The sequence below is a fragment of the Mustela erminea genome, chromosome 17 (genome assembly GCF_009829155.1).
Source record: "Mustela erminea isolate mMusErm1 chromosome 17, mMusErm1.Pri, whole genome shotgun sequence".
In the NCBI taxonomy this organism is placed as follows: domain Eukaryota; kingdom Metazoa; phylum Chordata; class Mammalia; order Carnivora; family Mustelidae; genus Mustela; species Mustela erminea.
This window is the reverse complement of record NC_045630.1, coordinates 740,483-812,571: the sequence shown is the minus strand read 5'-3', so window position 1 is coordinate 812,571 and position 72,089 is coordinate 740,483. Positions and strand designations below refer to the sequence as shown.

Here is a 72,089-nt window from a genome sequence, read left to right as displayed (position 1 = left end):
GATAGATCAGTGGTGGTACATTACACTGTCTAATTGATCAAATAAAACAGGGTCATATACAGACCAAAGAGGGTGACATTTAACAGTATAACTCAGATTAAACCGAGCTCGAACTCTCAGTGGCATCACATTGAAAAAGTTTACTATTCACTCACACAAAAATCAATGCAGAAGTCCCTGGTCAGTTGTCCCTCTCAGAGGTCCTCCTCGAAAAGGTGTTTCAGGAATCTAAACTGCTTCCACCTTTGGGAAAAACCAGCCCTTAAGGATCTGGGAGTCCCTTTCAGGGAAAAGACAGGGAACAAAAGATCACAGAAAAGACACGCCTACTCTTGACTACTTGAACCTGGAAGTGCTACCTGTTCTTTGGTCCCGTTTCATGGGCACCGACTAGTTATCTGGTCCCATCTAGACACAAGGACAGACCAGGAGACGGGGATGCATCTGGAAGATGTAATCTAGATCTGTGCCTGGAAAGAAGAGTGATCAAGGCCTAGCGTTCCTGGCGCAGCCACGCAGCTGTGATTAATCCAATGGTGCCATAAGATTCCATTTTTTTAAAGGACAAAAATAAAGGAAAGATTACGGTGACCATTGTTTTCTTTAAAACAGTATGATGTCTCTTAAATTATACTTAGTTTACCCCCCAAACTAAAATAGCTTTGTTATATTTTTTTCTGATAAAAATAGTATAATTGTTGTAAAAAAATAATCAGACACTATAGAAAAGTTAAAAAAGAAAGAAAAATTCACCTAAATCCCACTGCCCAGAGATAACAATTTATTCACAGTTGATGGACCTTCCTCCAAACACCATTCTAGGTAAGATATGCCTGTGTATATTGTAGCCCTTAACCATCTTTCTGTAACATTCAATGGCTGGAGATTCACTGTACATTTGCAGTGTGTGAGGTCTGGGGCTAAGCACTTAAGGGCACTGGCCCATTTAATCACTAAAGCAGCATAATGAAGTGAGTAGAGCTATTATTTACATATTAAAGAGGAGCAAGTGGCGGCTTGGAGAGCTTCCGGAACTCACTCACAACTACAGCTGAGTGATAACAGAGGGAAGACGGAACTCGGGTCTGCCGTATTCCAAGCCAACTTGCAGCCAGTGAGAAATTCTCTGATGCACAGCTACTCCCCCATTGCTAACCTCTGGGTTATTTCCTTTTCTTTCTTTCTTTCTTTCTTTCATTTTTTTTAACCCTAGACCACCTAGCAAGGAGAATACACATGTTTTCAGACTTTGTACACTTTTCCATGTATCTCTTTGTCATAAACTCCCTCCTGGAAATTGGTAAAAGATGGTCTCTTACTTTCATACATTGTGCTTTCTTAAGAAGTAGTGCAAAGGTTGAATATGTAAAAATGAAACTGGCTGGCAAATTTGGGCTGCATATGACTCAGTGGTCACTGCTTGACCATTGGGTCTACAAAGACAAATTTGTTACATGAAAGTCAATGTATGGGTATTTATGTATAACATATGAAACTGCAACTTGAAACAAGGTCAAAGGGGCGCCTGGGTGGCTCAGTGGGTTAAGCCTCGGCCTTTGGCTCAGGTCATGATCTCAGGGTCCTGGGATCGAGCCCCACGTCGGGCTCTCTGCTCAGCAGGGAGCCTGCTTCCTCCACTCTCTCTGCCTGCCTCTCTGCCTACTTGTGATCTCTCTCTGTCAAATAAATAAATAAAATCTTTTGAAAAAAGGGTGGGGGCGCAAGGTCAAACTAGGAGCTGATATACACTCCCACTGGCGAAGCATGAAAGTACCTGTTCTCCCAAATCCGCTAGCACCAGGTTTTATCAACCATTTCTGCCACTGCAAACTTATGCCTGAAAGGCTAAAGATTATATCTTACTGGTTTTCAGTTTTAACTGCTTTGACGACTAGTGAGGATAATGATTTATGAATTACCTTCTATTTTTGTCCATTTCCATTGGAGTGTTTGTACCTTTCTTTTTTATTGGTCATGTTTATTACAACTATTTTTCTACTAAATTTCCTGACTATTGCAATGCTACTTATATATATAAAAGGTAAGGATCCTAGCTATATTTATATTTATGAAGTTCTAATTTCTAACAGGAATGACACATACTCCCTACAAACTTCAAGAATATCTTTGCTAACAAAAAACCTCAGCTTAAAAATATGGTAAAACATTTTAGTTTTCTTATCTTGTCTGAGACCTGGATTAGGAGTTTTCTATGATGGGAAAGTACCTTGCAGTTCTGACACTTTCTTTAGGGAGTCTCACCAGGTCAATAATGAACAGAACACTACCCACTATTACTTCTACTGTGTGTTCCTTACTTAGGCAGGGGACTTATCACAAAGAAATACCACTAAAAAGGGAGTAAAATAAAGTCTACACCGTGACTATCAGAAGAGTCCTACCACAAACTAGCTTTGAGGAATCAGCCATTCATTCAGGCCTTTCAGTGACTCAGTGCTCCCGTGTTTACCTCCATCAACCTCATGGAAATATGGTAGAAACTGCAATATTATGTCAACAAAATACTCAGATAACACAAAATTACAAGTCTAATTTGTAACCAGGTTCTTCCTCTTTTGCCACGTAAATTAGACGGCAGTCTATAAAACAATAATGCAATTAGGAAAATGACATTAAGAAAATTACACAGTTTGTGGATACATTTTTATCTTTAGGTTCAGGATAGTTAAAGAGAAGAGGAGAGAGAGAGAGAGAGAGAGCTCGTGCTAATATGTAATGAGGGAGTAGCCTGCCCAGGAGTTTCTGAGAAGTTTGGCTGGTGCTGCCAGTGAGTGCTATGAAAATAAGTAAATAAACATACTTTGATTTTTGAGTTGCCACCAAAAGTTCACCTGACCCAAAGCAATTCTCCCATCATTCTGACATATATATAAAATCCCACCATTAAAATCACTCACCCATGAAGTTATTTATTCATTCAAGAAAGATAGTTCTACTATGTGTAAGACACTGTCTTAGAAACAGGAGAAAAGAAAAGAACGAGGCATGAGTCGTGATTTGGCAAGTGATTTCTCGCTCTACACATACAGACACTTGTCCTAATCCACCGCAACATGACAAGCGCTATGGCATATAGCGGTCTGATCAATGACTAGAAATGGAACACGGAATGTCCAGGAGCCACAATTAATCCTGGTGTAAATGAGGCATAGAGCCTCACTCTCAGGCGTTAACATTGAACTATGGCTGCTACATGGTGTCCTAGCTAGAGCCTGCCCAGGAGGTGGAGGGGTTGGAGATACTTTGATGGTGAATTCAACACAGGTGGAGACAGAGAACTTGACACTAGATGGAAATCCAACTGAATTATACATTTTCAGTTGAATTCCCCAGCCTGCGGACAAATCTTGGCTCTGTGGTACTTTTCTCCCTGATTACTACCCTGCTTCTGCTCATTTTCCAATAAAATTGGATATCCTTTTCTCACAATTTACAAAAAGTATCTTATTCAGTCACCAGTTAACGCAGTAACTGACGCTGGTTACTTCCAGAAATCACTAGGAAGGGATTGCCTAGCTCTCACATGATGACTTATTTCTTTCAATTTTACATGAGATACTGGGCGAAGATGATTTTTTCACTCCAAAACACAGAATTACATAGAATAAAAATAGCTATTTCCCTACCTTGGATTTTAAGTAGTCAAACCTATAAAATTAATAATTTGAGTTACTGAAGTTGTTTTTTTTAGTTAGTGACATCTAAAGAACTATGGTAGATAGATGTTACCTGTAAGTGACAGATATTATTAACAGTAAATTTACCTCAGTAGCATAACCCAGGGTTCAGCACAACACACCCACCTCATGTTTTGTAAATAAAGTTTTATTGGAACACATCGATGCCCATTTGCTCGTGTATCATCGATGGCTGTTTGCAAACTATGATAGCAGAGTCGATGAGTTGCACGGAACTGAAGCCCAAGATATCTGCTGCCTTTAGCTTTATAGGAGAAGTATGCATCTATGACTTGTATGCATAATTAAAACCAGCTATGTTCAATAGAATATCAAATATAAAACATACAGAGAAGGGGCGCCTGGGTGGCTCAGTAGGTGAAGCCTCTGCCTTCGGCTCAGGTCATGATCTTAGTATCCGGGGATCGAGCCCCGCATCGGGCTCTCTGCTCAGCGGGGATCCTGCTTCCTCCTCTCTCTGCCTGCCTCTCTGCCTGCTTGTGATCTCTGTCTTTATAAATATATAAAATATATAAATATATAAAATCTTAAAAAAAATACAGAGAAGGGAGAAAAAGACTAAAGTACAGCAAAACATTTTCGAAAATTCTGCCAAGTTACCAAGTTCATGGTCAGGCTGAAATCTAGCACGAGCTAGCTCCTAACATCTCAAGCTTTGGTCTCATTTATAGCTATTTTATCTGTTCTTTGTTAGTGAAAGTATGTGGTATTAATAGGCAGGAACTTTCTCACTGGGTGAGTTCATATCTGCCTTAGTTTCTTGATAAAAGGTACACAACCATCAAAAAAGAACTCAGAGAAATTTCTAAAAGGGTTGTAGCAACCAGCAGGTTAGAAACCACTGCTCTGCCCTACATCGACATGTACTATTCAGGGCCAGGAGTCGGTGCGCTCTAGGTGACACAGGAAATGTCGCACACTGACCAGCACACACGAGTGGCATAAAAATAGTCTCCATTACATTGTTTATCGTCCACAGGTTGGTGTGGAATCTTCCCTGAGCAAACCATAGAGTCGAAGCAACCAGCCATCCAGGAAAGGTGAGGCTGGAAAGAACAAAGGTACGTGCCCCTACGACACCGAGTTAACCAGCTGGCCAGGAAATTAAAGTCAATAAGCCAAGTTGTTTGGTTTTCGTTTTCGTTTTTCAGAAAGCTGTCATTTTGGCCATAAAATCTGCCATGAACTTAAAAACCTCAGTGGTGCAGAGTTCAAGGTATCTCCAGATTTCCTTAATTGGACATTACTCAAACTCACCTGGAAAGAAACATGCACCGCTCAGCACAGAGGCCCGAACCCAGTGGCCAGGGGTCATCCGAAGGAGCCTCTCCTTGAGAAGCCACATACTGCACTGGGAACCAGGAGCCATCAAACCAGGTCAGAAGACCTTATCCTTATTCCGGATTGGCCACTGCAAGTTGTGTTACACGAAGGAGAATCACAACCCTCCCCGCTTGGCAGACATCAGAATTAGAATCAGAAAGTGCAACATTTCTGGATCATAACGGGACTCCACAGATGGCGGCAATTATACTCAAAAGGCAGACACTGCTACTGTCACAAAGTCTGGACCTGGCGCCAGGTCGGCCGGAGAGGCCCATGGACAAAGAAGCAGCGCGTGGTTTTCATCAGAGGTTATGACTTAATTTTTATGAATAAAAGGCTGATTTTTTGGAGTCAGCCAAACCTGTGACTCTCTGCTTCCCCGTACCTGGTCTTCTCCCCGAATCTGAAATACTAAAAGGAAGAAGGACACGCGTCTCCAGACACCGCTAACCTCAAGCTAGAGGACATCTTCCTCTGATCCCAAAGGGTCAGTCCCAAATCCAAGAGCTCTTTATGATGGAATAATGAGTGTTCATGAGATCCTGATTATCTAATTAGCCAAAATGACTTTTTATTTTAATCTTTACTGAACATTTTCCAATTTTTTGGGACAGAGCAGAGTGATGATGACAGACTCAATTAGCTTGTACAGTGTTAGCGGCACGTCCGATAGCATATGGGGCAGAACCCAGCAGGATTCCAAGGCCGCACGCATTACCCTGAGAGATGCGCACTAGAGACTGAATTTAAGTCGGGCCCCGAGGTCGGCTGTAGAATCAAACGGATCCAATGCTGTCTTCTCAGAGGCCCACCACAAGCGCTCCTCACAGAGTAGCTCCTCACCCCATTCCCAAGATCTGCTGTCACCTGCTTTAACTCCTACCTCTTGCCATCACCACGTGACATGTTTTCATGTGTATCCTGGACATCGTTCTCTCTCTGCTAGAATATGACGCCCATAAGAGCTCGGACTCTGTCTCACTACTGAACCCTCAGCACCTACTATAGGAATAAAATAGGTATTTACTGATTGAATAAATAAATACAAACTAACTTTTCTTGTCATTTTATTCTTTTTTCTAAGAACTAGAAACTGAAGCTCTGTTCCATTTAACTCAGATCTAGCTCCTGGACCCTGCGATTGTGCCGGTATGACAAAGAACAGGAGGGGGAAAAGCCGAAGGGTATGGGGGCTATGAGAGATGTTAAACACAACCCAGCCAGTTCTCCGTCTTTATCAGTGGGGAAACAAATCCCAGTGTTGGACCACACCATGAAACCAATGCCTAGTCTGTCCCCTCCTTAGAAGGGGGCAGTGACAGAGCAAAGATCAACAACTATAAAGCAATGTGGGAAATCTGCAGAATTCTAGCACATTTACTTCCACCATTCTGTCACGACATGACTTGAGCAACAAAAACAAGCCCTCTCTTACGCCTCCAAAATAACCTTATGAGACAGAAATTATCCCAACTTTCAAAAGAATAAACAGAGATTCGTCCAAGTTAGATGATTCCTAGTACCATGTAGTTAGCCAAGACTTAGACACTTAGTCTGTCATTTCTTTCTTGCATTACATAGTACCTTCCAAGAAGACTAGCAAAGAGACAACTATAGTTGACAACTTCCCATCAGAAGCATATGCTGGTGGGCGCCTGGGTAGCTCAGTGGGTTAGGCCACTGCCTTTGGCTCAGGTCATGGTCCCAGGTCCTGGGATCAAGCCCCGTGTCGGGCTCTCTGCTCAGGGGGGAACCCGATTCCTCCTTCTTTCTCTGCCTGTCTCTCTACCTGCTTGTGATCTCTCTCTGTCAAATAAATAAATAAAATCTTTTAATAAAAAAATAAATAAATAAAAAAGAAGCATATGCTGGCTATCTATGGAACGTCATTCTCTCCATGTGAGTTCTTCGTTGCAAACAACAGAACATATTTTAGCTCAGAATAATTCCCACATTACACTGTGGGACTGCCTACAACACTTTTCAGAGGCAGAAGTTGGAGTCTTGGATGGCGCATGGGTCACACTCTCTAGGATAGCTGCTGTAACAATCCCTGAAAATTCCATGACTACACTAATCCAGACAATGTGGCATTCACAAAAGAACAGATCATTCTATCAGGAGAGCAAAACAGAGAGCCCAGAAATAGATCCACACAAATATAGTCAACTGATCTTTGACTCAGGAGCATAAAATTCATCAGAGCAAGTATAACCTTCCCATGACGGTAGACCCATCTCGGTTCCTTGTTTAGACTAGATATTGTTGGAAGAACCTTTATGTCAGTTCTAGTTAGTTAGGAATGGCTGCACTGTGGAAATGTTATTTCTAGAAACAAGGATAAAGTTATATGGACTATTTATTTCTGTTTTCTTACTATATGTCAGTTTAATGAATATTAATTCTAGAAAATTTTTTGGAAAACAGAAATGAGAAGTTAAAATGGAGTTAAAATCATCTAAAATTCTACTATCCAGAGATACCCAGACAGACTTCAATGTCATTCTTTCCAGAATATTTCCTATGCATTTGGGAGACAGACAGATGGTAGGTAGGGAGGTAGGGAGGTAGATCGGCAGGTAGGTAGATAAGTAAGTGGGTAGGTAGGTAGGTAGATAGGGAGGGAGGGAGGAAGGTAGGTAGGGAGGGAGATAGGTAGGTAGGTATGTAAGTAGTAGATAGGGAGGGAGGGAGGGAGATAGATAAGTAGGTAAGTAGGGAGGTAGATGGGTAGGGAGGTAGATAGGGAGGTAGATGGGTAGGTAGGGAGGGAGGTAGATGATTGATACTGGTCCTTAGCCTCTTCTCTTTTCTCCTGAAATGCCCATGAACATATTCCAGGTCCACAAACATAGAATTCTATCCTTTTTAATGACCATGGAGAATCTCTTAAATGCATGTAACAAAATGTATTTAACTCATCTCCTACTGATGGACATTTAGATCATTTTAATGGGGAGGAAGGAGTTATTACCAAGACTGCAGGAAACATCCTTTCTGTATATTTCTGTGCAGTTGTCCAGTCATTTCTTTAGGCAAATTCCCAGAAGCACGGATACTGGGTTAAATAAGTGATACCCATTCCTTTCCTAGTATCAGCTGTGAAGGAGAATCCTTGTGCTCCCAGAATCCACCCCAGTGAAAAGGAGTATCAATCTGGGATTGTGTTTCACAAAGTAGCACAAAGCCACGGGAAGAGCCTGACAACAGCAGCACCACAGCGGAAGCCCGAGGAGCTGTGGTGAGGAGGCAAATCTCACCACAACTGTTCTCTCGTGTTTCCTCCCCCTCCCTCTCTCTCTCCACCCCGCCTCCGTTCACGCATGCGTGCACCCGCTACCCACTCTAATCCACAGTGGGTCTCTGTGGTTCATTGAAAGTAACCAAAGCTGCAGTGAAATTTCGTCACTAGTGGTGGTGAATACTTTCAAAACCATTTGTCCGTGGACTCAGACCAACATGAGACATTTGTCAACGGCTAAACTTAGTCACATGAAGCAAACTTTCTCCACTCACTGCTCGCTCTGTCTAATGTCAGGGAACCCAGGCCCGTTTCCTCAATTTTTCTTCCCCTCCACATTTCTATAAATGCTGATGCTGGGCTACCGATGTAGAAGTTAAAACAACTTGTTCAGTGAAAAATTTTGCTTCTTGGGATGCCCGGGTGGCTCAGTCAGTGAAGTGTCTGCCTTCCGCTCAGGTCGTGATCCCAGGTTCCAGGGATCCAGTCCCCAGTCGGGCTCCTCGCCGAGCACGGAGCCTGCCGCTCCCTCTGCCTGACGTTCCCCTGCTGGTGCTATCTCCCTCTGACAAATAAATAAATAAAATCTTTACATAAAAAGAGAGTGAGAGAAGTTTTGCTTCTTTTTTGTTTAAGATTCTACTTATTTATTTGGCAGAGAGAGAGGGAGCACAAGCAGGAGGAGCAGCAGGGGAAGAAGCAGGCTCCCTGCAGGGAGCCCGACATGGGGCTCATCCCCAGGACCCCCGAGAACACAACCTGAGCCAAAGGGAGACCCGTAACTGACTAAACCATCTATGGGCCCTGAAAAGTTTTGTTTTCTAGAAGGACAAAGGGGGAAAGAATTGGAGGATGCACCCTTATTTGGGTTTCGCTGTAAAAGTCCTAAACTTAAATCCTCAGAAAAAAATGTAGCAGACCTAAAACCAAAGGAAATATTTCCGTAATTTTTACTCTTCACTGCCAAAAATTGGTACAGCAAGAGCAGTGCACATAGGATCACCATGGGAAGTCATGAGGACAGAATTTCCATTCCAAATTTCCATGAGAGCTAGTGTTCTTGCAGTATCTCATAAAAGACCAAAATGTTTCATTTGAGCACATACTAGAGTCTTACGATAAGAAAATATCTACAGACAGGTTTATGCCCGAGAACTCAAGCATGAACTAATTGCTCTTCATAACTCGATAGGAATGGCTGGAAAAGCAGAGACTGTTTGAAACAAAGCCTAAAGAATCTCAGGAACGCAGACCGACCTTATCTAACTGGGGAGGGTGACTGGAGAGGTGTGTAATTTACACACTCCGCTGGATCCACCAGGGTGAATGGGGGGAAACCGGCAGAGAAGAACCAACGAGCAAACCCATGAGCCTTCTTCAGGAGTCTCTCACGTCTTCAGCAGAAGATGACCGGATGTGCCACAACATGACCATGTCATCAGGCAGGCAGGATCAGGAAGTCTACTAAAGTTGCAGGAACAAAAGTAAAGTTTCAAACCCCAGAATACTCAGTTTACCTGCTTTTAATGTAATATGGTTTTTTTTATATATGTCTCTCTCTAAGCATTGATAGATGGTAGTGGTTAAGAGCCAACAGACTGTGGTATTCATAGCCAGCTCGATCACTTAGTAATTGTGTGACTTTCAGCAAGCTACTTAATGCACTTACCTCTCTGTGCTTCAGAAGTTGTCCTCTCTATAAATAACAGAAGTGATAATACTAATTACATAAGGAGCTGTTGCAAGCATTAAGTAAGCTAGCACATGCAACGTACTTAAGAGTCGTTCGTGGCTGGTATTAAGCACTCAGTATATATTAGTGGGTGTTATTAATATAGCGTTAATATTATGCAAAATCTGATGTACTTGGGAGTGAAATCTCCTCAAAGAATATTTTAGAGTCCTGCTATGTGAGGATAACTACCTCCTTAATTCAGTAATGAGCAAAGAAAATGCTTGCTTTTGCTTAAATGATTAAATAAACATCTGAATGAGAGTTTTTCCCGATTTACCTACATGCTCAGGCTTCCTATCCACTTTTTGTTTTTCAGATTTTCCATTGAAACACAGAACCCTGGCCAGGAAGACTGTGTTCCTGCATGATCTGTTGCTTTTTGAATAGAGAGATTGAGTGAAGTGTGTGTGGGCTCTGCTGCCTCTCCGAAGAGCCTGTTTCTGTATCAAGACTGGATTGAATGACCAAAGAAAGACAATTATCATAGGATCTCTCTGATATGAGGACTTTGAGAGGCAAGGCAGGGGGTCACGGGGGGCAGGGAGGGAAAAATGAAACAAGATGGGAACCCCGCGAACATGATCTAAGCCAAAATCAGAGTCAGACGCCCGACTGGCTGAGCCATCCGGGTGTCCCTAGTTTTTAAAATACAATGTAGTCGACAGAAAAAGAACAGCTTCAATTATCTTCCCTTTTCTCTGGTAAGGGGAATGGTTTTAAGTGCCAAGGGCAGAGCACGCAGTTAAAAGAGTCCGTGAAGGCAGGTAGTAAATAACAAGAGAAAAGCTAGACATTTTAAAAAGTTCAAGTCTCCGGACCAAGAGGAATTAAGTGAGCCTACTTCCCATGGTTTATTCTCTTCCCCTCCCATGTCACCACAGCCGGGACCATTAACTTTCCCTTTGTAGGTACAGTCCCACATTTGGTGGTTAATAAATCTGGTCACCGAGCTTGGCTACCCAGCATCCACAAAAGTGTCCTGCTGGGCCCAAATCCAGGATTAAAGGAAAGAAAGTCCCTACTGCCCGCTATGGAAAATGGAGGAAGACACATCTCCCTCCTAGCCACCTGGAAACGAGACAAATTTAAATCAATTGGTTTCTTCTCCCCAGAATTTTGCATCTGAGAAGTGGTTCAGGGCCAGACGTTACTCGTGGTAGCGGAGCAGTAAGGTCACCACAGTTGAGGGTTGGTGGCGTCCAGCATCGGGCTGGTCAGCGCTCAGGGAGGAGACAGGAAACTGTCCCCGCGGCGCCATCTCGATTTTCCCTTCCTTGCCTGGGTTCTGATCTAGATTCTCCAGACGTCCCGACGATTCAGTGATCTGCCCAAGAGTCTTTTTTTCCTCTTATGTTTTCTAGAGTTGGTTTCTGTCTAGCATCCTCGACTGCTGCCTGGAACAGTCCCAGCCACGGCCCTCCCATACCAGAAATGCCCCAGTTTCCCGCGCAGATGTGTGTCCTGCTCTCTCACGCTCTGCGGCTCCTGCAAGACCTCACGCTGCGAACAGGAGATCTGAGTGGAACCCGTGCTCAGACACAGAGGTACGAAATGTCTCTCTGATTTCCAAAGGTGCATATACCAAGGTTCTGTGACATTCTGCATTGCTGACCTGTCTGGGTCTTGCTGCACCTGATAAAATTCAGGGGCCACAAAAATTCAGGGGCCACAAAAATTCAGGGGCCACAAAAATGGTGCCACAACGTGAATGTGGGTCCACACAGCCCGCCCACGGTTGAGCTGCTTCTCATGTCTTCTGTGTGGGCCCCGCTGTTACCTCAGGGAAACCCGCCAGTCTGGGATACTAGAAGCAGGTCAGCAGTGTGGATAGGATCGAAACAACCATGGGGAAGTAAAAGGATAACGGGAGATGGAAAACAAGCAGGCGTCTCTGTTTGTGAATGTGAAGATACGGTAGACTCCGAAGCGAGACGAGGCGGAGTGTTGCCCAGCTTGTAGGACAGATTAGTAATAAAGCATTTGTTAGTATTTAGAAAAAGAAGCCGCAGTTAGGAAAATCCAGTTGACTAAAAAAAATCTCCTATCAGTCTAAGTACATGTATTTTATTTTATTAAGGCTTTATTTTTTTTAAAAGATTTTATTTATTTATTTGACAGAGATCACAAGTAGGCAGAGAGGCAGGCAGAGAGAGAAGGGAAAGCAGGCTCCCGGCTGAGCAGACAGCCCGATGCGGGACTCGATCCCAGAGCCCTGAGATCATGACCCGAGCCAAAGGCGGCAGCTTAACCCACTGAGCCACCCAGGCGCCCAAGTAAGTACATGTATTTTAAATAGCAGATTTTCATCGACATAAAAACGGTTTCCTAGAAATGCCAAATAGCCTGAAAAGACAGATTATAATGAAAATAAAAGTTCTCGGACTTACCATCCACACCGCCAGGCTTGTTCCCAAGAGAAAACTGCGTTGAACTCTCCTGGCCGTTTCTTCTGTGGATACACTCATCTCTCTATATAGATACTGCGTTATTTTTCCCTCTTGTGCTTTGTCTTTCCAATAAAGGAATATAGATTGATTGAATAATCAACATTATATTATTACGAATTTGTGAGCATTACTAAATGCGGAAAGCCACATTCAACTATTACATTTTTTTCCTTGTTCAGGTTTGAGTTTTCCTTGGAGTTTCTAGTTGGCCTTGATTTTAAATTTCTCTCGTCCCCTGTACAATCCATAAATCTGATTTTTCTGCCAAATGCGGCACAGGGCAGGTCGTCGAACCGACTCGCCCTTGATCCCAGAGGCCTCCTTCCTAGAGCATTCTCCCCTCCCGCTGCCCACGGTTGTTTGGGACTTCCCACTACCCTGTCTGGGGTTAAATCCCTACTTCACAGGCCCACAGCCTCGCTCTTACTTTGTCTTTCTGGAGCACATTCTTAAAAAAAAGTTTTATAAGAAAAGACCTATGACGACGAGAAAAAGGATACGTCGAACTTTAAAGCTCTTTTCATGGAGCATCTCTGGACTAGAGCCTGGAGGGTCGTGCACTGGTTAGCAGTGCCCTGTGTGGCCAGCGATGCTGTCACAGGGCCACAACAGCAAAGCATGAAGCGTCAACCTGTCGGCTCACTCTCTCGGCTCCTGAAATTAATATAACGGTTTGTGTCAACTATACTCAAATTTAAAAAATTTTTTTTAAAAACAGTGCTATATGTAAAAGCAGTGGGACAATGTGACGTGCTATGTACTGCTTAAACGTAAAATATTACTGGATGCCTGGGTGGCTCAGTCGGTTAAGCATCTCAGTCTTAATTTCCGTTCAGGTCATGATCTCAGGGTGGTGAGAAGGTGTCCCTCCTCCGCTTCTGCTGGGTGTGGAGCCTGTTAAGATTCTCTCTCTGGCTCTACCCTCTCCCAGATACATAAATAAATAAATAAATAAAGCTTTACCGAATTGCCAATTTCTAAGATGCCTGTTTTTTTTTTTCCACATTTTTCACATTTTTAAAGTTAGAATCAGAGATTGTTTACCCTGAATGTGGTGGCACCTTTCCCCCCTGAAAATTCCTTTTAAGTGTCTTACCATTGCTTTTATTTTAGAACAGAAAAAATACAATGTTTCTCAGTTAATTGCCCAAAAATGTTAACAGAATTGAGCTAAAAACCCTTTGCTGAAACAAAAGAATTAGACTCAAAATGGAGCCCTGAACAGGGCTGGGGAGGAGAATCAGTACTACTGGGGCTGCAGTAACAGAAAACGGGGGAACTGGAGTGAGTGGAAACGAGGGGGTACTACAAGGATACAGAGGAACTCACAGAACCATACGCAAAGATGCGCCAGGCCTGGGGGGCGACCCGGAGGCAGGCCTGCAGCACCCGAGACAGCCCAAGTCCCACTCCCCTCTCGGGGACAGCAGGAGCTCCTGGGCCTCACTGACGGCCCCACAGTGGAGCACAGCCGCCCTGGTCTCTCTTTCCTGTCTGAGGTCCCAACCAGCCTAAACTGAAATCACTTAGACCCACACCCAAGTTCCTGCCCAGAGTCCGAGTCGAATTCACTCCCGCATCGATCAGCGATTGCCAGGGGATGAGGACTGCGTTGCAAGAACACGGTTTCTCTCGTGCATGGGATGTGGGCGGCAGTTTTCAGGACACGGGAAGAGAAACCAAGCAGACAAATGATTGATGTCCAAAATAATTAAGGCATCAAAGACCAAATTTAAAAAAAAAAACGTAATTAATTGATATTTTTTAAAAACGGAAAGCCAACAAGAACATTGGAAATCCAAAGGTTCAGCAAGTACCAGAGCCACAAGGCAAACTGCTCCTTCCTTCTCTCTGTAAGACTGAGGCAATCTGGAGATTTGTTTATTCTAGGAAGAACCGAGGAATGCAATACCTTTCTGAGATTGTATTCTGCGTGGGAGGAAGGACGGGTCCAGAGGCAGAGGTAGGGCGACTTCGAAACCTGGAAACTGAAACTCAAGCCCTGATTTCCAGGCACCTCTTCTTACAGGCTGACCCAAGGTTACATGGGTGCTGATTCTTAAGCAGAGAATTCGCACAGTCCTCACGTTGCTCAGGACTTCTAGCGTCATTATCTGAACCCCGCTGCCTCCTCACGCATCACATCCCAGGTTAAACGCTGTTCGCTCGTTCCTCGGCGCCTTCTCACACGCTCTTCCCTCTGCCCAGAACACTGTTCCCTTCAGTCAGGTCACGGTGGGGACGGTCTGTTCCACCATCTGTGCAGTTTCCCTACCACGGCCACAACCGAGACTGTAACTCACGACCCGGACTGTGACCTCTGAAGAAGTTGCCCCCTAACCCCAGGCAGGCCTTAATCGGGACTTGAAATACATCCTCTGTGTAGTAGTAAACGGTGTCTGCAGAGCCCTTATCCGGTTTCTTACTCTGCAAACTCTCGGTTGTTCCTTAAGGGAGAGAGCTGAGCACCCCTGCTTTGTTTGGGTTTTTGACCTCTGACCCCCTATCTAAGAAAGACAAAGTGAAAGGTATTTCGGCTTCGCTTCCTGTACCCAGAAAGCACTCAGTCACCCTCCGGGGAACAATACCCTAGTTCCTCTTTCCCTTATTCACGATTTCAGCGCTCTGGAGTCCCCACCAGGGACCAACTGTCGTGCTCGTGGCAGGTTCAGGGTCTAGATGGGCAAGTCCCCATCCTCAAGGGTCTCCAGATCACCCCCGCTCACATCCAGACCTCACGAGGCACCGTGTTTGTCCAGAGCGTCTCCTCAGCTCCGTCCCCTCCTCACGCTGACCCTTGAACATCAAGGCGTTTTGGGGGGTGGGCGGGGGGCCTGCAGGGGCTGAGTCTTCCTCTGCTTGGCCGAGAGCCTGGCAGGAAGGCTGGCGCTCCTGCAGCGACCGTACAGAGCAGCTGCGGTGGACCTCCGGGGGGCTGGGCTGGGGGCGGGGGGAGCGGAGAGGAAATCGCTTCTATTCTGAAAGCACTGCGTGGAGGGGAGAGAAAGGCAGAAGAGGAAAATTCTGATCTGCTCCTCACAGCAGCCTCTGCTGTTTGCCGACTCGAAATCTTACTCATGAGACTTTCCGCGGGACAGACCCTACGGTTCTCGGGCCCCTCTTCTGAGCTAGAGATTTCCGCGGCTGAGGGACCCCCAGGGCAGCCACCTAACCAGCAGGCTGGGAAAAGAGCGTCTCAGTGGGGTGGGCTGCTCGAGACGCCGCGCTGCTCTGAGTGAGCTGCTGTGCGAACGGAAAAGCTGATGCTTGTTCCATTCTCCACCCGCAAGTGTCCTACTGGGGCTCTCTGTGATGTGTCACTGTGTGACTCTGGTTTACAGCATTCCAGCTGAACGTGTTCCTGTACGCCGTGTTCTGTGGGGTGCACACGGCAAAGGCAAATTTCCTCTGATATCCATACACCCTTGTGATTCTGTTACTTTCGGTGGCCTTTGCTCATGCCTCTGGAGAAGCACGATTTCTTCTCTACAAGGGAGACCCTCAGCGTGTTCACCGTGTCAGGCTAACTAGGAAGCTCCGCGAGCCCCTGAAAGTATTTTGTCCATCTCAGTAGTCTTCAGAGGCATGGGGACCAATGGGGACCCCTGGATTTTCATTGTACGTGAGCCCAGGTTTCCTGTCATAGATTGCACACAGTTAAAATTGTTTTGCAATCGTTACTTCATATTCAATAACAGTTCACTCACATTTTGCTCATTCATGCAATAGGCGCTTTACTAAGTTTCTAGCAGTTCCAAGCCCAGTGATAAGACTGGGAACAACGGGTGAACCAAAAAAGAGCTATCACCCAGAGTAATTATTCAGTAACTAAAAACAGCAAAGCGTTCTCTGGGAGCACAGAGAAGGGGCATCTCCCCCGGTGGGTGAGGGTGGGGCAGAAAGGCAGAAGCCGAGAGGCCTGATCACGAGACAAGTCTCAAAGGCGGAGTGGGCACTTCTAGCTAGAGCAGGAAGCGGCTCCAGCATTCTGGACGACGGAGGAGTCCGACGGCATGAAGAGGACGGAGAAAGCCACATGCTGTAGATGCTGACACAGCAAGCTGGCGTGCAGTGCGGGGCAAGAAGCAGAGGTCGGAGGAGGCCAGATGGCAAAGGACTCCACCCATTAACCCAACACACGCAGATTCCCCCAAAGGTGTTGGGGAGCCGCTGATGTCGTTACACGGGGGGTAATGGAATCAGACACTAGATAAGAGAGTTCTGAGGAGCTTGACAGCCAGGCAACCAGACGGTGACCCAATCTTGCCTGTTCCTCCCTCAGTGTCACATTCGAGCCCCCTGAAGAAGTCTCATTGACTGCACCGCATTCTTCATCTCAGGGTCCGGTCCTTTGTCAGGCACCCATGGAACCGTGGGCATTTTACCGTCCCACTGAGTGCCTGTGAAAAAGAGCTTGAAGACTTCTTGGTGGTTTTCCACATCTCATTGCTGGCCGTGGAGGACCTTCCCAAAGCAACAGGAGAAGGGGTATTTGAGGCTGAGGTAGCTTGAATTCTCGCCAAGAACACCAACATCGCAATGAGTAGAAACCAGTCAGTGAAATGTGGTGAGGCTCTCACCAGCTGACAGAACCAGTAGCACAGGAACTTCAGGGGCTCCGAAGAGAACTGGGGAGGCGTCAGAAACCATCTGCGCTTCTCACTAAGCTTCTGTATCGCCTTGGACAAGTCACTTACATGACCCCCAGCTTCCCCTTGGAAAGAAAGGAAAAAATATCATATCAATCCTATCAATACTATCAAATATATTTCAAAATGAAGTAAAATATGAAGAAGTGTGATGTGTGCAGTAAGAGACTGTAAAGGACAAATCACGGACACTGTGTCTCTGCGTCCGTATGGAGTCACTCTCCGACATGTCAGAGTGATATTCTCATCACAATTTTTTTTTCCTTTTTTCTTTTCCTTTTTACTGTATCTATATGAGATGATGGGTGCCAACTACACTTGCCGTGGCGGTCACTTCACAGGGCATCTGAGTCGAACCAGGAACTGCACACGTGAACGTATGCCATGATATACATCAATTACATCTCATGAGAACCAGAAACAGTTATGTTCCTCATGTTCTTGTCTCCTCTACCAAGCACGACCTCCATTTCTATAGGAAGCAAGATGAGGAGGAACCAAGAGAAGCTGAGAAACAGAAAGAAAGAAGGAAGACCAGAGTCACGTGGTGTCCTGGAAACCAAGATAGGAGAATATTTATACAAAGACGGTGAGCAAGTTTTTCAAATGCTCGATATAGCTCAGCAAATGAGGACTTAGAAATGACGGCTGGGTTTCCCACATGAGAACCACAGATGACCACGAGGGGAGACGCTTCAGTGGGTCAGTCAGCCTTGCTGAGGAGGGCTCAAGAGGGCCTGGGAGAGGAAGGGAGGCAGCCCCCACACAACTCTTCGAGAAGAGAGGTTTTAGACTACAGTTGTCTCACAAACGCCACAACAGGGGCTTGAAAAGGACTGAAGCTTAAGGAGGAAGTTGGATGGAGAGGTGTTTTGTTTCTTTTGATTGTTAGAGGGAGAACTAATGTCAAGTTTGTACAATCATGCGAATGATCCAGTGAGAAGCTTAACACTGAATGTAACACCCAAGGTATCAACCAAATATATTTAACCCTTCCAAAAATCCGAATTTATAAATGCGTGTCCCCTAGGAACTGCTTAGTTGTTCCTGGCCATGCTCCCAATCTCATTACTTCTACCAGGAACTAATCACATTAGCAATTTGATCTACAATTAAACTATTTCCTGGTATTTTCTAGAATCTCTACTAATTATGCTTTTTCAATAAAGATGCTATTTCATCAAAAGAGCCTCATAAATAAACATTAAATATAAATTATCTACTTTCATGTTTCAGCAATAAGAAAAATCACTACTCATACCAAAATTAAAAGGAAAGTCATGTCTGGGGATAGACTGAGCTGTCCCCCCACTGCTGCCCCAGTTCAGCCACTTCTGATTAGTATTTGATCTAACTCTCCGTATGATCTAACTCTCCGTATTTATTGAGTCCCGGCGGCAATAGAGTCAGCGGCTCCTCGGACCTGGATATCTGGAGCCAGCGTCCATCCACTTCAGAGAGGACTCACAGGAGACGCTCCCCTGCCTGGCAGTCACCTTCCCAACATCAGCACCATCACTGTTCACACTGTTACAGTCACCAGTTCCTTCAACAGAATTCATCTTCACAGTTGTGGTTTCCTCCCCAAAGACAGCTTAACTTTTTAAATATAGCACCATTCAACCTTTCCTTCCTGTTGCTTCCACCCTTGTGGCAAGCCAAGAGCAGTGAAAACTCTAGTACTAACCCTGAGTCTCTCTCTCAGCTTCTGGATCCCTAATGTCACTCCAGACAGAATCCTTAGGAACAAAATGATCCCTAATTCTCACTGCAAACCCCCTTTACCTCCGTTCTATTAAATAAGTAATCCCATCAGCCTATTCTTTATTCTTTTATAGCTTATTTTGGTTCTACTGAGACTATCTACCCTCCCACATTTTATTTTTTAATAGTTACATATTTTGAACAGAACAAATAATAGTTCTAGATTGCAGTTGCCTTTATGGGTACACACACACACACACACACACACACACACACAGTTTCATATGCCAGATTATAGTGAGTATAGCTTAAAATCGTTTAGCATAGTAGCTAGCATTTAATAAGTACTTACTCCAAATCTGGCACTCTGTTAAGCATTTGGCATGCATTATCCTATCGGATTCTCCATTTTATTCCTAACAAAACTAAAAATTAGGGGAGGTTGGGGCACCTGCCCTAAGCCAGACAGCTAATAAGTGATTGATCAGGGATCTGAACACAAGGAATCTGGCTCCAGCACCCATACACTTAGCCACACAGCCAGAAGAGAACCATCTCGCAGGGAAAAGTGTATGCTCAGTGCCCCTACATCTTTTCTAGGACAGAGGACAGAGACACCTCCCAGGGGTGAGAAAGTCTTGATGAGAAGGCACTGCCATACATGGCAAACGGGGCAGTTCCTTGAAGTCCCGTGACTTCTCTTCAAAATTCATGATAACTTTACATTCTGCTCCATCATATATCTGCCTTGTCTTAATATAAAAAATGTGATTTTATTAAAGGACACAGAAGACATATATCAATATTTATGAAGTAGATGACAAGTATTGTAAAGATGTCAATTTTCCCCGAAATTTATCTAGTATTCAAAGTAATTCTAATAGAAATATCCAAATAATTTTGGGAAGAAATTTTCTAATCTCATTTTTATTTTGTATCATACAAAGATATTCACAGACAGCTGAAGAAAGTTGAAAAAAGAAAAATAGAGAGGAAAAAATATCCCTGTCCAGTGTTAAGGCGTGAGATAAAGTTGTGTTAATAAAATACACTTTAGTACAAATTTAGGGAAGAACAAGTAAAATTAATAAGAAGCTCAGAATCATGGTTATGGCATATATATGCATATTTGTATACCTGTATACATATACATAAACGATGACCAAATAAGGATAAAATATATTATTCACTTGTATTGTTGGAAAATTTTGCTTATTTTACGGAGAAAATGTTTCCTATGTTAAAAATGTACAAAAATAGACTCCTGGTGGATAAAATGCCTAGATTTTAACAACTACTACATAAACTGAAAGAAAGAAAGAGAGAGAGAGAGAGAGGAAAGAGAAAGAAAGAAGGAAAATACAACAGAATATCTTTGTTACCTCTGGACAGAGAAATGACACCAAAACCATATTCCTAAAAAATAACTCAAAAGAAAAAACATCTGATATATTTTACTATTTCAAAGTCACAGATAAGCTTAGAGTGACTGTCTTTCTCACTGCCTTATTCATTTCCTCATGATGTTATCACTTTCTAAAATTATCTTGCTCGCTTATTTGCTTCTTGATGTTATACTCACTCAAAGGTAAGCTCCTCCAAGCACGTACTTCTACAGTGTGGATACAGCACCTAGAACGGGGCCTTGCATAATGGCTGTGCAACAGATGGGTCATTTGTACATTGTTTTAAGGATTTTTTCAAGACTTATTTAGTTGAAAGAAAGAGAGAGAGAGAACAAAGGAGTGGGGGAGGCGTGGAGAGGGAGAAGCAGGCTTCCCGCCGAGCAGGGAGCCCGATGCGAGCTGGGAGCCTCCATCCCAGGACCCCGGGACCACAACCCTGAGCTGAAGGCAGATGCTTAGCTGAGTGAGCCACCCAGGCACCCCGTGTTTTAAGGATTTTTTAATGTTCCTATATTTTTACAGAAATCTGTTGCATTTCTATATACCAATAATGAAGTATCAGAAGGACAAAATAAGAAAAAGTCCCATTTACAATTGTACCAAAAATAATAAAACACCTAAGAATAAACTTAACCAAGGAGGTGAAAGACCTACACTGAAAACTGCAAAATGCCGGAGAAGGAAAACAAAGAGACTCAAACAAATGGGAAGACATCCCATGTTCATGGATGGGAAGAACAAATATTGCTAAGATGTCTATATACCCAAAATAATCTACATAGTTAATGCAATCCCAATGAAAATACCAATAACATTTTTCACAGAACTTGAACAAACAATCCTAAGACTTGTATGAAAATACAAAAGACCCCAAACAGCCAAAGCAATTTTGACAAAGAAAAGCAAAGCTGAGGCATCACAATTCCAGACTTCAAGTAATATTACAAATTTGTAGGAATCAAAACAGTATGCTACCGGCACAAAAATAGAAACATAGATCAGTAAAAGAGAATAGAGAGCCCAGCAGTAAACTCATGATTATGTGGTCAATTAATCTTCAACAAAGGATGCCAGAATATGCAATGAGAAAAAGTCTTTTCAACAAATCGTCCTGGGAAAACTGAATGGCCACAGGCAAAACAATGAAACTGGACCACGTTCTTATACCATAAACTCAAAATGGATTAAATGTGTAAATGTGAGACTGAAACCATAAAAATCCTGGAGGAGAAGAAAGGCAATAATTTCTTTGACATCAGCCATAGCAACCTTTTTCTAGATTTGTCTCCTAAGTCAAGGGAAATAAAAGCAAACATAAACTATAAGGACTACATCCAAACAAAACAAAACAAAACAAAACTTCCACACAGCCAAGGAAACAATCAACAAAACTAAAAGAAAACTTACTGAATGGGAGAACATATTTGCAAATGGCATATCTGATAATGGGTTAATATCTAAAATATACAAAGAGCTTTCACAGCTCAACATCAAAAACCCAAATAATCTAATTTTAAAATGGGCAGAAGGCCTGAACAGACATTTCTCTAAAGACATACAGATTGTCTGGGTGCCTGGGTGGCTCAGTGGCTCCGGTCATGATCTCGGGGTCCTGGGATCGAGTCCCGCATCGGGCTCTCTGCTCAGAGCCTGCTTCCCTCTCTCTCTCTGCCTACTTGTGATCTCTCCCTGTCAAATAAATAAATAAAATCTTTAAAAAAAATAAAGACATACAGATGGCCAGTAGACACATGAAAAGATGCTCAACATCTCCAACCATCAGGAAAATGCAAATCAAAACTACAAGGAGATGTCAGCTCACACCAGTCAGAATGGCTAAAACCAACAACACAAGGAACACGTGTTGGCGAGAATGCGGAGTGAGAGGAGCACGTGGCGCTGCTGGTGGGAACGCTAACGGGCACAGCCACTGTGGAAACAGCATGGAGGTTCCTCAAAAAAATCAAAAATAGAATCCAGTAATTTCACTATTGAGTATTTACCCAAAGAAAACAAAAACACTAATTTGAAAAGATATACGCTTCCCTGTCGTATTGTAGCATCATTTACATTATTTATAACAGCCAAGTGTCCACTGATGGAGGAACAGATAGCGACAATGGAATAAGATCGCTCTACTCAGCATTAGAGAAAAGACGGAAGTCTCGCCTCCGGAAACAGCGCGAAGGGTCTAGGGAGCATGAGGATGCGACGAGTGAAATCAGTCAGAGGAAGACGACACCATGTGGCTTCACTCTCACGTGGGATTTAAGAAACAAAACGAATGAACACACTAAAGAGAGAGAGAGAAGCCAGAAAACAGACTGTTTTTTTAATTAATTATATATTTTCAGCATAACAGTGTTCATTGTTTTTGCACCACCCCCAGTGCTCCATGCAATCCGTGCCCTCCATAATACCCACCACCTGGTACCCCGACCTCCCCCACCCCCGACCCCTTCAAACCCCTCAGATTGTTTTTCGGAGTCCATACAGACTCTTAACCGCGGAGGACAACCTTACAGCTACCAGAGGGGAGGTTGGGGGGTTGGGTAAACAGGTGAATGGAATCGAGGGCACACTTAGTCGTGTGAGCTCTGAGTGCTGGGCAGAACTGCTGAGTCCTCTGTGGTACATCTGAAACCGATGGAACACGGTGCATTCCCTGTACTGAAACTAAATTTCGGTAGGTATCCTCAGTGTCCTTACGGTTTGTAGATTCCGCTGCTCTCCATCGCGGATTCTCTCTCCTTACCGCCACGCACGTTCCACTGAACCTCCCCAAATGGAAGCCTCAAGGACATCTTTGAGACTGTTTAACTGCACAAACTTTATGGTTTCGACCAAGCCTGAGACCCTGATTCATCTCCGCACACATCGTGAATCTATGATCACGGTGCCTCGTGGCTGCGTCGCCCGGGGCAGGTCCACGTCAGTGGAGAGATAATACCTTTAGGCTACAGCTAAGACCAAAGTATTGAAAATATACGGAAGCAGGTTTCAGCTATAAATTATCTTCTCTAAATTATATATTATATAAATTACAACTATAAATTATCTTCTCCCGGCTGGCAGGACGGCTCTCCTTTCCCCGGCCCCGGTGCTCACTGCCAGGAACCCCCATTAGGGACACGGGACTGTTCAACAGACAACCCAAGTGCTTCATGTCCTTTACCATGTTTGACCCTCCCAGGAGCCTTGTAAGAGAAAACAGAGTGGGTGTGGTGGTGTCCATTTTATTCACGAAGAGACAGGTGCACACAGGATAGAAAGACTTGCCTGAGTCACCCCACTATGTGGCAGAGCCAGGGCTCGATGAAGTCCAGTCCACCAGAACCCCCACCTCATACAGTCCCCTCTAGAACTCAGGTCCCGTCAGGGGTCCCAGCCAAGGTCCTGTCTACCTCAGACAGAGGAACTCCAGGAGGAATGGTTACCTGTGCCCCATCTGTTCTGGGAAGAACAGCAGCCCCCCCGAGTCCTCTGAAATTTCGAAGAAATGATAACACCAAAGCTAGACACAATTCCTTCCAGAACAGCTTTCCGCAAGAGATGCACCATCGTCACAGGTAAGCCCTGCCTGGGACATGACAGACACAGAGTGAGGCTGAGATGTTTAGCTCACCCCGTGATCTAGGGCACTAGCTTGCCCTAGATCAAGGAGTGGAGATGTCATCAGAAGAGAAAGTGATTTATCTCAGCTTTTGCTGTTGGATGACATGTGAAAGTGCAGTCACACCAACCACAGTTCCTGTGCCAGACTCAGAAGTGGGACAGGACACGGAGGCATCCGAGAGAAAACAGCATGGCTTCTGGTGACAGCTTCGGAGGGGGCGCACACAGCGCCACAGTGCCAGGGGCATCACACGGAAAGGACAGGACTAGATATCAGGGTTTGGTGGCCGAGTCTCCTGCATCTGAATTAGAAAACTGTTTTGATGCCACGTGACTTGCCTCCGGGGCTTGCGTTCAGACTTACTCTGCCGCGAACCAGATGCGCAGCCGTGGATGTGGGAGCACTGGAGGCCCTGCACCGCGGCTGTGAGGCCTGTCACACTGATCCTAGTTTCATCTCCGGATGCTGATTTCTTCATCTTGAAGTGAGGAAGCTAAACATAATGATTTCCGTCTTTCCATTAAATTCTAAAAATCAAAGTCTTTTTACACATAGAAAATTATGGTTCAAACATCTTTTCTAAAAGCCTTCGGGTCCTACCATTTTAAAGTTCAGAAATACTTCTCCAAGTCATTTCTTTCTTGAGGTAAAGATATGGTCCCTAGTGTTTCAAGTGGTACCTTTGCAGGAAACATATGGAAGTTCTGTGGGTTGTACTCAGCTGGGTAAATGCTCTGGTCAGCAAGGTTACCTGTGAGTTTATACACCTCTTTCATGCAAATTGTAAAAAGGCATCCCCTCTGGACAGATTAGAAGAGAATGTCCTTCTGCGCAGCAGCAGCCCCACAAATACAGGGCTCAAGGAGGAGTGTTTGGGCTGAGTTTCGGCTTCTTCTTGCCACCTGAGTTGGAGACTCTTGTATAGTGTACAACCTGTTCAGCTGAACATGGCAGCCCTGTTGGGATCTGAAAGTCTGAAGACATTTGTTTCGAGCCCAACTCAAACCTTCTTAGGGAAATTCTGAAAGGCTATCAGAGATGGCACTGTACAACCTGCAGGCTTTCTGAGTTCGACAAAGATTGTACTAAGGACTAAAGCTTTCGTGGTTGCAATGTTGCTCTTACTATTTATGCCCGGAAAGGTAAACACAGCACTCCTATAGCCTCTGATGAACTAACCTATGGAGGAAATAGGCCACCCTCTGCTCGAAGCTTCTCTTCCAAATAGATTATAAATTCCTCAGGACAACTGTCTGTTCTTACACCTTCAGAATTGACTACAGCGCCTGGTACTGAGTCGTTGTTCAACGAACGATTGCTACAGACCTCGCTCTCTGGATAGTCGAGACAGGACATTCTGGACATAAACGAAATGTGATGGACTCAAAGTCACCCTGGAGCCGTGGCTCTCAACCCATAGGTGTCATCTTCCCACGCCTGCTGGTTCTAACCCATCTCTCCCGCTCCGCCCCTGCCCGACCTTGAGAACCTTGAAAGGGTTGAGATTTTCCAGGACACTCATTGTGAGTTTCTCCGGAGATAACTTGCACGAGCCGAACCAAGTGTAGACATTTCTCAACCTCGAAGGGCAAGGGTGTTTATCAGCCCCCACTACGCCGGCAGCGGACGTCAGTGTCCACTTGCGTTGGAACGAGGCCCCCGGGGAATCACATGGTGGCTAGCGACTACCTGCTGGCGGGTGTCTTCGTTAAAAGCAAATTTCATAATCACGCCTTTCTTTACACATCTTTGTTTAAATAAAAAATACGTTCAACTTAAAGTACAGAGAACAAAATAACAATTTTCAGTGTACTTGCTACTCGGAGTTAAAAAGTAACATTGGGCCTTAATTCCTCCAGATGTTTTTCATAAATAACACAGCACAGTCTCCCCCCGACTTCTCTCCCACACGCCTCACAGGGGCCAGCACTACCTTGCGCTTCTATGGTCCGTGTTTTACGTTTTGTTCCCAGGGGTAGAGTGTGGAAATTCTTATTGCCCATATTCTCCTGAAACCTAGTATTCTCAGCATTTTTGCCAATCCGATAACTATGAAATACCATTGAAACTTGCATTTTTCTGATGCCTAGAGAGTCTGAGCATTTTTCACACATTTGAGAGCCTTCCAAACTCCCTGTTCTATGAATGGCCTATTCATGTATTTTGCCCATTTTTCTATTAGGTTCTTGAATTTTTCCTATTGACCTTTAAAATTTCCCTTAATATTCTGGATACGAATCCTGCAAATATATCTTCTCAGTCATAGAGAAGAAAATGGGAAGTTTTAAACTGAAGTCAAACTAATCAATATTTTCCTTTGTCATTTTCCCTTTTTTACCTAAGAATATTGCCTTCAAAATATTAAATCATATTTTCATCTGAAAAGTTTTTCACACTCAGTTATTTAATCTATCTGGAATCTGGTTTTGAGTATAATGTGAGGTCGGTATGTAGTTTTATATTTTTCAATACAAAAAGCTAGTTTTCCCCATACATTTATTAGCTAATATAACATTTTTCAGACTCTAGATTTGCAATCTGTTAATGAAAACAATTTGGTGGGTCCTAGCCACCATTTTCCAGAAAATTAAATCATATGCAAAATATCAGGCTACCTTGCATGTAGTAAGAGTAAATGGTGTTTCATTAAACACATGGACACACACCTACATTGCGTGGTTACTAGTTATGGGATAAACTATATTTTTTCTGTGGATCGTGGCCAGAAACTATATGAAATAGACTAAAAAAATGTGGATGCTTCTTCCCACGGATTTGTAACACTGTCTCTATCATGCATTATGCTCTCTTATGTGACCGACTTTGTTTCTGGGCTGTCTGCTCTGTTTTTGTAGGTTCTTTGCTTAATCTCATGCTTATATCACATTTTACTTGTGTGGTCTATTAGGTCTGTTTTCCATGTTAATTTTTAAAATGGTCTTGGTAATTCTTGACCATTTATTATTACATGCGAATTTTAAACTCTGCTTGACCAAATAGAACAAAACAAGGGTGCTATTTTTTTCATTAAAGCTACTTTGAATTCCTTCCTTGGTTTGGGGAAAACTGGCATATTTATAACAGAATTGGTATATATATATGATGTTGGATCTTGGTCTCCTGTCCTAAATTTAGGTTTGCTTTAATGTTCTTCAGTATTTCTTCCACAGGGTCTTCTCATGTTTAGGTTCTCACTTAACAAACCTGTATATATACTACACCACTATTCTGAGTCCTTTATAAAATTTTCACTCGTTTTTATAATCTCTGTATGAGACAGAGCCGTTATTCCCCCAAGCTTTATGTTACACACGAGAAGTCAAGCACAGAGAGATTAGCTAATTTTATCAAGCAGTGTTGGTTCACAACCACAAGAGCTCCCCAGGTGAAATCCAACACTGGCTCCCATACACGGAGAGCCGGGGAGACCACAGAAAGAAGCAGACCACTCCAGATTCACAGGCCGCAGTTTTAACAAGCGAAGGAGCTTATGTACAAGGCCATCTTGGATGGCCAAACGACACGTCCGCACCCACTCAACAGAATATTAAAATTTACGCAGAAGTCTTAACCAGGTCCAGTCCCGTATTCACTATATATGGTCTCAGTAACATGTTCTCTCAAGGCTGGGAAGCTGGAACTGCTTCTACTAGGAGAACGACGGACAGAACAGACATTTCAAGGTCAAGGGAGGGAGGGACGCGTCTTCCATTACCCAAGCCCAGCTCATGGGTCAACCACCAGTCACCTCCTCTCAACGACTTCCTTTAACGATCACACATACAGAAAACACCGCAGCCGGGATCTGCGTGCAGACAGCCGGTCCCAGAGCGCTTGTGCTCACCCACTGTGCTGTGCCGACTCCCCCAACATCTTGTCAGATTCGTTTCTCAGTATTTCACTAGGGATTTTTGGCCAACTCAATCAGAACATCATCATCGTCTTCATACTTCGTCCTGCTCTTGGAGGCATAGGAGGATATCAGTAATTCTTTCTATTATATGTTTCTCTGGGACTGCGGTCGGTTTTAGAAGTATCCTATTTGGACTTGAAAGGGATACATAGTTCTTCTACACTGAGCACAAAATTAAGTACGTGAGATCCAAGTTGTTATTTGTACTGATGTGTCTTCATATATATTTCCTCCTGCTCTTTACCACATGAACTAGGACAGAAGTCTCAAAATTTCTTACTAAGGTTCTGGATTTGCCTATTGCTCCATGTTGTTTTCTCCCTGTGTCTCCCCATGTGTGGGCGTAGTCATGGGCGTGTGTCTGTCTGATGTTATTTGATGCATATTGGTTCGTAGTTGTTAGTGTTTAGGCACTTTTCTCTCCTTTCATTCAGTAAAAATCACTTTCTCCTAAAATTCAATTTAGTCTGGCAGTTAAAATACCGTGGTATTTAGGAATGGGGGCTTTGAAGACACCCTCCTGGGGCTGCATCCCAGCTCAGCCTGAACATGGGACTGCGGGACCTGGCTCTGTAAATACTGGTCTTTCCAGATTGCGGTGGCCTCCTGGACTCTGACTTACTATGGACTTACTATGCTGACGGTGTATCTCCCCCATCACTTTTCCTTCAACCTGTCTTTATGATGTTTTAAGTGTGTTTATGAATGACATAGAGCTGAATATTACAGTCTACCTTTTAAATGGATAGTTTTCCTTCCTTTACATTGTAATTAATGACAAATTTGAATTTATTTATACAAGGGGTTAGCAAAGTATGGCCCTTGGGATTAATCGAACTCAGAACCTGCTTCTGCATATAAAGCTGTATTGGAACACAGCACCACCATTGTCTATGCATTATTACGGCTGCTTTTGCGTTTCAGTGACGGAGCTGCCACTTTACATCCTCACCACCAGCGCATGAGAGTTTCAGTCTGTCCGCGTCCCTGCCAGCATGTGATGTGGTGACCCTCTGCAGTATTGGCCGCTCTAACAGGTATGTAGTAATATTTCACTCTGGTATTCATCTGCATTTCCTTAGCAGCCAATGGTCAAGCTTCTTTTAATGGGTTTGTCACCCTTCTATCTAATTTTGTGACGTGTCTGTTTAAATCTTTTACCCATGTGGGAAGGGAAGCTTGTCTGTTTGTTTTATTTAACACGCATATTTTAAGAGAATCTAAATTTTAGCAATTTCCTTGTAGTCTGCCCTCCTAACACAAAAATTTTAGAACTCTTTAATTCAGATCTTAAAACGCCCATCTCCTATGCTACCATTTTGTAGCATCTTAGCCCCACCTATAGTTTTTTTTTTTTTTGCCATTTCTCTCCAAAATAATTAATCTTTTTTACATCTGTATTTACTTTGGAATCAACAGCATATCACCAATGTCTTTATTTTCAGTTGGTTCTCACATCCCAGTCCTTCTGTCTGGTTTACTTTTCTTTCCCCAGAAGTACATACTTATTAGTTCTGTCACTGAGCTAAGTAGGAAATTAAGTCCTTGCATGTCTGCAAATGTCATTATTTTGCCTCAAATTTCTGTGTGACTGTGGAAATTCGGACCGACACAGGCTTTTTCTCAACACTTTGAAGACATCATTCCATGATAAGTCTAGTGTTTATTGTTGCTATACTTTTAATGTCATTCCGATCAAAATTCCACTGGTATTCTTCAAAGAGCTGGAGCAAATAATCCTAAAATTTGTATGGAATCAGAAGAGACCCCGAATCTCTAAGGAAATGTTGAAAAACAAAAATAAAGCTGGGGGCATCACGTTACCTGATTTCAAGCTTTATTACAAAGCTGTGATCACCAAGACAGCATGGTAATGGCATAAAAACAGACACATAGACCAGTGGAACAGAGTAGAGAGCCCAGATATGGACCCTCAACTCTATGGTCAAATAATCTTCGACAAAACAGGAAAAAATATACAGTGGAAAAAGGACAGTCTCTTCAATAAATGGTGCTGGGAAAACCGGACAGCTATATGTAGAAGAATGAAACTCGACCATTCTCTTACACCGTACACAAAGATAAACTCAGAATGGATAAAAGACCTCAACGTGAGACAGGAATCCATCAGAATCCTAGAGGAGAACATAGGCAGTAATCTCTTCAATATCAGCCACGGCAACTTCTTTCAAGATATGTCTCCAACGGCAAAGGAAACAAAAGCGAAAATAAACTTCTGGGACTTCATCAAAATCAAAAGCTTCTGCACAGCAAAAGGAAACAGTCAAAAAAACAAAGAGGCAACCCACGGAATGGGAGAAGATATTTGCAAATGACAGTACAGACAAAAGGTTGATATCCAGGATCTATAAAGAACTCCTGAAACTCAACACATACAAAACAGATAATCATATCAAAAAATGGGCAGAAGATATGAACAGACACTTCTCCAGTGAAGACATACAAATGGCTATCAGACACATGAAAAAATGTTCATCATCACTAGCCATCAGAGAGATTCAAATTAAAACCACATTGAGGTATCACCTTACACCAGTCAGAATGGCCAAAATTAACAAGACAGGAAACAACATGTGTTGGAGAGGATGTGGAGAAAGGGGAACCCTCTTCCACTGTTGGTGGGAATGCAAGTTGGTGTAGCCGCTTTGGAAAACAGTGTGGAGATTCCTCAAGAAATTAAAAATAGAGCTTCCCTATGACCCTGCAATTGCACTACTGGGTATTTACCCCAAAGATACAGATGTCGTGAAAAGAAGGGCCATCTGTACCCCAATGTACCAGCAATGGCCACAGTCGCTAAACTGTGGAAAGAACCAAGATGCCCTTCAACGGACGAATGGATAAGGAAGATGTGGTCCATATACACTATGGAGTATTATGGCTCCATCAGAAAGGACGAATACCCAACTTTTGTATCAACATGGACGGGACTGGAAGAGATGATGCTGAGTGAAATAAGTCAAGCAGAGAGAGTCAATGATCATATGGTTTCACTTATGTGTGGAGCATAACAAATAACACGGAGGACACGGGGAGTTAGACAGGAGAAGGGAGTTGGGGGAAATTGGAAGGGGAGGTGAACCATGAGAGATTATGGACTCTGAAAAACAATCTGAGGGTTTTGAAGGGGCAGGGGGTGGGAGGTCGGGGTACCAGGTGGTGGGTATTATAGAGGGCACGGATTGCATGGAGCACTGGGTGTGGTGAAAAAATAATGAATGCTGTTTTTCTGAAAATAAATAAATTGAAAAAATTAAAAAAAAAAAAGTCCGTTGTCTGGAAATTGTTTGGTTACTTCCTAATTTGCCTTTTCTCTCTGATAGCTTTTAAGAATTTTTGGTCTTTGGGGCACCTGGGTGGCTCCGTGGGTTAAGCCTCTGCCTTCGGCTCAGGTCATGATCCCGGGGTCCTGGGATCCAGCCCCACTTTGGGCTCTCTGCCCAGCGGGGAGCCTGCTTCTTCCTCTCCCTCTGCCCCTCCCCCCTGCTTGTGGTCTCTCTCTCTCTCTCTCTCAAATAAATAAAAAATCACCAAAAATGTTTGGTCTTTGATGTTCTTCTTTCCACTACAATGTGTCTGTATTTATAATTTTTTAAATTTATTCCTCTTCAACCTAACACATCCTTTCAACCTGAAAATTCACCTCTCGTTCGTTCTGTCAGTCTCAGGCACCGTCGTTTTGGATCTTGTCCGAGCGCCTCCGGTCCTCCGCTGGTCCCGCGAGAAGCCCCGGCCGCTGCTCCTCCCTGCACGACGCTTGTCCTGTCTCCCGCGTTCCCCGCGCCGCATTCAAATCAATCTCTGTAAAATCAAGGTCCTGTTTGCGGATTCTGTTCTCAGGTGTGTCTGACCCGCGGCGGCACCGACCGAGAGCGTGACGGGCAGCCTCAGCGCCCTCCGCCCCGGACAGCGCCGCGCCCGCCGCCGTCGGGGCTCCCGGATCCTCCTCCTCTCCCGACGGTTTCCCGCTCCCCCCGCCGCGGCCGCTGCCTGCGCGTCCGTGAGCTCCCGCCTCCCGCTTCTCGTCCGGTCCTCCTGCTCTCTCCGTGTCGCGGCCCGGACCCTCCGCGGTGTCGCGGGTGTGGGCGGGACGCGCCGGCACAAGTGTCCTCGGGAAGGAGCCGCTCCGGCCCGTCGTGGAGCCCGCGCGGGCCTCCCTGGGGTGTCCCCGGCGCCGAGTTCGGGGCTGCTGGGGCTTGTTCCGACCAAGTCCGCCCCGCGCCCCCTCCCCGCCCCTCCGCACCCCGACCCCAGAGCAAACCGCGGGTCTGACCTCGCGGCCGCGCGCGGGTCCTCCTGCTGCGGCTCGGCCCGGAGCCCCGCTTCGACCCCACACACCCGACGGACCCTGACCCGCAGACACCGCGCTCGCCGCAGAGGAAAACCGGGGGATGCGGTGTTTTCATTCAATAAAGACTCGTACTCAGGAAAGCAGGCCTCCTGGTCCCCACCGGCGGCCCGCGCAGAGCCGCAGCGCACCGGAGGGACGGTCGCCGGAGGGACGCTCGCCGGAGGGACGCTCGCCGGAGGGACGGTCGCCCGAGGGACGCTCGCCGGAGGGACGCTCGCCGGAGGGACGCTCGCCCAAGGGACGCTCGCCGGAGGGACGCTCGCCGGAGGGACGCTCTCCCGAGGGACGCTCGCCGGAGGGACGGTCGCCGGAGGGACGCTCGCCCGAGGGACGCTCGCCGGAGGGACGCTCGCCGGAGGGACGCTCGCCCGAGGGACGCTCGCCGGAGGGACGCTCGCCCGAGGGACGCTCGCCGGAGGGACGCTCGCCCGAGGGACGCTCGCCGGAGGGACGCTCGCCGGAGGGACGCTCTCCCGAGGGACGCTCGCCGGAGGGACGGTCGCCGGAGGGACGGTCGCCCGAGGGACGCTCGCCGGAGGGACGCTCGCCGGAGGGACGCTCGCCCAAGGGACGCTCGCCGGAGGGACGCTCGCCCGAGGGACGCTCGCCCGAGGGACGGTCGCCGGAGGGACGCTCGCCCGAGGGACGCTCGCCGGAGGGACGCTCGCCCGAGGGACGCTCGCCGGAGGGACGCTCGCCGGAGGGACGCTCGCCCGAGGGACGCTCGCCGGAGGGACGCTCGCCCGAGGGACGCTCGCCGGAGGGACGCTCGCCGGAGGGACGGTCGCCGGAGGGACGCTCGCCGGAGGGACGCTCGCCGGAGGGACGCTCGCCCGAGGGACGCTCGCCGGAGGGACGCTCGCCGGAGGGACGCTCTCCCGAGGGACGCTCGCCGGAGGGACGGTCGCCGGAGGGACGCTCGCCCGAGGGACGCTCGCCGGAGGGACGGTCGCCGGAGGGACGCTCGCCGGAGGGACGCTCGCCCGAGGGACGCTCGCCGGAGGGACGCTCGCCGGAGGGACGCTCGCCGGAGGGACGCTCGCCCGAGGGACGCTCGCCGGAGGGACGCTCGCCGGAGGGACGCTCTCCCGAGGGACGCTCGCCGGAGGGACGGTCGCCGGAGGGACGCTCGCCGGAGGGACGCTCGCCGGAGGGACGCTCGCCCGAGGGACGCTCGCCGGAGGGACGCTCGCCCGAGGGACGCTCGCCGGAGGGACGCTCGCCGGAGGGACGCTCGCCCGAGGGACGCTCGCCGGAGGGACGCTCGCCCGAGGGACGCTCGCCGGAGGGACGCTCGCTGGAGGGACGCTCGCCCGAGGGATGCTTGCCGGAGGCCGGCGACGCCACCCGCTGTCCCGCTGCGGACGTCGCTGCAGCTCCCTTCGGGCTGTGCTACTAGGAAGGAGAGAGAGAGAGAGACTTCCATACCACGGGAGATTATTTTCTGAAGAAATGTGCTTCTTTTAGGCAAAACGGGCCGGACTCGGCAGGGTGGATTTCAGTCCCCTTGAGCGTGGAGGGGACAGGCACGTGGCGTCCGTCCTCCGAGCCCAAGAATGACAGCCCTGCCACAGGACGTCCTAAAAAGGTCACGGAAGAAAATGAAGGGGAGGCCGGGGAGAACGTGGTGACGTTTGCAAGGGACCCAAGGGCTGGGGCAGCACAGGCTGAAACAGAAGAGGCCGGGCGGAGGGAGAGGGAAACCCACCACAACCGTCACAGTTACTGTTCTGTCCCCGCCGCGGTGACAGCTGCTCACACGTACAAGTTCCCGTTCACGTGGTCACACCCACAGGGGCCACCAGGGAAAGTCACAGGGCCTTTCACTGCGGCACCACTGCCCCCATCTGCCAAAGGACGGGTCTCAGTGGAGGAGCTGGGACCAGCCCCGTCCCCTGCCAGCCTGCAGAGCCTGTGACGGGGGGAAGGGGTGGAGGAGGGCCCAGCGGGGACACCTTCGAGATCTCACAGAGCGACATTCACTTCTCAGTCTACAGGAACTTGTGCTCAACTATCTCCTGAGGACTAGGATTTCCCGTACCTTAAGGCGTCCTGGGACACCAGCAGACCTGCTCTGCCCAACAGCAGAACCTGAAACGCAGCAGCCACAGGAAGTCACACGTTTCCGGCGTGCCCAGTGCCGACACTTGCAGCCTGACAGTTCTGAGCCCATTTTGCAGATCAGCTCAGATCCTACCCTTGCTGAGATCACAAACAGACAGGCGACACGGGGCCAAAAGAGGAGACAGAATGATCAAAAAGAAGGAAAAGATCCCCACTTCTAGAAATTACTGAAGCAGTTTTCTGTTCTCCAGCACCGTTTCTGCCCACCACGTGACTTTCAAAACTGAAGACCAGGAGTAGCTGAGAACGGGAGAGACGTGACACATTCGCTGTGGCTGTGGGCGGGCTGCAGGCACGGCCACACACTCTCACCAGCAGCCAGCTGTGGGGGTGCAGAGAGGACCGCGGGCCATGCGGGAGGAAGACGCAGAGACAGAGGCTCACGGCCGAAGCCGCAGAGAAGCCTTGGTTTAAACCTAGGCAGTTAGGAGCGTGCTGGGGAAGGGGCAGACCAAGCCCCCTGCCGAGCAGGACGAAGAGCCTAGAAACGGACGCACTTCACCTGTGGCTGACAGGACACGGCAGATGGCGGGGAAAGAACGGACGATTGAATCAACTATTCTGGAACCGCTGCTTAGCCAGATCACACGAAGTGAAATAAAATCCCTATCTCAGAACAATAAAGATCCAGGTGGATTAAAGCTTAAATGTGAGGGGCACGGGCTGGCCGAGTCGGAGAAGCATCCGACTCTTGATTTCAGCTCAGCTCGTGATCTCGGGGTCGCGGGACGGAGCCTGCACGAGGGGGCAGGAGTGTGCTGAAGAGGCTCTCTTCCCTCCCCTCGTCCCTCCCCGTCTCTCGCTCTCCCTCTCTACAAAGGAGGAAAAAAGAAATGTGAAAAAAAGTATAAAAGTTTTAGAATAAAATATCCTTATGCCCAAAGCAAAGCACAAAAGCCAAAACCCTAAAAAAAAATGATTAATTACATTAAAATGAACAACTTTTGTTCATGTAAAGACATATAAAGAAGACGAAAACAGAAAGCACCATTTGGGAGAAATATCTGCTACACATATAACAAAAAAAGATTATAGTGCAGAAAAATATGTCTCCTATGCGAAAAAGCCCCCCCTCCAGCAACAACAACAACAACAACAAAAACCAGAAAAATGGGCAAAACCTATGAAAACCTATGAATGGGTATTTCATAGAAAAGGAAATGTAACGAACCCATAAATTAAATGAAAACAGGTTCAGCCTTAACCTCATTAGTACAGGATGAAGCAAATTTAAACTAAATGTCATACCAAGTCTCCCCTTCCAGTCGGGACAAACAGAAAGAGACAAACGGCAGGAAGTGTGGGTACATACCCGGAGGAAAGGAGAGTGCTCGTCCGCGGCCTCTGAACACATACATTTACACGGGGACTTCGGACGGTGGCTTGGCACGACCTAGTCGAGTTCAACGTGCACGTACAACGACTCAGAACTTGACTCCCCAGGCGATACCTAGAGAAGCTCGTGGGCACGTGTTGTAGGAGCCAGAGTCAGGAATATTCATAGCAGCTTCCTTTGTAACAGCAAACACGGCAAACACCACAAATGGTGTCGGCTGTAGAACGGGGAATGAAGAATGCCGCACCTGCTCACGGAAGATGGAACCCCAGCTACTCAGATCAACATTAAAAAAAAAATCCCTCAATTAAAATTGTGAGAAAGGGGGCGCCTGGGTGGTTCAGTCATTAAGTGTCTGCCTTAAGCTGGTCATGATCTCAGGGTCCTGGGATCGAGCCCCACATCGGACTCCCTGCTCAGTGGGAAGCCTGCTTCTCCCTCTCGCACTCCCCCTGCTTGTGTTTCTGCTCTCTCTCTCTCTGTGTCAAATAAATAAATAAAATCTTTTTTAAAAGTTGTGGGAAAGAAGTACATCAGAAAAGTGCATTCTGTAGAATTCCATTCATGTAAACCACCCAGTAGAGTTTCTTTACATATATGAGCAACATGTTAAATACATGTATTAAGTGATAACATTATAAAGTAAAGCAAAGGAGTGATTAACACAAATTCAAAAGAGTAGTTATCTCAGGACTAAAAGGAGTAAGACTGGGGAAAAAGTTCAGGAGAGCTTCTAATTCACTGTGAACTTCTACTTATGCGCCTATATGTGCATGGTTGCCCATTTTGTTAGTATTCTTTAAATTGAGCTATTATAATTAGGGATTTTTTAGTAATTTAAAAATAAGTATAAGACCATACAGTTTACAAGATAGTTCACAAGCCAGCTGGAGACAACCCAGGACTACCTGGTCTCACTATTATCTTTGAATTATTCTAACTCCATAAGACAAATTTTTAATGGACAATCTTTTAAAAATTAAGTCCAGTTCAGAAAAATACCAAGAGGAGAAGGGAAATACGCACACACATGTTCACGGCGTCTTTTTTCTGAGACTCTCATGGCTGGATCTCAAGATTGCCACGACCGAGTCAACAGCAAAAGAGAACGGAACCGAGATTTTAAGTCTGACCCGTGGGTTTGGAGTCGATTTGAATTTTGACTCTTAGATTTTTGACAAACTGACCCATGGGGGGCTTGGCCCACCCTTTCTCTGCGGTGTAGTGAGACCTCAAAATACCTTTAGCAGGTTCACAAACAACATTCAGACTTCACCTATTATCTCCAGCAACTGAAAGAGGGACTTCAAAAATGTTACCAGTCTCGCATGAGAAAGAGGAGCCGTTTAATGATATGGCAACAATAAAACCTCACTAAGCCAGATTAATAATAGTTAAATGTCCGGTCTGCATAACCCAGAGGCCTACTGTATTAAACACTAGTATGCTTGGCCCTTACCCGTTATATAAAGGCAAACCAGGTGCTATCATCTAGTAGCCCTAATGAGCTTGTCCTAGTGAACGAAGATGGTTCTGTCACCAAGAACCACAAAGGTGTGTTTTCTCCCACCAGCGATTATCCGCCCAGACCGCTGACTTCCAAATGCACACCTTCAGCTTTAGTAGAATTGGAAAGAATGGGTAGGACCAGCAAAATCGATCCTTTATCCGACTTCCCCAAACTCGAAGGGAGCATCCTTCAATGAGCCTGGAATGCAATCCCTTTGGAAGTAGATAAGAAGTTATTTTTTAGGATGGTAAAACAGTAAATATTCATGATTGATATTTTAGGAAGGGTATAAGGTATAAAGATCATTTAAACTGCACATAATCCTACCACCTAGAAATCACCACTGCTCATGCTTTGGGAGGTTTTCTTTTGGTATTTTTCTTCCCACAACATACATTTGTGTTCACATATTTGAGACCTATACTTGGTATCTTTTTTTCTTTTTCTGTTAGTATTCTATTGTCGCACTTTCCCAGGCCACTAAATATCTTTTGAAAATCATTTTTATAGTTATATAGCATTCCCCATGTGAGTATGATACAATTTTTTAAATTTTCTATTGGGGAACATTTTGGTGATGGTGTCATCTTTTTAAATCAAAGAGTCTATATAGTCCTTTTCTTCTTTTTCAGTATCTGATGTTTATCCCCCATGACTGCTGATGGGTACCAACTCTAGGACATCAGGAAACTTGAAGAATGTGTCATCGATCTCATTCTGTAAGGCTAGCAATCAATTTGTGGATTCTTTCATTCGATAAATATGTCTGACACGCAGCGACTGTTTTAGGTGGTGGGGTAAAGCCTAGAACAAAGGAAGATAAAGTCCCTGAGTTCCTGAGCGGGTCCTACAGCGGAAGAGACAGAAGACAGATCGCACCATGTGGCTTTACGTACCACAGATATAAACAAAGCAGGCTGAGGTGAACAGAGAGTGCTCCGGCCAGTCATGGTGGTGGTGGTTTTATTGTGCAGAGGGAGAGCTGCCAGGAAAGGCGTTCAGGTGACACTGAGATAGCAACAGGAGGAAGCGAGACCACAGGGAAACCCGAGAGAAGAGAGTTCTGGCCAGAGGAACAGCGAACGCAAAGACAGGGACGTGGAAGGGGCACATGTTCACGGCGCTGGGAGCACCAGGCGGCCAGCCCGGCTGCGGCGGAGCGGGCCGGATGGCTGAGGGTCTCGCGGGCCGTCACAGGAATCACGCGGGCTGTGTCTGTGCGGCCTCCGGACTCGGAGGGACGGGAGTGGCAGGGTAGAGGCCGCAGGACCAGCGAGCCGGTAACCGAAACACGGAAGATAAAACCCGATGGTGGCCTTGACCACAGAAAAAGTAGTGACAACAGAGAAAAGGACTCTATCTTGGACACAGTGTGAGGTTACGGCGGACGTATCTGCTGCTGGGTTAGACTGGAGCTGTGGGGGGTAGTGTAGGACTGGGAGGATTCGGACAAGGAGGAGAACCAGGCCGTCGCTGACTGCGGTGGAGAGGGGGTCTGAGGACAAAACCAGGAGCTGGCGTTTGAGGTGCTGAGGCCGGTGTGTCTGTGAGAAAGCCACACGGAGACAGCGATGGAGCTCAGAGGACGGGCCCCGGCACCAAACACATACCTCTGGCCATCAATACTACCAGACTTTAAAGATTAGAGGAAGTCATCAAAGACTGAAAAGAGGGGGCGCCTGGGTGGCTCAGTGGGTTAAGAGCAGGGAGCCTGCTTCCCCCCGCCCCGCCTGCCTCTGCCTACTTGTGATCTGTCAAATAAATAAAATTTTAAAAAAAAAAAAAAAAGACTGGAAATAGAACAGAGGTTCAAGGACCCCACAGAGACTGAAAACCAGCTCCAGAGAGTGGCGAGAAGAAAGACTAGTGCCCTGGGGTCGGGAAGGCAGCATTTCCAGAACAAGGCGAGATGAGCCGGTCAGGGGAGTAAGAAATGGGCATTCGCCACTGGGTTGGGATGTGACGGTTCTGAGTAGGTAAAATGACCATATAATCTTTGCCCAAAACAGAACATTTCTAAGAGTGAAGGAAGAAGCTCTTAATAATTAAAATGTGCCAGGACAAAAGCCATAAACCAGGACTGATGTGCACAAAATAGGATAAACCATCCTCCCAGTCATTGCTGACCTTGACACAAGTAAGCCTCAGTTTGTGAGGGAAAAAGACACTTGACTATAATGTGTTCAAGAGAAGTGAGAAAAGGAAGTGGAATTAATTAGGAGAAATAACTCTTTTGAGGAGTTTAGCCATAAGAGGTACAGAGAAATGGGCCAGTAGTTCGAGAGACATGTATGTTCAAGAGAAATTTGGTTTTGGTTGGTTGCTTGTTTATTTATTTATTTATCTGTGGAGGAACAGAGAGAGAGAGAGAGAGAGAGAGAATCTTAAGCAGGCTCCATGCCCAGCACAGAGGCCAACTCAGCGCTTGATCTCACAACTCAAGATCATGACCTGAGCAGAAATCAAGAGTTGGATGTTTAAATGACTGGGCCACTTAGGTACCCAAAGAAATTTGGTCTTAGGCAGGAAATGGGTCAGCATATCCGTTTGTTGATTACGGAGTCCGGAAGAGAAGGAGAGTGGGACCGAAGCTGAGAAGGGATGGGGCCCGGGGCTCTGGCGGAGGCTTGCGCCGGTGAGCACGGAGATGTTTCATCCAAAGGAGAAAAGGCAGATTGGGAGAAAGGGTGGTGGGAGCAGGAGAAAGTCTCATCTGGTTTTCTGTATTCTCTTGGTGGCTGTGGGAAACCAAGTCAGAAACCCAGCTACACAGAGAACCAGCTTCTTTATTATAAACAGAGAAGTAGACAAGCGAAGTCACTGTCTCCATTCTGGCTTCTGTGACTCCCTTGGGACAAGTGTTCAGATCACCAACGTAACATTAGCAGAATCATTGGCGATGAGGTCCCTCTGCCCGTCATGCCTGGGGGAAAGACTCTACCTCCAGACAGGGCCGTAGAGGGCTTTCGGGTAGAATGGGACCCAGACCAAGCTCCGTGGGAACGGGATCACTCATCTGGCGCAGGAAAGAGAAGCCGCAACAGAGTGATATTCTCGATCAGGCAAGAAGGGGAGACGCAGCGCCCCAGAGGAAGGCTTCTTCCAATTCTAAGTTTCTATTTAAATTCCAGTACAGCTAACATACAGTGTAATATGGTTGTAGGTGCACAAGATAGTGGTTCAACACTCCATACATCACCTGGCGCTCAGAGCAACTGCACTCCCTAGTCCCCATCACCTGTTTAACCCACCCCCCACCCCGCCCTCGGGTGGCCAGCCTGTTCCTTCTCTAGAGATAAGGGTCTGTGTTTTGGTTTGCCTCTCTCTCTTTTCTCCTTCGCTTGTTTTGCTTCTTAAATTCCACATATGAGGGAAATCATATGGCATTTGTCTTTCTCTGACTTGACATATTTCACCGAGCATAACGCTTTAGCTCCTCTACGTTGTTGCAAATGGCAAGATATCATTCTTTTTTACGGCTGAATGATATTCCATCACACACACACACACACACACACCCCACATCTTCTTTATCCACTCATCAACTGATGGACACTTGGGCTGTTCCATAATTTGACTATTGTAGATAATGCTGCTGTAAACATCAGTGTGCATATATCCCTTTTAACTAGTATTTTTGTATTCTTCAGGTAAATACCATGTAGAGCAACACTGGGACGTAGGGTAGCTCTATTTTTAACTTTTTGAGGAACCTCCGTACTGTTTTCTAGAGTAGCTGCACCAGCTTGCATCCCCACCGACAGTGCAAGACACTTTCACCACATGCTCACCAACATCATTGTTTCTTGTGTTTTTTATTTTTAGCCATTCTGGCGGGTGTGAGGTGGGATCTCACTGTAGTTTTGATTTGTATTTCCCGGATGATAAATGATGTGGAGCATCTTCTCATGTGTCTGTTGGCCATCTGGATGTTGTCTTTGGAGAAATGTCTGTTCCTGTCTTCTGCCCATTTAAAAAGTGGATTATTTGGTTTTTGGATGTTGAGGTGAGTTCTTTATATGTTGTGGATACGAACCCTTTATTGGATATCTCATTTGCAAATATCTTCTCCCATTCAGTAAGTTGTTGATTATTTATCTCAACGTGCAGAAGCTTTTATTTTTATGTAGTCCCAATGGTTTATTTTTTGTTTTGTTTCCCTTACCTCAGGGGACTCTATCTAGAAAAAAGTTGCTATGGCTAATAGAGAAATTACTGCCTGTGCTCTTTTATGAAATTTTTATGGTTTGGGGTCTCACATTTAGGTCTTTATTCAAGTCTGAGTTTATTTTTGTGTCTGGTGTAAGAACATGGTCCAGTTTTCCCAGCACCATTTGCTGAAGAGACTTTTCCCATTCCATATTTCCCCTGCTTTGCTGAAGATTAATTGACCATATAATTATGGGTTCTTCTGCTCTTTCTGAGTCTTCTGTTCTGTTCTATTGATCTATGTGTCTATTTTTATGACAGGACCATACTGTTTTGATTACTATGGCTTTGTAATATAACTTAAAATCTAGGATCGTGATGCCTTTGGGATACTTTGCTTTTCTTTTTTAGGGCTGCTTTGGCTATGCAAAGTCTTTGTGGTTCCACACAAACTTCAGGATTGTTTGTTCTAGTTCTGTGAAAAATGCTATTGGTATTTTGATTGGGATTGCATTAAATGTGTAGATTGCTTTGAATAGTATAGACATTTTAACAATATTTGTTCTTCCAATCCATGGGCATGGAATGTCTTCCCAGGTCTTTGTGTCTTCCTCCATTTCTTTCATCAATGCTCTGTAGTTTTCAGAGTGTGGGTCTTTTGCCTCTTTGGTTAGATTTATTCCTCGATATCTTACGGGTTTTGGTGCAATTATAAATGAAATTAACCCCTAAATTTTTCTTTCTTCATCATTGGTGTACAGAAATGCAACAGAAGGGGTGCCTGGGTGGCTCAGTGGGTTAAAGCCTCTGCCTTCAGATCAGGTCATGATCTCAGGGTCCTGGGATCGAGCCCCACATCGGGCTCTCTGCTCAGTGGGGAGCCTGCTTCCTCCTCTCTCTCTCTCTCTCTGCCTACTTGTGATCTCTGTCTCTGTCAAATAAATAAAATCTTTAAAAAAAAGAAATGCAGCAGATTTCTGTACATTAATCTTATATCCTGTGACTTTACTGAATTTGTGTACCAGTTCTAGCAATTTTTTGGTAGTCTTTCAGGTTTTCTAAATATAGTATCATGTCATCTGAAGATAGTGAAAGTTTTACTTATTCCTTACCGATTTAGATGAATTTTATTTCTTTTTGTTGTCTGACTGCTGAAACCAGGACTTCTAGTACTATGTTGAGTAACAGTGTGGAGAGTGGACGTCCCTGCCATGTTCCTGACCTTAAGGGGAAAGTTCTCATTTTTCCCCATTTAGGATGATGTTAGCTGTGGGTTTCTCATATAAGGTCTTTATTATGTTGAGGTATGTTCCCTCTAAACCTACTTTGTTGAGGGTTTTATCATGAATGGGTGTTGCACTCTGTGAAACGCTTGTTCTGCATCCACTGAAATGACCCTACGGTTCTTACCCTTTCTCTTATCACTGTGATGTATCAGGTTGATTGATTTGTCAATACCGAACCGCCCTTGCTGTCAACCACAGCTCCTTCATTCAAGGCAATGCTTGAGCGCGCCCTGCCAGCTAGGCCCTGGAGACCCAGTGAGAGTCGCCGTCCCTGCCTTTAGGAGGCAGTCGGATGATGAAGATAGAGAAAGAAAATAAGCAGTAAAGAGCTTGTTTTTTTGCTTGCTTTGTTTTGTTTTTGGCAAACAGGTGGGATTTTGCTAAATGATGCACTGAGGGAAGAACTTTACGAATAAAGGTCAGGATTCTGAGGCGCCGCGTCTCCGCCCACAGTGCTCTTTGGCATCAAGAAGCAACCTCCCCGAGACCTTTTGTCTCCCTTTGTGTGACAGACATCAAACCCGCCTCTGTGGTGCACACCCTCTGCTTTCTCTTTAAACCCTCCAGCGCGTGACGGAAAGTGGCCCTTCCTCACAAGTGCACACCGTTCTTTGGAGCTTTGAAGTCCCTCAGTGCTCAACAGCACTTTTATTTTTAACGTATGTACAGAGCCACCCGCTTGCTCTCACAGACTCTGGTGGCCACCACAGCAATCCCAAATCCATTTGATCTTGACGGAGGACAGACCTACCTCAGCAGTCTGTCGTGCTGAAGACAGCACAGCCTCTTCGGGCAGCGGGACACTGCTGACCTCCAACTGCCGTGGACTCACATGAGGCCAGGAACCCCCACCAGCAAGTGAACTTGTGACAATGCCGGGGCCCTTTCAAGACAATTCCCCTCCCCCCTTCCTTCTAGGTAATCAAAGCCTCACGACTTTTTGGACATAGGAGATGACTGTTAAATGACACATCGTGTCCCTTTAGTCAAGCCCCAACCCGCCGTGACATCAGCCACCTGCAGAGCCTCAGAGAGAGCACTGGAAACGGAGTCCCGGAGATCACAGCTGCCAACAGAGAATCCCACAGGAGGCGGTCAGAAACGGAGGGGGAACCAAATGACAAATCTGACTGTGAGGGTGAGGGGCGTGAGGTTTGTAAGTGTTTGAGACAAAATGGCGGGATTCATAAGAGACTCTTAATCTCAGGAAAGAAACCGAGGGTTCCTGCGGGGGAAGGGTTGCCGGGAGGACAGTGCGGAGGGTACGTACTGCGGTGAGTGCTGTGAAGTGTGTAAGCCTGACGACTCACAGACCTGTGCCCCGAAACCAATAGTGCACCATATGTTAATTTTTTTAAAAAAATTAAAAACAAACAAACAAATGGCAGGATTTCCCACACTTTCCTTAACTTCATAAACTCGACCAGAAAAGCAACAGTTTTGCACCAGGGGTTGAATTAGAGTAATATCAAGAACTGACTGACCTAATGGGCTCTCCACTTCTGAGTAACGTCTCTCATTCTCAACCATGGAGACGTTCCCACGGCCCGCCCGAAGCCCTGGGCCCCCGTATCGGTTCACAGCGTGGACGGCTGGCCTGGGCTCACACCGTGGCTGACGTGCTTCGCACTCGATGCCTCGGTTTCCTCATCTTTAAAATGGGAGCAAAACCAGGACGTAGGCCATAAAGCACGGGAAGTATCACAAAAGGCAACACACGCACCCTGGGCCGCCCCGAGGAGCGGCACACTCGTCAGCTGGCTTTACCGCCGCTCGTGCATCCTGACGCCCCTCGGCATCTCCACCTCGAATCCAACACGGTCCAGCTCAGCCCGAGTTACAGGTCGAGCCCAGAAGTCACGAGCCGCGAGTTGCCTCTTCGACTTCAGGACGTGGCCGCAAGCATGCACCTGAGAAATAAAGCACCTTCATTCCAGCCGATGGGGTTCCTGGTCTGAGCGGAGAGACAGCGCAGGTCCCTATTAGGAAGGACGCCCCTGCGCGTCTTCAGGCCGGTTCTGACCCTCCCGCAGAGAAGGGCACTGCCCCTCGCCGCGCCGCCACCACGGACGCCCCTGCAGCACCGCCACCACGGACGCCCGCTGCAGCCGCCACCACGGATGCCCGCTGCAGCCGCCACCACGGACGCCCGCTGCAGCCGCCGGGGACGCTCTTGCTCAGAAGCAGCTGCCGAGCCGCATCCGAGAACTCGGGAGACCCTGACTGAGCGGCTGAGCGTGCGGCCCGGGGTCACCCACCACCCTGACGGGGAGTGGGGACCCTCACCCGTGCTCCGTGTCAGCGGGCCCCGCACGAGCCTCCAGCCCAGCTCGCAGCCCCAGGCAGGCGCCTGGCCAGACTGGGAGCTGCTGTCCTGCCGCGGCGGCTCCGTCCAGGCTGCGAGGTGACGGGTGCCCCCGACGCCCGCCCCAGAGCTGTGTCGCCACCCGTTGTGGAACTCCATCTCCCCACCCTCGGGACGGAACTCAGGCCTGGGCACCCGGACGGCAGGTCACACGGGGTCACCGCGCGGCCCCACTGCCAAGCCCAGCGCCGCTGCCCTCCGGGCTGAGAGACCGGAGTCCGGGGCCTGCTCCGACGCCCTGAAGCTGTGGGACCCCCTCTTCTCCGACCACGGCAGTGCCCGAGGCGTGGATTCCCTGCGGGACTCAGCTCTGCTCCGCGCTGCTTCGGCGAGGACGGGAGGCGACTTCGAGTGTTCGGTCAACGTATTTGCTGGTTCCTGAGCGACGTAAAACCCAGGAGCTTGTCCTCCAGGGCCACGAGGAGAGCTTGTGGCTCCGTGTCTAGAAACTACGTAAGCCTCACACAGCACGACGCGACCGCTGTCACACTCGCCCTAGACGAGAGGGCCCTGGCCAGACTGGCTATAAAGCAGGAATCCGGCCGTCAGAGACGCCGTGTCACGTAGCGTGGGAGCGTCCCCAGCACCTACCACACGGCCAGCAAACGTAGAGGACTTGCAGCAAGTTGCTGTCACTGGAGCCACTGAGCTGAAGGTAAAGGCAGTTTTCCTGAGGAAGCAGCCGGGGCAGGAGCACGTCTCTCAGGAAGGGGGACCCAGAAAGATGCGAGCCCGCCGGCCTGACGGCCCTCGGACCCGAGCCGCTCACCGGGGACCACGGACTGGCACCCCCCCCCCCGTGTCTGCGGCGACAGAACCCAGAGAAGGGGACGTGATGGGAGAAGGGGCCGTGTGGGCTTCCCCTTCACAAAGGCCGGGAAGGACAGGAAGGGGAAGGGGGTGCCGCGCCGCGTCCGCGGGGACAAAGGCCGACGGCAGAACGGCGCGGCTGCGGCCCGCCTGTGCAGACGGAGGAGCAAACACCAGCCACGGGCCGGGGAGGCCCAGGGGCGACCCCTCAGCCATGAAGACACAGGTCGTGAGCTCCTTGAAAGGCTGTGACCGGACGGTCAGGAGAGGAAACGGCCTGAAGCGTGGATGACTTTACTGACCCCCATTTGACGGTCCGGATCAGAAACCGGCTCTGGCCAGGACGTCTCTCACGACTGCCCTGGAGCTGTGGGGCCGCTGATCATCCGGCACCAGGATCCCCCTCAGATGGAGCCATCGGAAATCAAACGTTTGAAAAGAAGAAGAAGAAAAGGAGCCCCCGAAAGAGAGAAAGAAGTGGAACTATCTTTGGGGAATCACCGCTTTAACAAAACAACCAGATACGCCCTGAGTGTACGAGGAGCCGGAGTAAACAACCCGGAGAATAAACCGGAAGCGGGGGGGGGTGGCCAGCTTGGAGGAGGGACGGTCCACAGGGACTTCGTTCAACACAAAGGCATTTCCTGATGAATCTGAAGCTGTTACGCTGCTCGAAATGTCACACTTTGTCGCCTTTGCTCCCAGCCTTCGGTCCTTCAGTCAAGTCTGCCAGATGCACAAAGCCCGAGTGTGTGTGTGTGTGTGTACGTGCACGCGCGTACAGGCACGTGGATGTGTGGTCAGAGAAGTCAGCTGAGTCCCCTTAGCCATGCTGACCGCGTGGAACGGAAACTGGACACACGGCACGATCTAGAAACTAAACTCACTCACGGGCCGCAAAAGCTCGGAGCTAGAAATAATGACAAAACATGAGCCTTTCCTGAAAATGCAGAAATCCCGGGAGAGGCGCTGGCTTTCCACATCAGTGACTGGAGGGAAGTCGTGTCTGAAATCAGAGCTGACCCCGGGGTCACGCACGTGCAAGGAGCCCACTGAGAGGCCATGTATCCGTACGTTCTGGGAGCAACCCCTGTCCCCAAACTTTTTCCTCCTTAAAAAAGCCCCTGAAGGCCCTTTGTACCTCTCCAGGTCTAAGGACCAAACAGGAATCTTCCCAGACAGCGTTTCTCAGTCTGACGGACGAGAAAACCACACCTGCTTAGACCCACCGGCCCTACCGCCCGGAAGCCAATGTGTGCGGCGCTGCCAGACCGTGCTGGGGGTGACTGCAAGAACCCCTGAAAACTCTAACTGCACGAAGCCTGTGACAATGGTCCCTGACACCCATCACCATGCGCGCTGTCCACCCGGGGCGCCCACCTGCGGCGGGGCCAGGACACAAGGCTTCTTGGAGGAGAGCGAGATGAGCTCTCCTGGAACTGCCCGGGGCGGGAGCTCGGGGTGACACAGTCAGGGCCACGTGCCTCCCTCGCTAGTAACGTCCTCTGTGCCCTACCACAAGGACAAAAACCCCTGCTCCCTCACCGTGTGTCCAAGGGTGGCCCTGCTCCTTTGGGGGTCGTTTGACCCCAGAGTGGAGGAATTTCACCACGACTGAGTCCAGGGACCGGGGGGCTGTGTCTGTGTCACTGCACTCACTTACGGGATGTCTTATCTCTGAGTGATGGGAAGCTACGGGACATGGACTAACTTCCATGTGGACCGTTCCCCTAGACTAGCAGAGGCCCGTGGGCTAACTCCCAGGGCCCTGAGAACGGTGTTTGGCGTCACTAACACAGCAAGGCCGACAGCCGCAGAGCACAGCTTTGGAGTCAGGCTACGCGTCTCATTTTCTAACACTCTGCCCCGCCCCCCGCCCCCCGCCCCGACCTAGGAAATGGGAGGCAGTGGGCAGCAGTAAAGAGACCCACCGAGGCCCCTGGCTTCTCTGAAGTCCCGTGCGCCCGGAAAAGCCAGGGCTGTAGTGCCACCTGCCCGGACGGGGATGTGACATTCAAGCTGACGGAACCTTACGGTTCAGGGGCTCAATGTGCTGAGAAAATGTGAGAGATCGGGGCAGGAGCGGCCGCAACCCAGGCCTCCCCACTGCTCGCCAACATGCCGCAGCCGTCTGGATCCGCGTTCGGACGCGACGGCTTCCTGGAGCCGGAGAGGCTGAGTGGAGGAAGAACCAGAGGCTTCCTGGCTGGAAAGGCCCACCGTGTTGATCGGACCCGACCCCTCGGTCCTGCGGATTCGGGGACGAGAGGCACGACCCCCTACGTGAAGAGCCCGGGACCCCAGCCTCATAGCCACAGGACCAGAGCTCACACCCGGGACTTGGCGTTCGGATCTGATGACGGGAATCCCACGATGCGGCGCCACAGCCAAGCGGGGAAAGCCTCCCCCAAATCCGATTCCCGTGATGAGGGAGCGGAAGGCCGCTGAGGACAGAGCCGAAGCCGACTCCCAGCGACCTCCCCTACCCCCACGCTTGGGGGGGACACGGGTGACATTCTTCCAGGAAGCTCCCAACTGTGTTCACGCTAAGGCCTTGCTAGAGGAAAAACGACCTTAACCAGACAACGGCCGTCCTCCGGGATCCGGGATCTCGCATCTCCTACGTCCTCTTCAGCACGGGAAAGTTCTTTTGAGACCTCCCTTTTTCCCTACCTCCTCCCACCCATCGGATACAACAGGCCACCCATCACTGCGTGGTGCAGACTCTCTTTCTGTCCAGGGGTCCTGTCTCCCTGCTTTAATAAAACCACTTTTTTGCACCAAATGCGTCTTAAGAATTCTTTCTTGGTCATCGGCTCCGGAACTCACTTCTACTCCAAAAGCTCACCACTATGTTTGAGGTAAAAATGTGCTTCAGATGAAGCTTCCCCAGCCTGACAGAGGACCCTGGGTGGTCACTGTTCTCACTCACAGGAAGCCGGCAGACAAGGACGGGCCCTCGTCCGACAGGCCAGGCATCGTGCCAAGCACTCTGCATGCACTGTTTCCTTGAACCTTCGTCATAACCAGGTCAAGTACGTACCCCTACAACCGACGTTTTGCTGAAAAGAAACCAAAGCATTTTGCCCACATTGGCATAGCTGCATCACTGGAGGAGACAAGATTCAAACCCAGATGACCTTCCTTGATGACCTAGTGTCCAGTCACCCTGCACAGCTGACAACAGGCTAACATTAAAATGCAGCATTTAAAAAACAAATTTAGCTGAGACACATGAAAAACAGCCAGCTGCAGGCAAGAAACACTTCATGTCTTTATTCATGGTTTGCCTTGTCTCCGGGACACTCGACATCTAAAGCGCCAGCCCTTGGGCACCTGGGTGGCTCAGTCACTAAGCGTCTGCCTTCGGCTCAGGTCATGATCCCAGGATCCTGGGATTGAGCCCCACATCAGGCTCCCTGCCTAGCGGGAAGCCTGCTTCTCCCTCTCCCACTCCCCCTGCTTGTGTTCCTTCTCTCGCTGTATCTCTGTCAAGTAAATAAATAAAATCTTTAAAAATAAATTAATTAAGTAAACCAAAATGCCAGCACTTTCTCTGTGTCAGAATCACTGTCAGGGAAGCTTTGCAATCCTGTCCTCCCCTGGCAATCCCCTGCCTCCAGCCGCGACTCTGGAGAAGTCTGGGACATCTAGTGTCCTGAACCCATCCGGGGGTGCTTCTGCGTGGCGCGTGTTTGGGCTTCAGGGCACGTCAGGGAGCTGGGATGAAACCAGCCTCTGCCCTCCTCTCCCTTTCTCTACCTGGTCTGAAGGCAGAGCTTCAGGGACAGAGACGTGAGCAATCCCGACTGCTCTCCAGAGAGAAGCAGGAGAGGTCAGAGGAGCCGGCCGGGGAGCGGCTCCTCATGGGACGGGGTCAGGGGTACCGAAGGAATGTTGGTGTGCACCATGCTCAGTTTAAAGTTCCTTGGCTTATTTTAGGGTCTGGCAAAGATGTGATTATCGCAGCATCATGTATGTACGTATCTATGCAGGAGAATATGCCGCGGCTAGTAGGGTACCGGCCCCTCCGGGGTCCATTCTCAGATCTGCGGCCTGAGAAGCAGCAAGGACTTGGCCATGCAGGAACGCAGCCACGTTTCCCAAATAGCTTCTGCATATGTTAAGTAACGCCTCGGCTACCTCCGACACCAGAGAAAGGCTGCTAAGCCACAATTAGAAAGAAGGAAAAGCTCAAAGTCTCAAACTGCTGAGATCGACTTCTTTCCAGAAATAGCATTTCTTGGAGGGAGGGCCAAGAGGAGGGAGCAGGAATGGCGGCGCGGGGCTCAGCGCGGCGGGGGGGCGGGGGGGGGCACCACACCCACACAGGAGACGTGGGACTCCAGGGCCCGTGCGGCTGGTCTCCTGTGGCTGGGACCCTCCCACAGGATGGGACGGAGCAGGGGCTTGGGGCTGGTGGGGCTGGAGGCGGTCGGGGAAGGCAGATACACAGTCTGGACGGCATGGATTATTTCTGCCTGGGTCCGAAACGTAAAGTGATTTCACGCCCTGCTCTCTGCGCGCTCCCTACCCACGTGACCTTCACCAGGCCACCCGCCAGAGGGAGGCCCTTGAAAGCTGCCTTGAGGGGCTCCTGTGGCTCAGTTAGTAGCACGTGCAACTCTTGATCTTGGAGTCACGAGTTTGAGCCCTACATTGGGGTAAAGAGTACATTAAAAAATTAAAACATTAAATCTTTTAAAAAAATGTCTTGAATGATTTGCTGGTGTAGCAGCCAAGGGAGCAAGTGGAGGCTGAAATCCAGCCCACACCCAGCTCGCCAACCTCAGGGCCCGCCGGCCGCGGCGGGCCCCCTTCTCCGATCCGCACACCGGCCACACAGGCTCACAGAGGCTCTCGCTGCCCACCGCCCCGTTTCGCGGCTATAAAAAGACTTGGAGACGGTAATGCACGTGTACTGGGTCAGGACAGGTCATAGCAGAGTCACAACGCTAAAGCAGGTCACTCTCTGCTCCCAACCCCACTTGTCTTGCACTCTGCTGGACAGCCTTGGTATTTGGAGAGAAAGATAAAAAGGAAGTCAACGAAACTCCTTCGGACCCACGGCCACGTGCCTGCAACGATTTCCTAGACAGGAGGAGGAACTTCTGAAATGATCCTGCTCTGCGCAGAGCCACAGAAACAAGCGAGCGTGTACGACCATTTGATTCAAGAGTCACGGATCCAGCATTCGGTAAGGGCCGAGCAGGATCTAGGCCTTCCACTAAGAAAGGAAAAAGGTGATGGTCCTGCCCAGGAGGAGCTCCCTGCTTGTCCCCAGAGACGGTTGGTGACACACGGAAGGTCAAGGACAGGGAAGAGAATTAATCCAAGAAACTGACAGCTGCTTGTGTCGGGCACACCAAGGAAACTCAACAGTCAAGGTGTGACTTGAGCTCAGCCTTGAGGATAAGAAAGTCTCTTTAGAAGCCGTAAAACCCAAAGAGGTAAATTTCCACTCCAAGACCTCGCAACCACTGGTCCCTGTGCTGAGCGATATGGCTGAAGCCAGGGCGGAAATGCCGGTGACCCACCTGATCTCTGCTGAGATTCCCAGCTGAAAAGACCCACGTCACAGGCTCTCGCCCACAACCTGTCGGTTGCAGGGACCGTAGGCACCACAGACAGAAAGAAAAATAGGCCCGGGAAACCGAAACAGATTTCTGTACTGTAACTTGACCGTCTGGGATTTCCAGGCACTACAGCTCACGTTCTTGGAAACCGTGGTCAAAACAAACAAGCCAGCTTCTCCCCTGCGGTGACCTGGGCACGGCTATGGGGTGTGACAAGGGGCCAGAGCCAGGGCCTTCCTGGGCGCAGCTTCAGAAGGCTGGGTTTTGAGGGGTCCGGGCGGGGGGTTGCTTGTCGGGAAGACGGCAACCTTACTGCAGACCCGAGGCTGAGCGCGGATCTCAGAAAGAAGGCAGTAGTCCCTTCCAGAGGTCCTGCCACTCCGCTGCTCAAGGGGAAGAAGTGGACGTGAGCGGACAGCGTACTACTCAGCCACAGGCCACTGTTCCTCATTCTGTCCTCGGGCAAAGACATCGAAGAAGGGTTGGTCCCCCGTCTGCAAAGTAACGAACTGGGGTTCCGGCAGTTTACACGGCTTGGCCAAGGTCACACAAGCCTTGAGGAACAAAGCCAGCCATGTAACCCCAAATCCCACGGACTTTTAAAAGTAAAGTTCCTTCTGTTTAATCAAGGCAGCTTCGAGGGATGGCCGAGAGTACAAACCTGGGTATCTGTGGCGCCAGCAGGTGAGTCCAGGGACCCAGCGGGGGTCCCACGGGACCAGGGGGAGGACCCTGGCTGCAGGCAGGGTAGAAAGCCACCCCAAGCGGGCAGCCAGGTGCTGAAAGCAGAGCTCACTGAAGGGAGAGGGAGTCCAGGTACAGACTGCCTGGGAGAGCCTGGAAAGGAAAGCAGGGAAGGTCTTTGTTAGGCCCAGGTGTTTACGGAGGTTTGTGGTCTAGTGCACAGTGTCTTCACAGGCATGTAGGAACCAGCCAGAACAAAGACAAGCGCAGGGTGTGGCTTCTTGGGAGTCGCGGGGGCTCGGTACCTAGAAGTGTAGCACTGCTGGTCTGGAACGCACACAGGCGGCTTCATCTGCTCGCTTCCACCTGGTCCTTCCTTAGACGTTACCAGCCTAAAGAAATGACCACTATTCCCTTACAAGGAGGACACACACTGTCTGTGTGATGAGGCACGTGTAAAGTGGGGGTCAGGGCCTAGAAAGGACAGAAGCAGGAGCAGAAAGACAGAGAAAATAGAAAAGGAGCAAAAAGATCTTTTATGAAGTCCTTCAGTTTCTCTATCTTACGTGGATGCCAAGGTTTGAAGCCCAGGTCGGCCACTAACCCGCTGAGAGGCCCCAGAAATTGCACCAAACACCTCTTTGCCTCAGTTTCCTCCTATCTAAAATGGGATAATAACAGTGAGGACCAAGTGTCAGTAGGTGCAGCACACACAGACCCGTACCTGACGCAGAGGAAGTGTCACCTACTGGGGATGGTGGCCCGACGTAGGAGCAGAAGTGAAAAGGCACTCTGAGAACTGCGGAAGGGAAACGGACTAAAAAGCACTGGGTGTGGGAGAAGGAAGGGAACCGAGAAGACAACAGGGCAAAAAATGACCAATTTCTCCTTCAGCCAAGCCTGGGGTCGCCCCCTCCCGGCTCCTCCTTCCCCGCTACAGAAGGCAGCCACGGCCACACCCAGTCTGCGGGGCTGTTGGAAACTGGGCTACAGATAGAGGACTTGGGGTGAGAGCTGGGGGGGATTAGACAGGCAGACAGACAGCCTTCCAGGAACAGAGGCTCTAATCTTGAATGGAGATTCTCCTACACAAGGAAGACACAAAAATCGAACATTTAGGACCCCTTTGCTCCACTGCTCCCCATGGCTCAACAAAGAGGGCAGCTCTGTTTGTATCTCACCTTCAAAGTCTGCAAAACTGTACGTACCCGTCATACCATGGGCCTCCTGGTCAGTGGGCTGCCAGCTTCACACTCTCTGCCTCAGTGGCCCCAGACCAAAGGAGGAGGAGCTCTTGATAACCACTGGGAACAGTGATCACGGTTGCCAAGGGAACATTCAGGTCACACCCAGCTACTCAAGGAGTTTGAAGGATAAAATGACAACAATAATGCAAAATTACCCTCCAGCAGGGGTGCCGTCACGGTGCCGTGGAAAGACACTGAAGTCAAAGATTTAGGACTAGAGCTCTGGCTCCATTACCATTAGCCTTGCGACACTAATCCTGTCATTTCTTCCTCGGTGTCACCTGTAAAATGAGGATAATATTCTATTTCCTACTGTTGTATAATGAAGAATTCTGCTGGTCTTTGTCCCAGGTTCTGGGACTGAGTATTCTGAGCCCTTGGAATTTCCCAATTGATGGAAGTGTCTGTGGTCCATGGGCCCCCTGGGCCATCTCTGAGTTTCTGCTAAGGAGATGACTCAGGCAAGGGGCTGACTTTGCCCGAAAGACCAACCATGTGATTAGAGGGTTAGCGCTTTGAGCCACATGTTATCAGTCCAACCTTCCGGCCACTGAAGAAGGGCATTGCAGATTCAGTCTAATCACATGCCTTACGATTTAGTTGGTTGTGTCTACCTAATGAAGCCTCGGTGTAAAAAAAAAAAAAAAGGAACTCAGAAGAGCGTCGTAGCTGGGAACACACATAAGTGTGCTGGGGGGGACACGCCAGACTCCGTGGGAGGACAAAGGAGCATTTGAAACCTACCAGACCTCCCCTGTGTGTCTTCGTTTGGCTGGTCCTGATTCGTATCCTTTATAATGAAACTATAATTGTAATTGTGGCACTTTCCTGAATTCTGTGAGTCATCTTAGTGAACGTCAAAAACCTGAGGGAGCCACAGGACTCCCAATTTGTGGCCAGTTAGTTATACAAGTGCAGGTGGCCCGGGGCTCCCAAATTTTCAGCTAGCATCTTAAGTGAAGGCAGTCTTGCTGGAAACAAGGATCTTACCTTCTGAAGTCTGAGCTAATTCCAGGGGCTATGGCTAGGATCCGAATGATATTGCAGCATATGTGCCCGCAAATGCTACCGGAGGACAGACATACAACCGTGTCTGAGATAAGAGCTTACAAGTTGTGAAAGGTTAAGTAAATAATACATACATAATTTTCTTAAAGGTTGTATCATTTAAGTCATTTTTTCCAACGATTCAGATGGGTCATTGTTGTTCCGCCAATAATCTCTTGCCTAACCCATGGAGGCTACGTTTACTTATTCATTTATTCATTTAACAAAATGTAATGGAAATACAATATGCACAAGACTCTGTCCTACATGTGGAACTAGTGGCGAAATAGCAAAATGGAAAAGAAGTCATTCTTATTGCCAAGAAAAACACAAACTAGCAGAGGAGATGCGGCAACAAACTGAAAAAAAAAAAAAGCCGGGAGTGTGTGCCACAAAAGCGGCACAGGTAAGCTAAAGAGAAGGGATCCTTTCTGAGGGAGTCAAAGAAAATCTGCAGAGGAAACGGCACTGAACCAGGCCTTGAGAAAGGCCCAGTGCGCAGACGCAGACGCGGAGGAGGAAGCACAGGGACATCCGAAGGCAGGAGGCGGAGAGCCAGGGGCGTGCGGGGAAGGGCACATCACCACGGGGAGCGATGTCACAGCAGCACCGACGGTCACATCAGAACCAGCTCACAGCGTCGGGGGAAGCGTCTGTGACATCCCGTGGGCAAAAGATGTAAAATCCTGAACAATTTGGTAGCATCAGATACAACAATTTTATCCAGAAGCTTTCACTCTTTTCTGTTAAACGTAATTTGGTTGAAAAGGCTGAAAAGCCCTTTTCTTCCTCATTTTAAGAAGAGAAACAAGGAGCTAGAGGTCCTGCGACAGGCCTGTGTCCCCGCGGACTCGTCCGCAAAGGTCAAAGCAGGGGGAGGCCAGGGTCACAAACTTCTAGCCCAGTTCTTCTCGCAAACACCTTCCCTCGGGCTTAAAGCTGCGCTTTCAAATTTGAACAGTTAATAATTCACGGACCTCGTCTTTGGACTAAAGGGGACATGCCCTGCTTCTCTTCTGCAGACAGGGCGTGCGCCCGCTGCCTCCCCGAGGGGCAACAGCCCCGATGCACGAGGGCCCGCAGCGGCCGAGGTCTCAGCACTGAGGAGCCGAGGGCCACCCGCGAGGCCCAGACGCAGAGCGGGACCCGCGAGCCCGGCCGCACCGGCGCCGGCCAGCTGTGGAGTGACGCCGGGGGCAGCCACAGGACCGCCCGCGGGAGGCACGAGTGGCCTTGCCTGGAGACAGCCAGACCGCGAGGCAGGTAGAGCCAAACCAGCGCTGCCCTGCGCACAGCAGAGGGACAGCCGCGGCCGCCTGCAGAGAGCCGAGGGGCCTCGCGTGCTCCACGGCCCTGGTCGGCGACCTTTCCTCTCTCCTCAGCCTCTCCCCGACCCGCCACAAGATCCGCAGCTCCTGCAGCACGGGGAGTTTCCGGACAGTCCTCACTGCGTCTGTGAGGGACGGGCAGGGAGAAGGACCCTAGCTCCCGCTTCGCCGGCGTAAGATGCCCGAGCAAACCCCCCGAGCAAACCCCCGAGCAAACCCCCGAGCAAACCCCCGAGCAAAGCCGCGGAGACCGTACTGCCCCGCTGCAGTGAGGGCTGATGTCAGGGTTTCCGGGTTTATGAGCGACCAACAGGACACAATTTTTTAAGCTCCAGGAATCAAAGTAAATTTAATGTTCATCCATAACTGCATGACAATAAAGGATCCAGTCCTAGAGCCCACTTTCATGTCCAGGGACGTGGCCCCAAAAGACAGTCACCAAGTTGCCTGCCTCGTGGCAGGGAGAAGGGCGTGGCCTGCTGGCAGGTGACCCGTCCTCCGCGGCGGACTGGGGACTCTCGCTGTGAAGCCGCGGGCTCTTCCACCCGCGTCGGCTGGCACGAGCCTTTCCTCCTCTCCCTCCAAACCACCTCCTGTTGTGTCGGTTCCCCCGCGGACGCCTCCCTAGGCTCGTACGGACAGAACGTCAGGGCATACTGTCAGCATCGGGGAGCTGAGTTGGCCGACCCAACGTGTATGTTGCCACATCTCAAGCTCGGTCTTGTGTCCTGGAGAGGGTTCATTCTCCAGATTAAGAATTTTCCCTCATTACTACTTGGCCACTAGCCAGAATTTCTCACCCACCCTGAAGAGGTGGGCAAGTGCCCATCATAACTTATCTTCTTGGGGGTTTTGGTCAGAATTTTCTATGTTTTCAGCTAAAAAAAAAAAAAAAAAAAAAAAAGTTTGTTTTCCCTGGAGTGTAACTACATACAACCTTCACTTCTCTGTTCAACAAATATTTATTGTGCCCGGTACTGTTTCGGACATCCGGGACAGAACAGCTACTGGCCAAAACCCTTAGCCCCATAAAATGCAGTTCCAGTGGAGGGCAAAGCAATGAGCAAGTAACAGAACACAAACATTCAGAGATGATCAGGTGGTGGTGAGCTCACGTAGAAGAAGACAAGACGGGGAAAGGCATAAAATCCGGGTTGGTATCACTCGATGTAGAGAGGTCAGTGATCGCTTCTTTAAGGGTGGGCACGTGAGCTGTAAAAACGTGAAGGAAGGACGCAGCCTTCCCATGGCAGATGCGTTTCCCTATATACGACTTGGATCTCCAAAGAGGACTGGAGGTACTCTACAATGAGACCCGAATCTTTTCTTTTTAATTTTTTTAATATTTTATTTACTTATTTGAGAAAGAGAGTGAACGAGAGAGAGAAGGAGAAAGGGGAAGTGCTGAGACAGAGAGGCAGGCAGAGAGAGAGAGGAGGAAGCAGGCAGAGAGAGAGGGAGAAGCAGGCTCCCCGCCGAGCAGAGAGCCCGATGTGGGGCTCGATCCCAGGACCCCGCGATCATGACCTGAGCCGAAGGCAGAGGCTTAACCGACTGAGCCACCCGCGTGCCCCCAGATCTGTTACTTGAACACAATGACTCTGGCACAGGCACTCAGCGTCTAGCAGCCTGCACTGGTGAGCACGCAGTAAGCAGGTGTTTGGAAAAGTCGTCTGATAGAGTTAATTCAACTCTTTCATATTTTGCCGCCAAACTAACGATTGGGCTCTCTTTGCAGCAGGAGCAGACAGACACGACGACGAAGCCGGGTGCCCGCGTCTCGCCGTCCGCTGACCTAAGCGAGGGTAGAGAGGACCTCACAGCGGCAGACTCTGCAGCGACCGGTGACGTGAAGAGTAAACGGGCCGCGTCAGCAATCCTCTCGCCCCATTACAATGGCCCCAAATTAATCAGACTGAGACCAGGGCAACGCGCAGATAGAGCACCCGCTTGCCGACGGCCGCGCAGCCGGTCAGTGAGCGCCGGGACAGCGCCGCGCGTCTGACCGCAGCGCAGCGGGGGCTCCTGCTCCAGCCGAGAATGTCGGGAAGGACGGTTGCTTGGGAACAACGGCGAACGGATTTGGTGACACCGGCGCTACAATGTCACGGTAGCCGGGTACAAACTCTTGTGGCCGTCGGCAATATTGTTTTCCAGGACGGCCTCTCTCTCCAGAAGGAACCCTTGTCCCCAGTGTCCCCGGGTGATGGCCTTGCAGTCCCTGCCTGGGGTCTCCAGGCATGAGGCACGCACGTTCCCCGGAGGAGCTGGACAGCTCTACCAGGCAGAAAGTCGAAAAGTTAAGCTAAACAATTTTCTTCACTGTCTACAAGGGCATACGCCATGATGAACTCAGATGACTTTATAATAGATATTTTATAGAAAGAGTATTTATATTCAATGGCCGGCCAGTAAAGTTATCATTAAAAATATATCTGCTAGAAATGTTAAATAAATGATCTGTCGGATTTGTTATTTCTGATGCCTCAGAAATGACCATTCTCAGAAACAGAAAGATCTAAGAGGTTGGACTTAAACAACTTTGCCACAGCCAAGACACTAAATCTGGGCTCTGTTCTTTAAAAAAGATACACCATAAAGAATAAGAATAAATGTAGGCCTTCAAAGGCAAACTGTGTGTGATTTTTCATCCTTTTCAAGCAAACTGTTAAAAGGCAGGAATCTGGAGCTAAAAGACACAAGGGTGAAGAAAATGGTCACCGAGCATACGGTGCTAGACTTAAATCAAGCAGACGCTAGAGAGCAGAAAAGTCTGTTTCTCTTCCCCAAGCCTGCGGAAATGCTACAAGTTCATTGGCGCCGTCAACGATACTGACTTGTTTTCTGCAAATGCTTACTTTTTCCTGGAAACCACAAAAGCGGAGGGATTGAGCGGTGTTCCTTCACGGACAAGGGTATGCACCCTGGTGTCCTCTCCAAAATGCACAAACCCGGAAGACCCACCTGGCTAGCAACAAGTCTGAACGACAAATTATTGTTTTAAAGAAATACAGTTTCATTAGTTTCACATACATAGAAAAGAGCACATCAGACTGACAAGTTACAATCTACGAACAGTCCTCTTAGAAATTGCTTTAAGGAGTAAGTAAAGATGATTTTCAATCAATATATCCTTATTAGCATACAAGGACCTTGAGAATTCATTTTTCTCTTAAAATCACCATTTTCCTGGGGTGCCTGTGTGGCTCAGTCAGTCGAGCGTCTGCTTTCAGCTCAGGTCATGATCTCTGGGTCCTGGGATCAAGCTCCGCATTAGGCTTCCTGCTCAGAAGGGAGCCTGCTTCTTTTTTTCTCTTTCTCTCTCAAAAAAATAAATGAAATCTTTTTTAAAAAATCACCATTTTCGGGCGCCTGGGTGGCTCAGCTGGTTAAGAGACCGCCTTCAGCTCAGGTCATGATCCCGGAGTCCCCGGATCGAGTCCCGCATCAGGATCCCTGCTCAGCGGGGAGCCTGCTTCTCCCACTGACCCTCCCTCCTCTCGTGCTCTCTCTCTCATTCTGTCAAATAAATACATATAATCTTAAAAAAAAAGACACCATTTTCCCAAATTTTTTTTCTAATTTAAACTATTAATAAGTAAAGAGAAGATGATTCTTCTTCCACAGACCTCAAATTTTTAATCACCACCTTTTTAATTCTCACTTACCTGATCTTCACACACACACTGAAATGATAAAACACCGGAATATCCAACCCAGTTTACTTCATTCTATCAAGACAGGTGGTCAAATGCAGAACTTTCAAACCCATTAAGGAAAAAAAATAATTAGGATATAAAATATCCCACCGAGATCTGCAATAAAACCAGTAATAATATTCTCCCCCAAAAGTTTTAGAACATTATCAATCCTTTTTTGATAATTTAATAATTGTAAGAACATTCTTGACCTTATTTGAATAACTAGAATTTCAATATTTATAGCCCAAACCTAAACTTTGCACAGTCATTGGCAATGGATTTCTGTAACTTTTCGACATTAAATATAGAAATGAAATTTATGTTACCACATGGCTTAGTTTTCAACTTGCCATTTGTACTAAACTTCAAAACCACTCTAAATTCCTCTTAATTTTTTATGAGTAGCATTTAGTGTCTGAGTATCGTTTTAGATATTTATACGGCTGACCTGACCTATATTTTAGAACTAATTCAGCAGAACTTACCAAGAGTATCCTTCCAAAGAGCCACCTTGAGTGTTTAGAATTTTCTACTCACTTTGACATCATAAAGATAGTGAAGTTTGGGATAATATTGTTGTCAAAGCAGTGAAAGAACATGAGAATAAAATTCATGTCTTAAAATGTCCCTCTGTCCTGGGGTGCCTGGGTGGCTCAGTGGGTTAAAGCCTCTGCCTTCGGCTCAAGTCATGATCTCAGGGTCCTGGGATCGAGCCCCGCATCGGGCTCTCTGCTCAGCGAGGAGCCTGCTTCCCCTCTCTCTCTGTCTGCCTCTCTGCCTACTGGTGATCTCCGTCAAATAAATAAATAAAATCTTTTTTTTTTTTTAATGTCCCTCTGTCCTTCATTTCCAAAAAAAAAAATTTGTTGTTGGTGAACATGTAGGAGAGATCACTGGGGCTGAGAACCACGTGCCCGCTGAGCTGACTCCCACACCCAAGAAGGACTTCAAAGAGGACCTGGAAACCCAAGACCTGTGTCTCCCTTCCATCCCCGCCCCCCGGGGAAATGCAGCTCAACTAACCGCATCAGTGCAAGCTGCTGACTGGAGTCCAGACAGGTGGATTCACGCGTGTCCTCCTCACGGACCATGTTGTCTACAGCAGACCCCCTTCCCCTCCCCCATCTCATCCTGGCCCTCACCCCCACCCTATCCCCGGCTACTCTTCCCGTTGGCAAACCTGCCGCTGTATGACCCCTTGCACGTGTTCTCCTTTCTTTGCTACCCTCCATGAGGGCAAGGACTTTCTCTTCCATGTGGAATCCTGGCAGCTAGAACGGTGTGCAGAGGTAGGACAGACCGTAACAGGAGACTTTCGGTGGAAGCGGGGGCAGAGAGGAGCCCACATCAAGGCCCACCCCGTGCTTGGAGTCGGGCACCTCTGGCCCTCCGCAGGCCTGTCCCTCCGTCGTCATCACATAATAAGCGTACAGGGTGGGCTTCCACGCTTGCACAGACCAAAGACAGCAGGTCCCGAGAGGTGAGGTGAGCTGCTCAGAGTCTCAAAGCCTGTAAAGCCTGAAGGAAACTGTATCTGTCTGCTCCGAAACCATGACTTTCCCACAGAGCATTATAAAGTGTCAAGTGCTGTGCAAACATAGGCATTATCCATCATTCCCGTTTCATGCTTAAATTTTACTAGAGTCATTTGAAACAATGAACAGTTATATAAATAAAGTAGGGCCTGGAGAACCACCCAATGTAGACTCTCAAAGACTTTCAAAACTGCACTTCAAACAACATTTTTAGTGACCTGCTACAGAATAGGAGGCCATGTGTAAGGACCTGGCCTAAAAATGCAAGGAAATAATGGGGTATTCAAATGTCTCTATGGACACAAGGCTCTAAAATGCTGTCTCTTGGGGATCAGGATCAGGGGACGCACTAACTCATATTTGTATAAATGCTATAGAAGAGGGAATACACATCGAAATTTCCCAGTTGCCAACAAAGTATTCCTCACAACACAAGGCCAAATTGGTGGAGAGAAACTGCAGAATGTTCTTCCCTAGCTGTGAGGAGGAGCAGAAAAGCAGTGGACAGAAACACAGAGCGCACTACGTTTACAGACTAATGGGTCCAATGCTCAGTTACAGTCTGAGAAAGGCACCTAGGACCTGAGTCCGCTAGAAGCCACGCAACCATGGCCAGGTTCACCGGAGTCCTGGGCATGGCTGAAGAGATAAGTATACACACCAGAGAAATCATGAGCTTTATAAAAATGACCAGGTACCCCCATCTGGGACCTCTGCCCCCATGGAGAATAAGGAAGGTCCCAGAAAGTCATCAAAAGGACAATCAGTCATTGAAATCAGAGGAACGTTTGACAAGATAATGACTTTGCAGACCAAAAAACAGAAAACTGGAGAAAATGAAATCTTAAAAATCTTTAAAATCGTGAAGACAGCATGACCCTGAAGTCTGAGAAAATGTCATTACAGGACTGCCTGAGTCCTGTTCCACAGTCCTGTTGGAGCTGCGGCTGCGGAGAACCAACTGGAGTGTAAAAACCCAGCAGCCGTCCCTTCATTCACTCAAGGGCTGTCACTTGCGCGAGCAGGGCACTAATCGTGCCATGCAAGGGACATATTAGTACACAAAACACAAAGTCCCTGCCTTCCCGAAGCCCACGTTCCCGTGAGGCAACAGAGAGCAGGAAGTGCACATGAGGTGTAAGAAAACTGTGCAGCAGTTGTAAGTGGATAAAGACACGGAGCGGAATGGAGCCGAGCAGGAGACTGCGAAGTCAGCAAAGTCGCAGTTTGAATACAGTGGGTACTGAGAAGGGGACCTTGGAGCAAAAACTTGAAGGAGATGAGTGTCGCGGTGGAGCTACCTGGAGAGAAACTTCTAGAAGAGCAAAGCGTGGTAGTAACATTTACAGTATCACTATTAGCACTCTCAACCCAAGAGGTGATCAAGATACAGGTCATGAATGAGGAAGACAGGAAATCACTGCCATTAATCAAATACTGACAAGATACCCTCCGTGTTTCTGAGCTGAGTCAGCGCAACGACCTAAGCCAATCTCCGAAGAGGCTAATGTGCGTCTTCAAGTTCACAGGACACTTCACAGTGAGAACAGGACTGCAGCCAGAACACCGTCTAGAGTAGAGAAAACGTCCTTTCTCACGAAAAGGATAAACTGAGGACAAATAAAAATGCATGAAAACTTACCGACTCCAAACGATGGGAGGATGGAGGGTATTGGATATGGGATAGAAGCATAGAAATGATGAAGAAGTGGGGCAAGCGGGTGATGGGTATGAAGGAAGGCACGAGTGGTGAGGAGCCCGGGGCGCTACACGCAGCTAATGAGTCGTTGAACACTGCCTCAAAAACTAATCATGTACTGTATGTTGGCTAACTGAACATAATAAAAAATAAATTAATTAAATTAAAAGAATAAGAAAGAATAAGGCAAACTCATAACCAACAGACACATGAGGAGAAATCAAGGGAGTCTAGGATTGTTGGACTTACAGCCACTGTCCCGTTCTGGTTTATTGTCAGGAAGACACGAGAGTTAGACACAGAGTGACTCGGGTGCGAGATGGCGAGTGGCAGTCCGACGCACACCTGTGCCAGTTTCCTGGGGACTTTAGTCCCTGAGGGCAGAGAGGATGCAGCTGTAGGAACCAGGTTTGCTTGGAACGTTCCAAGGAAGGCACCTTGGAGGAGTGGAATTGGCCTGATTTGCAAGTCTGTGCACACGGCTTCGTGGAGAGAGGGAGAACATTACAGAGCCATTACATCTGGCTCTGGAAGAGATTCAGCCTCTGCGGGGACATACAACATAGGGGTCTAAGTCCAGAAACACCACCTGAGGTCTGATGGACACGTTACTCCTCTGACATCTCATCTGATGGATGACATGGGCAGTGACAGCCCAGCAACTTCCACGAAGGGGGCAGCAGGTTGGAACAGCAGGGGTCAGACCAACGCAACTGCACCTGATACATTGATTGCCTGTCTGCGCTGCTACCTGCCAGGAGCCCCAAAATGAGCCAGTCGGACACGGCTGCTGCCCTCATCTAACTTCTACGCCATCTAGAGAGGGATCTAGACAAAGAGGCAACGTCAGCCTGACAAGGGAAGTACTGTCATAAAGAGGAAAACTCAGGTCCAGTAAAATTTCTATGGAAACCTTGTACTGCAAGAGATGTATGAGAGAGGCAAGGGGAGTGGAGACCGGGGAGCGACGAAGGGCACTGCGGAGCCTCCGGAAGGGCAGATAGCCCGGCCTTCACACACCTTCCTGGAGGGCTGACATTCGGACACCAGGGTCTGTGGTCCCAGCCCTTTGTTAGGGCGTCCGTGATTGGTTATGAGATTTGCACTGGCTACCACAGTGGTTGCCAAGGACCACCAGAGGTTAGAAAAGGCCGTAGGGTGAGGGGACGCAAGAACAAACCCAACCAGATTTATTTCTGGTCTTCCCAGAGAGACTGACTTGACAAATGACACGGAAGCGTATCACTCAGCGTGCTCCCCAAACGCCACAACCAGATTACGTTTATATCACTGCGGCAGTGCAGAATTTTTAGCAAAAAACCAGATATCATATGTATATAATACCTATTATGTATATTATATACCATATCATATATGCCATAGATAGCAAATAGAGAAGGCAATTACGGGTAAGACAGATGATAAATTCAGTAGAAGACTATGCAAAGATGTGTTACATCCCAGCCATTCTGAACTAAGTAAGATTTCAAGAGAAAAAGACAGATACATCATCTGAGTGGCCCAAGGCACGATCTGGGATGCTGATACTGATGAAATCTCAAGAAAGAAGTAACACACCATCATTACTCCTCTGATTCCCATCAGAATGGACTATTTTTACATTCAGAGCTTCAGCCTGCACTTATTGGCAACTGGGAACACGTCCTCAAATATGCATTTGCTCTGAAATCTTACACCTTCCGGGCTCTTTCTTGGGCCGGGCACATGAGATTAACTGGAGCAGAACAAGAAGCAACTCTTCGTTTTATGATGTCTCCAAATGACTTCATTTCTGGTTAATCATCAAAAAGTCCCCAAAATTATATTAATTATTGCTTCATCACTGCACACATGTGATGAGGAAAAGTTGTTAATTTGTTACTGTTAGTAACTGTTACTACTGGTTATTACTGTTAATCGTTACTGATTCCAACCGTGCTTTGGAACGACGCTGAAACCACCATTAGCAGAGACTTTTGAGAGCATGATCTCTCGGCTGACGGAGCTTTCTGGTGAACTAAGAAGTGGCTAAAACACTCTTCAGGGCTTCCTAAGCAATGCCCTATAGAACTTGAGAGTTCTGCAAGATGTAAAAACTGTTCTGCCAGAAAAAGCAGGAAGGAGAGAGAGGAGAGGGGAGGGGTGCGGGAGGAGAAGGCAGAGGAGGGGGAGGAGGAGCCGAGGAGTAAGAGAAAGGTGAGACGAGGGTTGGGTTGGGGGAGGGTGTCCATGCTTGAGTTTGAGAAGCATTTTTTTAAACTGCAGAACTTCTGTACATTGTACACTGCAAATCTCCAAGGAAAAATTATGCATCACTTCCTAACCTTATATCACCAAGAAATCTTTCCCAAGGCCCCTATATTATGGATCAGAATATTTTATAAAGCTTAAGAAACGCCATTCGAGGCTACTTCTTGCGTGAGAAGCAGTGAGACGCTCTGTTCTCCGCAGCTCTTTGAACGTGGCTCGTCGCCCATTTGCTCGCCTGCAGTCTCTCCCGCTGCTCCCCATTCTGCCGGGGAACCATCCTCCACCCCCTGGCAGAAAGGAGGTGATCGGCAGATGCTTGAAACAGTGGGGATTCAGTGACTCTTTGTTGGTCTAGTGAACGAACCCTTTGCACACTGCATCAAATATACTTTAATGAGAGCCTCTGTGACCTTGCAGGAGAGAGAGGTCTGTCCAGTAATCCCCAGGGACCCCTGCAACCCTGATCTTCCTGATTCTGGGGCTTCTCAGCTCAGGACCATCGTGCCGAACGCTAGCACCCGATGGAATTACAAGGAGACTTTTGAAGAGGTTGATAAGTAAGATTCATCACACTTAAAGAATTCGCCCCAAAATGTCTCCTCAAAGTCACTGTCTGATACCAGTTTGGTCTTTTGCCTCGACTTCGCAAACATGGGCATATACTTGGCTGCTAAGGGCTACGGCTTGTTTCACGTGAAGATGCCCGTCCTGGCTGTAAGGTGCCTTCCATTTAGGCACCGAGGTCCGAGGCTTTCTCATCCTGGTTTCATGTTTCCGCCCTAACAAGGGGGCAGTGGGATCTCGCTGAGGAGGGGACGCGATGCCTAGTTACTCAGAGGGTTTTCTGCTAGGAAGGATCAACTGAAGAGCTTTTCTGATTTTTTTCTAACAAAATTTTTCTCTCCAACCCCTTTAATTGTTGCATATATTATGTCTATCTTACTTGTCATTATTATATCACTGGTTGAGGATTTATGTTTTCATTCTTCAAACAAAACAACAGAATGGCTTCCGAGAATTAAAGGGGAAAAAAACATCCATCTGGTTTAATCCCCGTCGTGCTAGAGAGGTCTAATTTGCAAAATATAAAACAACAGTATGAGTATTTTCTGTGCAGCCCACATACCACCCAGAGGTCTCGTGCTGTGAAGGTTTTCTACTACGGCCTCAAACAGAACATTACTCTAAAGCAACCGAGCGCTCGGTAGATGTCCTTCCTGGCGGTCACATCCCCGAGGAAAGAGACGGGTTCAACACGCCACTGCTCTCTGTCCATGAAGGTGAACAATTTTTCAAGGTCACCCAAGGCCCCACCATGCTAGTGGTTCAGAAAGAAAGAGGGGCCTGGCTTCTAGCCAGCCTGGAGAAGTTGTTCTCCCCAAGTCATAGTTTCATTCAAAGTACACGAGAGCAAACAATTCAGTATCTGGTGTCACCGATACGTCACGCACAGGAGGGGCGGTGTGGCAGCGTTCACCTGCAAGTTGCTCAATACAAAGTGTCTTGTCTTCCCGGCACGGTGCTCCCACCCCTCGGAAAAATTTGTGTCTATGTGAAAAGAGTACGAAGTTACAAAGGATAGCATCTTGATCATGAACTTGTTTTTTTAAATATTTTATTTATTTATTTGACAGAGAGAGACACAGCGAGAGAGGGAACACAAGCAGGGGGAGTGGGAGAGGGAGAAGCAGGCCTCCCGCTGAGCAGGGAGCCCAATGCAGGGCTCGATCCCAGGACTCTGGGATCATGACCTGAGCTGAAGGCAGACGCTTAACAACTGAGCCACGCAGGTGCCCCGTTCCCCTTCAATTTTAATGAAAGTAAATTAAAGAGGGCGCCTGGGTGACTCAGTCATTAAGCCTCTACCTTTGGCTCAGGTCATGATCCCAGGATCCTGGGATCAAGCCCAGGATCAAGATCCCTGCTCAGTGGGAAGCCTGCTTCTCCCTCTCCCACTCCCCCTGCTTGTGTTCCCTCTCTCGCTGTGTCTCTCTCTGTCAAATGAATAAAGAAAATCTTTTTTAAAAAATTGAGGGGAAAATGGAGCTGTATCCCACTCTTAGGATTAACCCTCAGACTATGGGGAGAAGGAAGAGAACAAACTCCCTTCAGGCAAATTGTACCAAGACACTCACCCAAATGTTCTAAAGGAAATGACAGAACCATGCTGAAGAGTAACCCCAAAAAACCTCAGCAATTAGCCCTGCATCATTTCCTTCTCTCTTAGACCCAAAGCATTAGTTGTTAGAACCCAGCATGGAGGACTTTCCAGAAGCGAGCAAGCTAGCCAGTGGAAATGGGGGCCGCTATGTCATCATCAGCCATTCGAGGAACCACTCCCCATGCAGGGAGGAAGGGGAGCCAGGCCCTTCCTTTCTCCAGTGGTCTTTGCAGATTTTGTTGTGTCCGTTGTGCACAATGACGGAAAATCTTACCAGACAACATCCCCTTGAGCCTCTGCAATAGGTGAGGAAAGCAGGCAAAGAGAGACGCGACGCACACTCACCCAGCACGACCAGAGCTCGTGGTCCCCGAGAACAGTGAGAACGGTGACCCATGCCCGTTTAGTGCTCCCCCACTTCTACGTATTTTCCACCATCTTCTCATGGGTTCTCCGTAGCAATCCTGTGTGGTTAGTAAGATGGATATTTTTTCTAACTTTTAGTTTTGGGAAATTTTGAACACAGAGAGACATACTGTTGATAACCTGAATACCCATCTCTCGGGTTTCACAACACGAGCACCCATAATACATGTTTTTTTTTTTTTTTAACCAAAGTATTTCAGCAGATTACAAGCACCCTAGCATGTAATCTTATCACACTGTACAAAATTAATAGTAACACTCCAGTGCCATCTCCTACCACACTCAGAGAGCCCCAGGTATAAAATGAGTACTATTTTCTTATTTTCCAGATGCCATTTTTTTTGACATAACAAGGTGAACCAACAGGCTTGAGGACATACAGATTAAAAAAAAATCTAAGAACTCAGGTTTAAAAATTCTGATTTCTTGGTCCCAATTCTTCTCACTTCGAAGCAAAGTTCCATAGAAATGCTCCCAATCAGAAGAGAACAGAAAAGCCTCAGGGACCCCTGTGTGACATACGAGCAGGAGTGATCTTAGCAAGATGTGAACTGAATACAGGAAACGTATCTCTGAGTAGCTCTGCTGCTGACTTTGGGGCCTTTCACGACCCTGTGCCCTCCCTCAAGCCTCTCCCCATCGTTCCGAGCCCAGAGCCCGGTCAGTGCCGCTGATCTGCTGGCTGCCCGAGTGCCTCCTCCGTACCTCCCCGTCCCCACACAGAGCCAACGCCGTCCGCAGCCAACAAACATCTCAAGGAGGCCTAATGGACTCATCTCCCTGAGACGAGTTGTTACTCACTGTTACTGGCACCGTGAACCCCTCTGGGTATTCCTGGGCTAATAGGGAATTAGCAGTATTTTGTTGTCTCATGGAATCTTAAGAAATTACACTGAGGTCATGACTGTTGCAACACCAGGAGCATTGGCAGTGTATTCCCACACAGCTCAAAGGTGTGCATTTAACTGATACAAAGTCCCATCTTTCTCAGAAAAAATGTTCCTCTCCCATTTAGATCTTTCATAATCTTTTCCCAGTTTCAGCCCTTCCCCCAACAACAACCACAGTGTGGGTCCTCAAGGCTGGATTCCGTGTCCTACCCACGCTTACCTCTAGTCCAGAAATGTCTGCATTTTCTTCTTCTGGATTCTTGGCATCTTTTGACAATACCTACCAGCGACCACTGAAAACTTCCCAGACGGATGTTGGTATGTTCCCAAACTAAACATCAAAGGCGTCTCTTAGATCTACTCACTTGATTCGCCTAAATGCATCAGACGAATACAAAAATTATATAAATTTCAAGTCACTCAAGGGAAAAAATGCAAAACATTCTAGACAAAAGGAAGTTCTGGTCCTTATGAGGTAATTCCAGAAACGTGAGGAGACAAGGCCATGTCACACGCCCAGTTGTGGAGAACTAGAGAGGAGCACACGTGAGCAGAAAAGATCTGATTCCAGGCCCAAGGTGTTTGGGCCGGAGCCCAAGTTCGCACCGCTAGATCCACAGAAGCCCCGTCACACGGTGACGATGATAACACTAATACCTGAAGACTTCACGTGCGCGAGCTCCCTTCCAGGGGTCGTGCGTGTCCGCGCACCAGGTGTCGGAGGACGCCTCGCAGGAGCGGCGGAGCTGGGCTGCGGACCACAGAAGACAGCCTGGGAGACCTCCGCGGCTCCCCGGCAGCTGCGCCGCGGTTGCATCTGCCACAGCAACAGAACCCACTTGGTTAGTTTAGGAGAAAAAAAATAATTTATTAAAAAGATATTTTCACTCCCATAGTCATTGAACAAGCTGAAAAAATATATATATTAAGAGTTGACGCTTATAGGAGGAAAGTCCAAAACCAAAGAGAAACCACAGAGAAGCGCCCAGTGGAGAAACCACCGTTGAGTACAAAGGCCGGGAACGGGGATTCGCTCTAAGTGTCCCCACCACCAGGGCCACCTGGCTCCTGTGCCCAGGGAAAAGCTGTACATCTGTGCAGCCCCCGGCCCACAGCTCCGAGCCCCGCTCCGCCCCGCAGCGGCCGCGTCCCGCTGTCCACACCCGGACTGAAGCTTGGGCCGCTGTCTGGCAGGGAGAGTCCAGGACCTCCCCTGCCACTTACGAGCACTCGCTGTGGCCAGGCCCTGTTCTGGGCTCGTCACAAGAACTCACTCTCCGCAGCTTCATAACAGCCCTGGGTGGTTTTATGATTACCCTTTCTTCTAGCAGAGGCAACTGTAGCACCTAAAAATTCTACCACTAGTCTGAAGTCACAGACTGCTCATGACGGTGTTAAGATCTGAACTTGGACAGTCTGGCCCAGAGCTCAGTCTTTCTTAATCTGTGTGTTTGGGGCTTTTTTTTTTTTAAGTGATACCTTCACATGCTCGCATTCTAGCTGCAAGGAAGTGTGAGTTCCGTCTTACACATTGGCTCATCTAGATCAATCGAGAAAGTTGTTCAAAGACGACAGGTAAGCATGAATAGAATGGACATCTACTGCAGATTTCTAAAATAGGTAAGCCTGTCCTTCTTACACGCTAGTATCCCCTGCAAGTGCTCTCACAGTCCTCACTAGAAGCCCACGAATGTGGATATGTGTGTGTGTGTGTGTGTGTATGTACTGTTTCTTACAACTGTGACAGTCTCTAAAGACAGGCACCACGGCTGTCCCCACACCATGCACTATGTTGGTCCTCCCATCAAAAGATAGGATGTTCTCCCAAACCCCTTGCATCTGGACTGACCTTGTGACCATCACTGATCAATGGAATGTAGCAGAGTGACAATACGCCTCACTTTTAGAAGCTGACACCTCCTGCTTTTGCTCTAGAGGAAACCAGCTGTCCTGTAAAAAGCGCAATGACCCTGAACCCACCATAGAGCCCCAAGGTAGCCACACAGGAAGGCCACACAGGGAACTACGGAGCCCAGTGGAGAGCATTAAGACCCTGGACATACGTTACCCACAGAACTATCCCAGTGAGCAGGTCAAATGGTTACAGTCCTAGGGGACTAAGTGCTGGGACAGTTACTCAGTAACAGGTAACTTAAGCACCAACACTGTATCCTCTACTAACTCTGTATGTAACGGACATGTTGCACCTCATTAAATATTCTTCCACAGCAGCGGTCAGCAAGCTCTTTCTTAAAGGGCTACATACTATTTTAGGCTTTGCAGGCCAAGAAGCAAAATTGAGACTATTATGTAAGTGCTTATATAATCATTTAAAATGCAAAAGCTTTTCCAGCTGAAGAGCCATAAAAAATCAGGCAGCTCACCAGACTTGGCCTATGGGCTGTGGTTTGCTGACCCCCACTCTAGAGCTCTATTTTTGAGAGATTGGCTTTAAACTTCTTCACAGGAACTTCTAGTGACTTATTTAATCAAAGCTCTCTTCTCATGCCTTTAGCTCACAACTTTTCACTATATAGAAGTGATGCTTCCCCTTATGAGAGAAACAAGGTGTCCCAGAATGAAGCAGGTAGCTCCACGGGGCCTGGGGGACACCTGAAACACATCATGTATGGGAATGACAGCAGGAAAGATTTCTATGAGGATTTCTGTTTTTAGAAAAAGGAAAGCCTGGAGGGGCACCCGGGTGGCTCAGTGGGTTAAAGCCTCTGCCTTCAGCTCAGGTCATGATCCCAGAGTCCTGGGATCGAGCCCCACATCGGGCTCTCTGCTCAGCAGGGAGCCTGCTTCCTCCTCTCTCTGCCTGCTTCTCTGCCTGCTTGTGATCTGTCTGTCAAATAAATAAATAAAATCTTTAAAAAAAAAAAAAAAAAGAAAAGAAAAAAGAAAAAGGAAAGCTTGGAAAGACTAAAAGAATATATCTATATCTGGATCTTTACAAGTAAAAGTAGCAATTATATAGCTATGTGCCTACATGTCCATACACACACGGACACACATGGACACACATCACGTACACATGTGGTGCCAAAACACCCTCTAAAGCCGTGATGCTCTGTGCCAACCCGTCAGACACACAGGAGGGCTCTGCAGCACGTCATGGCCATCGGGAGGAATCGATTTTAGAAAACGGTCTGGATTTCATACCTTGTTTGAGATGGAGGAGGGCCTCCATCTGGAATGGTCCCTTTCTCCGCGGGTTTGCCGGAACGACCTCACTGAGTTCAGGCCACTACTGAAGCCGAGCTCACGACATCCTGAACGCGTTTCACAGCCCCAGCGCCAGAGAGGGCGCGGGGAGGAGGCTGCTGGGGCGGCGGCCCGGCCCTTCCGACGCCAGTTCCTCACCCGACCTCCTCCCTCTGCCCGCGCAGGAGGCGGCCGACACCGCAGCTCCAAGCGCCGCCCGCGGTCACCGCAGACCCCGTCCGCAGCCGGGCCGGCGTCCGTCTGTCCGTCCGTCCCCCGGCTGCCCCGAGCGCCTGCCCGGCACGTGTTCTTCTCTCCGGTCTCGGCCGCCCACAGGCCCCACGCTGAGCGCGGCAGGAGGGCGCGGGGGGCGGCTGGCACGGGGGCTGCTGGCACGGGGGCCCAGACACGGCGGTCGGTCTGAGCGGACCCGGCAGGCCCTCAGGCCCTCACCCTGCAGCCCGCCTGTCGCGCAGAAACCCACGGCCCCCCACACCGCGGCCTCCGGTGTTTTTAACCTACAGAACCGCCATCACCTCAAATGCATGAAAACAGACACCTGGCGGAGCCCGTTTCTCTACTTCTCCTGTCCGTCCCCCGGTCTGGACGGCCCCTCCGTCGCCCCCACAA

At 48.2% G+C, this 72,089-nt stretch overlaps 2 long non-coding RNA genes and 1 pseudogene across 2 annotated transcripts; 2 read left to right on the top strand and 1 right to left on the bottom strand.

The window, feature by feature from the left end:
* Window positions 1-3,276: 3,276 nt before the first annotated feature.
* Window positions 3,277-5,210, top strand: LOC116576606. Its single transcript, XR_004280222.1, has 3 exons — window positions 3,277-3,379; window positions 4,699-4,759; window positions 4,871-5,210. It is a non-coding gene; the product is annotated as an uncharacterized LOC116576606 (long non-coding RNA).
* Window positions 5,211-9,549: 4,339 nt separating this feature from the next.
* LOC116576605 lies at window positions 9,550-13,116 on the bottom strand. The gene is made up of 3 exons (XR_004280221.1): window positions 12,969-13,116; window positions 12,409-12,530; window positions 9,550-9,747 (listed from the first exon to the last, which is right to left on the bottom strand). It is a non-coding gene; the product is annotated as an uncharacterized LOC116576605 (long non-coding RNA).
* Window positions 13,117-51,462: 38,346 nt separating this feature from the next.
* LOC116576604 lies at window positions 51,463-55,806 on the top strand (annotated as a pseudogene).
* Window positions 55,807-72,089: the final 16,283 nt, after the last annotated feature.